Consider the following 66,779-nt stretch of genomic DNA (forward strand, 5'->3'; position numbering starts at 1 on the left):
TGACATGACCTGGAACGTTACAGAATATTCTTTGCCATGAGGTGCTGGCCTTGGTTCCTGATGACCGAGACCAGTGTCTCCGCCCTGAACCAGGTTTTGAGAACTCCCAGGGGAGCGCAGCGTCGCCAGCGGGTCTATTTATACAGCAAACGTTTATTCTGCTCCTCACGTCAACATTAAATAAATCACCAAGCAGCCCGAACCCTTCCTTCTCTCTGTGCCCCTACACATCCTGCAGAAAGACCAGGGCCCCGGATGCCAAGCCCGAACGGCAGGGCAGGCGCCGGCGTCCGCAGGTCGGCTCCCGGGTAAAGGAAGGAAGGAAAGCAAATGGAGACCCGGAGGAAAGGTTTTTATTTCCTTGGCACACAGACCCAGAAGTGGCACCGGCCCGCCAGGCGGGACAGCTGAGACACGGCAGAAATGATGGTGCTGAGTTCAAGGTAACGACAGGGTTCCTATCTCCATTTTTATTACATGGAGACTCTTCTCCAGGGTCCACTCGTCAACGGCGGGCGTGGGTTCACAGGAGACCGGGAGCTACTATGGCCGATCAGCACACTCACACACAGACTAGAAATAGTTGCTCTGTTTTAGAAAATGAATACAGCGTTTCCCCCTTAAAGTTCTCATCAGCAGGCCCACCGCTTTTGCATTTTAAAAATGTAAACCATCTCATCGTCTGAAACTGAAACTGAAGAATTTTGTAAAACTGTTTTTTAGGAAATCCATTCCTAATGCTCTGTGGCTTTTTCCTCTATCCTAAGCATCGTTAGCGTAAGTGATAGGAAATATACTGTTGGTATTAATGATAAAACACATACTAACATATCCGTGGAAAAATAAAAGCACGTATGACCCTCTGTGCCCCATTTCTGAACACATACTATAGGCGGACCTTTCCAGAACTCACCATTCATTGCACAGCTACTGAATGCAGTGGGAAGGTGCTAGAAATACTACGGTCAACGGCAAGACCATCCATCAAACCACAGCCCATCCCGTCGGTGCTGTGACTGAAGAAAACGGGTCCCAGTCTCCCATTTCACTTCACTCACGTCCAAACAGAAGGTTGCATGATTTCTCTTTCCTCAGACTCCAGGCTGCACACTCGTTCTTTGTGAGCATTCGAGGGATTCTTACTGAACTCGAAAGACAGACACTCCCTCGGTAACGATGACTGTCTCTCTGACTCAGATGAAAAGCTACCGATGTACAGTTTAAAGAACAACCACAGCTTTTACAGGCTTGACCTAACCGTGCGCCGAGGTTGTGTGAATGCGACTTCCCACGTGAGCTGAGCCGCTGCGGACGAAGCACTCACACGGCACCCCAGCTCCCACGTCCGAGGGGCTGGCCACGTGCGACCCCCGAGTCCGCTACAAGTCGTAGAGCGTTTCGAGAACAGTGGCCATGGACCAGGCTTGCGTCTCGCAGCTGAAGGGGCAGTGCTGGCCCTGCGCGTTGGTCAGCTCCGGGAGCCCTTTCCAAGGGGACCTCGAAGAGAGAAAAGCCGTTTTACGAGCCGCAATCTGACACGGATCCCGTGGGGTTAACACAACAGGCGCGAGACAGGGGTGCTGTCTTCTCGCATAGAAAACACTCGCGCAGGGTCTTTAGCTCCGAAGCAGGACCCCCTAAAGAGTGTGAATGGCCAAAACCGGTATGGCTCAGTGGATAGAGCGTGGGCCTGCGGACTGAAAGGTCCCGGGTTCGATTCTGGTCAAGGGCACGTAACTTGGTTGCGGGCACATCCCCAGTAGGAGGTGTGCAGGAGGCAGCTGATCGATGTTTCTCTCTCATCGATGTTTCTAACTCTCTCTCCCTCTCCTTTCCTCTCTGTAAAAAATCAATAAAATATATTAAAAAAAAAAGAGTGTGAATGAAGACTCGGGATTGACATTATTCTTTGCTGTTCGATCTTGGGGACTGAAGACTTTCGGATACAAAGGAATCCCATGAGGTACTGAACACACAGGAGAAACGACCATTCCAAGCAACACGGAGGAAGGGGGACCAATATCTCTAGGGCCTAATTTCATTCCTTTCGGGGTAAGTTCATGAGACTCAAGTTAGATGTACTAAGTTTGATCGTGAGGAAACTGTAAAACTAACGTGAAACAGTGAAGAAACATACAATTACGATTAGGGGAAAGGTGGCGATTAAAAACGACGTGAATTTCCATACTAATTCCTCATTCTGCTGAAGAATACAGTGGGCATTTATTGTGTTCTTCTACTGAGTGCTTTATAAACGTGATCTCATTTCAATGCTTCTAGAAGCCCCACGAGGTAGGTGCCGTATAGTGATTCCTATTTATAGAGGTTCATGGAGGCTGCTGACTCGCAGAGCCGGCTATCAGAGTAGAGTTATTAGCATATCGAGTGTATTCTCCATTTCACTGGAAGCTCTCAAACACAGAACATAAATTTAAAAATACGGAATTCTATGACGTTTCATTTCTTCAGTTGGGTTCAGGGAGCCTGTTTGTTTCGTTACTACTCTTTGTAGCACGTGGCTATGCTACAAACACTTTTCCGTGGCTATCCAATGTTTCCCAGTGAGACTAGAAAAGTAACTCCAGTAGGTGGACGTGGAGATACTCTGAGCAATAACTAACATCAGCTGGCGCCATGTTTGGAAAAACCGCCATAGAGAAATGGGACGTGTAGACAAGGTTTGTTTCCAAGTTCAAGCGGCGTCAGAGGGAAGCGCGGAGCAGGGGGGCCCGGGTGTCTGTGAGGGTGGGACGCTGTCCCCCTCCAAAGCCCTGTGCGGAAGGCCTCGCCCAGGACCTCAGAAGCGGACTGCGTGGCATGCAGGGCTGCTGCAGAGGAGATCACTTAAGGTGCAGTCGGGGGGCCCTGGTCCAATCTGACTGGTGTCCTTATAAAACGGGGACATGCGGACACAGGCGGAACAGAGGGAGGACGCCGCGTGGCGCTCTGGGAGCAGGAGAGAGGGCTGGAGGAGACCCTCCCCGGCACCTCTGAGGGGGCACGGCCACCCACGCCGGCATGTCAGGCTCCTGAGCACAGCACCCTAGCAATGACTTCTGCCATTCTGCCAAGAAAACCAAATGGGGTAGACCTAGAGAACGCCCACCCCTGCCCCTGCCGGGAGGCGTTGCAATAGTGCCGTCTTGTGGACACTCTGAGAACAGCACCCTCGTAAGGGACGCGCCCCAGTAAGGGATGCGCCTGAGACGACCTATTTCTGTCCCTGGGACCACTCAGCTGTGGTGCTTGGCTATTGCAGTCCCAGCAAACTGGCGGCTCTGCCGGAGTTTGCCAGCCGGCAGGTAGATCAAGTGGAGGTAACCCTTGGAGCAAGGTCATGGGACAGGTGCGGGGGTGGGACCACAGGTGGAAGGAGAAAAATGACCGGGTGGGGCGATACGCGCTGACTTCCCCTGGGCAGAGGGAAGAGAGCGGAACTCGGTGCAGATCATGAGCAATGCTGAGGGGCTGTGCTGCTGGGATGTGGGGTGCTCCCGTCACACACACTCACACTCCGATGAGAGAGAAGCGTGCAGGGGGCTCCCGTGACTGTACTGAAGCGAATGGAACAAACACACCCCTTCACGGTGACACACGGAGGTCCCTCAGGCTCTCGTGACAGAGGACATGCAATCATGCTGTTTATGCACAATTATTCGGAGCAATAAGCTGTACCTATGTATTCAGGTTTAATCTCGAATTTGGGACAGAAGAGCTTTTGACTGAACTTTCTCGCTGTATCAGGACACATAACTCTGAAAGTAATTTATCTGCTAACAGGACAAAGGATGTGACAAATGGGTTTGAAACAAGAGCCAAAGACCAACACTGATGTTTTGATGACAAGGAGAGCATTTCGGAAAATTATTTATTGATGTACCTTTAAATCTGTTCACCCAAAAGGCCCATGTTTTTGTATTTATCCTGTGCTAACCCTATCCAAAAATTCAGTGGCAGCTGCAGTGTAAAAGGGAAGACTATTTCACGTGCATAAATCGTGCAATAAAGTCTTAGAAGTAAAATAAATAACCAACCCAACTTAATGAAGGCAGGCAGGCCGCCCTCACAGACCTCGTGTGAAGAGTAAAACTCCCCGTTTCATTGGGACGACTCGAGTGAGCAGCGATGGATTCTAAGGAAATGCCGCTTTCTGACCTGACTCAGTACTCGTGATGGACACGGCCCGCCTCTCGCGACTCACCTCTCGAGATGAACATAATGCCGGGAAAGGACATTTTTAACCAGAAGTATCGTCTTGGCGTGGGTCTCTGGCCCCATCAATTTGGAAAAATACAATTTTGCACGGAGAAAATACCCGACGGGCCACAGCCACTCCTGGAAGAGAAGATTCAACGAGTGGAGGCACGACAGAGCCGGGAACGGCTGGCGTTATTGGAGGAAAACCGGAAAACTCGGAAAAGAGAAGTGGAATTCTTACGGGTCCTTGGTGGTAATTGAATCCTTTCGCCAGATTGTAGTTGTCGCTGTCCAAGGCGTTGTCATAAACCCCACAGTACACCATGTCACTGGAACAGGAACGACATTTAGTGAAAAGAGGTCAGACACGATGCAGGAAGCCTCGGAACAAAGGTTCCACAGCAGAGGTAAGACGATCATGTTATTCCGTCTCCCACTCATCGCCCAGGTAACCTTGAATGAGGAAATCCAGAGTTCAGAGCCACTTAGGGGTGCCTCAGGGAATGACTAGCCCAGTGGTCGGCAAACTCATTCGTCAACAGAGCCCAATAGAAACAGGACAACGATGGAAATTTCTTTGGAGAGCCACATTTTTTTAAACTTAAACTTCTTCTAACGCCATTTCTTCCAAATAGACTCGCCCAGGCCGTGGTATTTTGTGGAAGAGCCACACTCAAGGGGCCAAAGAGCCGCATGTGGCTCGCGAGCCGCAGTTTGCCGACCACAGGACTAACCCATACTGGCTGATGCAAAAATCTAGAAATCATTCAGCTAGCTTGCCTTCCAGGAGTTACCCTAACACTAAACTATTGTTCCAGTAAACTATTTCATAGGCCTCTCCTATGCCTATGACAATTGAAATACACCCAGAATAATCTGAATCGGTGGTCACTAAAGATACAGTCTTATTAACGATTACATATTGGAAAGGTTGTGTTTTCAAGTTCTCTGTGAAATTATTTTAAAATTAACTTCAGCCGAAACCGGTTTGGCTCAGTGGATAGAGCGTCGGCCTGCGGACTGAAAGGTCCCAGGTTCGATTCCGGTCAAGGGCATGTACCTTGGTTGCGGGCACATCCCCAGTAGGGGGTGTGCAGGAGGCAGCTGATCGATGTTTCTCTCTCATCGATGTTTCTAACTCTCTATCACTCTCCCTTCCTCTCTGTAAAAAATCAATAAAATATATATTTTTTAAAAAATTAACTTCAATAGGGACATTATCAGATTATAGGTAGCAACTGAATACACAGGGAATTTATACACTTACACACCGAAGTGTGACAGACTGCGACAGATAACACAAGACGGTTCCCTGTGCTCCGTTTAATGAAATTATTCCTTTTTTTCTTGGCGTGAGGGAGGCAGAACTTGCCACGTGAGTTGCATCAACTGTGGGTGTTCGTTTTGGCCCGTGGCTCCTGTCCCCTCGGAAAATGTGGGGGGCGCACCGAATGCAGGGACACACACAGACACAGCACGGCGCTCACGGCCACAGTGAGGGCGCAGTCAGTGGGAACATGGACAAGGAACGGGGCACTGGAGGAGGGGGTGTACTGATGACGGGTATCCAACTCGAAGGGAAAACAGCAGAAAGACAGGGCATTGGAAACTCGAGAAAAGGTAAAAGCTGGGAACGGGAAGAAATACAGAATGGCACAGACTTGTCCTCGGAACATAAAGAGACAAAACGGCGTGCTGGTGTCAATAAAAACAGAGGAGCGCTGGCACAGAGGGAGGGAGGAGCCAGCTGGAGGATGAGGACAGCTCTGAGGAGACGCGGTGTCTGTCCCTCAGCGTCCCCACAGTCACTTCCACATTAGAGTATCCACGGCGTTGGTTTTATGAACGTAACAGCGCCTTTACTGATTACCCAATGCAGGACAAGCCCAAGGCGCTCTGAACAGCGATGCTTTAACGAAGGTACAGCAGTTGTGTTTAAAAGCTGAGTGTGGCCGAAACCGGTGTGGCTCAGTGGATAGAGCGTCGGCCTGCGGACTGAAGGGTCCCGGGTTCGATTCCGGTCAAGGGCATGTACCTTGGTTGCGGGCACATCCCCAGTAGGGGGTGTGCAGGAGGCAGCTGGTCGATGTTTCTCTCTCATCGATGTTTCTAGCTCTCTATCCCTCTCCCTTCCTCTCTGTAAAAAATCAATAAAATATATTTAAAAAAATAAATAAAAAATAAAAGCTGAGTGTGAATGCACTGTCAGATTTCTGCGGACGGAACAGTTACGATGAATGCCAGACGGTAGTGACGGCGTTCTCCATACACGCACGCCACCTGGCTCTGGCTCCGGGTTTTCACGCGAGGTGAACGACAGAGTACCCCCGTTCACGAGCCCCGAGCCCCATTCTTACCGCTCACACTGCGACTTACTCTGGGTCCAAGGTCCTCATGCCCAGCGGCCCGAGCAGCTTCTTCTCGGCCATCGCCAGAGCTTTCCACGCCTTCTCCGCCGTGAACAGCTCGGGGGCCTAAGGGACGTCAGACACAGACACACGCCGTGAGGTCACGAAGGGTGAGTCCCCACTCCCGGGGAACGGGAGCTGGCTGTCCACGTGGAAAAGCCACTTGGGAATCGGCGTGGGCCGGAGGCCGAGGGCCGCCGCCAAACCGGAGCCCACACCCTGGGCTGGCTGGAGGCGCCGGTCTTGCCCTAGAAACCAGGAAGCTGCTGGGGTTCCCTCCCGTCGGTCCCCACAGGGCACCGCCCCGAAGGGAAGCTGCGCGGCTGCCACGGAGCTGCCCACGCGGAGCCGACCCCTCGCCCTCCAGGGGGCTCCCTGCCGCCCTGAAGTACACCTGGTCACACTGCCTGCTGCCGGGGCCAAGAACGCAGAAGGACCTGCCTCCAATAGCACGTGACATGCAGAAGGGGAGAGCACCGGTGACTAAATCTGCATTCATTTTTTTTTTTATTTCAGAGAGGAAGGGAGGGGTAGAGAGAGGTAGAGACATCCATGATGAGAGAGAATCATAGGTCGGCTGCCTCCTGCACGCTTCCTACTCAGGATCGAGCCCCCAACCTGGACATGTGCCCTGACCGGGTGAGGGAGGTGCAGGTGTGGGAGGTGCGGGTGATGTGGGTGAGGGAGATGGGGGTGAGGGAGATGGGGGTGAGGGAGATGGGGGTGAGGGAGGTACAGGTGCGGGAGGTGTGGGTGATGTGGGTGAGGGAGATGGGGGTGAGGGAGATGGGGGTGAGGGAGGTGCAGGTGATGTGGGTGAGGGAGATGTGGGTGAGGGAGATGGGGGTGAGGGAGGTGCAGGTGCGGGAGGTGCAGGTGATATGGGTGAGGGAGGTGCAGGTGCGGGAGGTGTGGGTGATGTGGGTGAGGGACATGGGGGTGAGGGAGATGGGGGTGAGGGAGGTGCAGGTGTGGGAGGTACAGGAAGTGTGGGTGATGTGGGTGAGGGACATGGGGGTGAGGGAGGTGCAGGTGTGGGAGGTACAGGAAGTGTGGGTGATGTGGGTGAGGGAGATGGGGGTGAGGGAGGTGCAGGTGTCCTCAGCTGTCCAGGCGGCTGGGCGGGGCCTGTGGCCAAGCTGGATCCGGCCCCGCTAGCTGAACCAGTTGCCCCCTGTGCCCAATGACTAGCCCCCTTTCTTACGTGCGCTACGATGTGATGACTTTGTTCGTCATCACCCACCGTTTTCTGTTTCCACCCTGAGTGTGACTGGCTAGGGTGGCAGCGTACCGCTTCAGTAACGAGAAAACAGCATTTAAAACCAGCCGGGAAGCAGTGTACTGCCTACCAATTCAGTGAAAACAGCGGGGTAAGGAAGCAGCAAACCCTCGCCCGTGCTTCTGAAACGTGAGGCCGGACACGTCACTCACCACCACCATGGCGATGGCGAAGTTGGGCCTGAGCTGGTAGTCGCACCACGGGCTGGACGCGCCGTAGCTGTCCTTGTAGATGCCCCGCTTGTGGACCAGCTCGGGGTTCTTCTCGTTCGGGTCGGACGGGTCTTCGGACACGTAGAACAGCTTCTCGAAGTGGTCCTGTATTTTCCTGTCCCACTCCTCGTAGGAGACCTTCTGGACCTTTCCTGAAACATGGCACACGGCGCTGCGGTTAGAAGCACTCAGGGAAACCCATGCGTTGAGTGGGCAATTTGGAACCATGCGTGAGGCTCCCGTGGAGTTGCACTGGGCAGAACGGGCCTCGGAGGAGAGGGGCATCGTTTCCCGATGGTCTGGGAAGCAGAAAGGCAGCAGAGGGCGGAGTGACAATGCCCCTCACACCTCACTCAGAGCTGCCGAAGGCACGGGGACAGGCCTGCGAGGACATGAAGGGCTTCCTTCCCTCCTGACCTGAGGGCTGCCCGTGACAAGCTCACTGCGTCAGAGGATGGCCAGGGAGGTTGGGCGTAGACCAGGGGTGGGCAAACTTTTTGACTCGAGGGCCACAGTGGGTTCTTAAACTGGACCGGAGGGCCGGAACAAAAGCATGGATGGAGTGTTTGTGTGAACTAATATAAATTCAAAGTAAAGGAGCGGAGGGGAGAGCAAGAGAACCGGACAGAACAGCCGGATCCGGCCCGCGGGCCTTAGTTTGCCCACGGCTGGCGAAGACCGGGCATCGGAGTTTCTCCCTCGGTACGAGGGGCGGCTCACCGTGTCTGTTCACTGTGACGTCGCGATACGGGAAGATGTTTTTCCGGGACAGGTCCCGCAGCCACCGGACGGCAGACTTGCTCAGGCCCACAATCTCCACGGCGGACCCGTCTCTGTGGGGAAAGACACATTTTGTTCTCTGAGTCGGACCCGTGCAAGCACTGCCTGCAGGCCATGCGACCGGCGACCGTGATGAGCTGTCCAACCGCCGTATCGTGAAAACCACGCTCTACAGACACGCCGGCTCATGGGACTGTGCACGAGGGATCTCGCTCCCGAACTATGTGCCACTGCTTACCTTCGTGTCGTGTTTTTAAAAATGCTTTGGAGCAGAATGGAGATTACAGATGGAAGGAGAGGCGGCTGGCAAGGGGGGGGGAGGGCGTGAGGACTCAGAGGTCACTGAGTCCCAGGGAAGAGACAGCAAACATGGGCACGGGGCTGGAGGCGGAAGCCGGGAGCCGCGCATCATCGTGTGAGAGCTCGCTTTGAAGGAAAAGGAAAGGGACGCCCAAGAGCTCACAACAGACCCAAACAAGAGAATCCGCAGCCCTGGCTGGTGTTGCTCAGTGGGTAGAGCCTTGACCTGCGGACTGAAGGGTCCCAGGTTTGATTCCCATCGGGGCACAGGCCTGGGTTGCTGGCTCGACCCTCAGCTGGGGGCGTGCAGGAGGCAGCTGATCCATGATCCTCATCATTGATGTTTCCCTCTCTCTCTCTCTTTTCCCCTTCCTCTCTGAAAGCAATAAAAATATATTTAAAAAGAAGAGAAAAAGGAAGGGTGTGACTCTAAGCGCCACAGAGAAGCGTGCCTGGGAGTGGCTGGGATGCCTCGGTTCCTCGCTCTGTCGCTCTCCCCCATCTTATCCATCCAGGTGCCGCAGTTAAAGCGATTTCCTCCGTACACAAACCCCGTCTCCTCGTCCACTCCCGCGGTGATAGTGAACCCTGGGAGAGCCAAAGGGAACACGAGGTGAGGGGAATGCAGCGAGCAGGGACGACAGGGCGAGCTGGGAGGACCTTCAGCGTGGAAAAGCGCGCCTCCCTCCACGGTGTGCTCGCTCCGGACACGCTCCCCGGGGACGCCCGCCTGTGTGCGCGTGGGGACAGAGCCCAGGAGGCTGCTGCCGTCCCGCTGGTGAGCAAGACTCCCAATCACCGCCGAGCAGAGGGCGGATCAGCCCGGGGCTCCGCTCCTAACGGAGAGCTAAGCCCTGAAGGTGAACGCCGAGTCCGACGGATCCATCCCCAAAGCAAAAGTTTTGAGTGAACAGGGTGCAAAAGGGTATGTGTCAGCTACCTTTTCTGCAAACGTTTCAATGACGGACAACAGTCATGTCCTCAACCACGTCTGTGTATGTGGCTGAGTCTTCTGTGATCGGAGAAGATAAAACTTAAAAACATACCATTTCTAGTATACGTGTAATGGGTGTACAATTTGTATGTTACCACTACAGACACTAAGTTAACTAAGTAGGGTTCATCACTGTCTGACATGTAATTTATGAGTTAGTGAGTTATCTGAAATACCTGGAGTAGATCGCTTAGAAAGCTTATCATTTCTATGGAAAACAATAGTGTTCTACAAAAGGGTGTCCTGGCCAGTGTGGCTCGGGGGTTGGACATCGTCCGGTGCACCGGAAGGCTGCCAGTTTGAGTCCCGGTCAGGCCACATGCCCCGGCGGTGAGCTCGGTCCCTAGCAGGGGGCATGCAGGAGGCAGCGGATTGATGTTTCGCTCATACGTGGATGTTTCTCTCTCTCTCTCCCTAAAAATCAATAAAACAATCTTTCAAAAAAAGAAAAGAAAGAAGTCCGTAGTCCTATTCGTAACAGGCTATTGCCCTCCAGTCATCTTAGCAATAAAAACGGGAACCACGTAACTCCTCCTAGTGTTCGCGGGAGTGTAAAGCGCGACTAACACTTGCAATGTGGTTCGCATAACGCCCGGCGCCCAGTGAGCGCTCGATTATTAGAGACCGTGATCGTGACCGTGAATGCAACCACCAATCCACCGTCCACGCTGGCGGACAAAGGGGTGCCCGTTTCAGATCTTTCCTCGAGAAGCTAAGCTAAGCCGTGAGGTCAGGCGCCATGTCCACCTATTTCACGGCTGTGTTCTGCGGTGCCCACACCAACAGACCACCTGTGGCATCAGTGGCCGCCGGCAGGATTCGCTCCCCTGGCCGGGACCTACGCCGGGTGGGGCGTACCTTCGTCCTTCATGTTGCGGTCTATCTGGGGCCCGGCGTTCCGCTCCCGGAAATGGATGCCCTGCAGGTGCCTCTGCAGAGCCTCCTGGATCACCTCGAATAGCGGCTGGTCCTGCGGGGACACAGGCGACGCCCGGGTTAGACGTGCTCTTTTCTTATCTCCCCCCAGTCCCGCAACTCCAGGCGTGTGAACACATCTACGTTCCTTTGGGGGGAGAAATGGGATGAGAGGTGGGGCTGCGGAGAGAGGCAGGTCTGGGATGCCAAATAGTACAGTCGACCTTTGGCCTGGTGCACGGATTCGTGCACATTGGAAGGAAATTAACTAGGTGGCCGGTGGGGTGGGACTGGGCCGGACATGCCCTGGAACCAACCTTCCACGGTCCCTCCCCGGCCAGCCGCTCCTGGGGTGGCGCCACGGCTCAAAGGGCGTCTGAGGAGTGACGGTCCCTCCGCCTGGCCTGCAGGGATCGGGCTGAAACCAGCAGTCTGACATCCCCCAAGGGGTGTTTCTTGGGTGACACACCCTGGACTCAAGACTCCCTCCTCTCTGGTTCCGGATGCATCACCCGAGAACCGCTCCTGCATTGAGCGTCTACCCCCTGCTGGTCATTGCATGTCATAGCTACTGGCCAGACGGTTTTATATATATAGATAGTGTCATTCAACTGCTCAAGTCTGGGCCATGAACTCACTGATACTTTGGCTGACACATGGAAAGGAATCCTGGGAGCTTGTACGGTTTCTACTAGAGTGAACTGTTCAGGGAATAAGTGAACTAGCTGACTATACAGAAAGGGAAACTCCACCCGGCCGGCGTGGCTCAGCAGTTGAGTGTCGGCCCCGGAACCAAGAGGTTGCTGGTTCGATTCCCGGTCAGGGCACATGCCCAGGGTTGGGGCTTGATTTCCATTGGGGGGGCGTGCAGGAGGCAGCCAATGGATGATGCTCCTGTCTCGTCGATGTTTCTATCTCTTTGTCTCTCTCCCTTCCCCTCTCTCTAAAAATCATTTAAAAAACATATTAAAAAAGATAAACTCTGAACTCCCAGGACTGGTAGGCAAGGCCCTCCCAGCCTGGCTCACCTGTCCACAGGCCCACAACCCTCAGGGGCCCCCAAAAAACGCCACACAGGGCTGCACAGAACCCTCTGACCTGGCTTCACTCCACGGAGCTCTGTGATCCCATTCTCTTTGAGATCTAACCACCACGTCCTCATCGCTGCTGAAACCCCACCCACCTGGGCAGGTTCAGCCGAGGTGACATGCTAGAGGCCCACCCATTCAGTCATCTCTGACCCTGCACTTCCCAGGATCCTCTTCGGGCAGTGACGGTCATGCACCTCCTCACCTCGCCCAGTCTGCACCCTCCTCGCCTCTCCCACAGTCTGCACCCTCCTCGCCTCTCCCACGGTCTGCACCCTCCTCACCTCTCCCACGGTCTGCACCCTCCTCACCTCTCCACGGTCTGCACCCTCCTCACCTCTCCCACGGTCTGCACCCTCCTCGCCTCTCCCACGGTCTGCACCCTCCTCGCCTCTCCCACAGTCTGCCCCCTCCTCGCCTCTCCCACAGTCTGCACCCTCCTCGCCTCTCCCACAGTCTGCACCCTCCTCGCCTCTCCCAGTCTGCACCCTCCTCGCCTCTCCCAGTCTGCACCCTCCTCACCTCTCCCACAGTCTGCACCCTCCTCGCCTCTCCCACGGTCTGCACCCTCCTCGTCTCTCCCACGGTCTGCACCCTCCTCACCTCTCCCACGGTCTGCACCCTCCTCACCTCTCCCACGGTCTGCACCCTCCTCACCTCTCCCACAGTCTGCACCCTCCTCGTCTCTCCCACGGTCTGCACCCTCCTCACCTCTCCCACAGTCTGCACCCTCCTCACCTCTCCCAGTCTGCACCCTCCTCACCTCTCCCACAGGCTGCACCCTCCTCACCTCTCCCACGGTCTGCACCCTCCTCGCCTCTCCCACGGTCTGCACCCTCCTCGCCTCTCCCACGGTCTGCACCCTCCTCGCCTCTCCCACGGTCTGCACCCTCCTCGCCTCTCCCACGGTCTGCACCCTCCTCGCCTCTCCCACGGTCTGCACCCTCCTCGCCTCCCCCACAGTCTGCACCCTCCTCACCTCTCCCACAGTCTGCACCCTCCTCACCTCCCCCACAGTCTGCACCCTCATCACCTCCCCCACAGTCTGCACCCTCCTCACCTCTCCCACAGTCTGCACCCTCCTCACCTCTCCCACAGTCTGCACCCTCCTCACCTCTCCCACAGTCTGCACCCTCCTCACCTCTCCCACAGTCTGCACCCTCCTCACCTCTCCCACAGTCTGCACCCTCCTCACCTCTCCCACAGTCTGCACCCTCCTCACCTCTCCCAGTCTGCGCCCTCCTCACCTCCCCCACAGTCTGCACCCTCCTCACCTCTCCCACAGTCTGCACCCTCCTCACCTCTCCCACAGTCTGCACCCTCCTCACCTCCCCCACAGTCTGCACCCTCCTCACCTCTCCCACAGTCTGCACCCTCCTCACCTCTCCCACAGTCTGCACCCTCCTCACCTCTCCCACGGTCTGCACCCTCCTCACCTCTCCCACAGTCTGCACCCTCATCGCCTCTCCCACGGTCTGCACCCTCCTCGCCTCTCCCACAGTCTGCCCCCTCCTCACCTCTCCCACAGTCTGCACCCTCATCGCCTCTCCCACAGTCTGCACCCTCCTCACCTCTCCCACGGTCTGCACCCTCCTCACCTCTCCCACAGTCTGCACCCTCCTCACCTCTCCCACAGTCTGCACCCTCATCGCCTCTCCCACAGTCTGCACCCTCCTCACCTCTCCCACGGTCTGCACCCTCCTCACCTCTCCCACAGTCTGCACCCTCCTCACCTCTCCCACGGGCTGCACCCTCCTCACCTCTCCCACGGGCTGCACCCTCCTCGCCTCTCCCACAGTCTGCACCTCATCGCCTCTCCCACAGTCTGCACCCTCCTCGCCTCTCCCACAGTCTGCACCTCATCGCCTCTCCCACAGTCTGCACCTCATCGCCTCTCCCACAGTCTGCACCCTCCTCGCCTCTCCCACAGTCTGCACCTCATCGCCTCTCCCACAGTCTGCACCTCATCGCCTCTCCCATGTCCAAGCTCCGTAGGGAGGAGCAGGCCTCAGCGCTGCCCTCCCTCCGGGCCGGCAGGTGCCAGGGAGCCAGCGCTGTCTGAAGGACCCCTAACTGCGTCTGATTTTGTATGCGAAGCCGAGTCATTTTTTGGGAAAAGAAATGACGGCGGGAGAGGGTCTTTACCGCTGTGCCGGCGGGCAAAGGCGCGGAGTCGTCGGTGGGGTACAGGCGGGCCACGGGGCAGCGGAGGAGGTCCGGGCCGCCGGGCACCAGGCTGCAGTAGTCCTGCACGCACTGCAGCCACCACCACACGGCGTCCCGGCAGTTGTACCTGGCGCACGCGCCTTCGCCCAGCAGGTTGGGGATGAGCCCGTGCCGCAGGGTGCCGGCGAAGGCCAGGATGATGTTCCTGGAACAGCAGAGGCACGTGGCTCACTGGACACGGAAACCAACAACACGGGAAAAACCGAAGACGAGAACGCCCCTCGGGGTGGCTGTCATTTGGGGTGCGCCTTCTCTCCTGCCCTTGTTTCTTGGTATTTTCACGGAGGAAGCGGTCATGGCAGACAGGAGCACTGAGCTGGAAGTCAGGAGCCTCGCTCGCAGCCCTGGCCTTGCCGCTGACCATCTGTGTGGCTGGCCCTCCCTGGCACAGGGTTTCACCGGTAGACTCGGGGATGCGGCTGGGAGGTTTTCGAGCTAGAGTCTCCTTTTGAAACCCCTGGTATTTCAAACATAACATGCACTCTATTATTTAAAACTAGAGGCCCGATGCACGAAATTCGTGCAAGAGTAGGCCTTCCTTCCCCCGGCTTCCAGCACCGGCTTCCCTCTGGCACTTGGGACCCTGGCTTCCCTCGCAGCCCCAGCTTCATCTGGAAGGTCGTCTAGAAGGATATCCGGTCTAATTAGCATATTATGCTTTTATTATTATAGATATATATTTGTATTGATTTCAGAGACGAAGGGAGAGGGAGAAATAGAAACAGTAATGGTGAGAGAGAATCACTGGCCGGCTGCCTCCTGCACGCCCCCTACTGGGGATGGAGCCCATAACCCAGGCATGTGCCCTGACCGGAAATCGAACCCTGACCTCCTGGTTCCTAAGTCGATGCTCACCTCCTGAGCCACGCCGGCCGGGCATGCACTCTATTCTTTTAAAGAGCTGATACAAAGAGCAAAGCAAACATGAAAGAAAATAAATGGGTGAAAGCTGACCTTGAAGAACATGATTAATTTTCAAAAACTGGGACTAGATACTTTATCTTTAAGGTGGCAGCGGGTGGCACGGCATTCTAAAAAGAGCAGGAAACTAAGAAATAAGAAATAATATGCAAATTGTCACAATTCCAGTGCGACCACCGGTAGGCCTTGGAGAGTCATTTACCATGTCTAGGCCTCAGGGCTTGCTGGCTAACTAACTTAGGAATTTAAAATTCTCTCTCAATGTAATGCCCATCTCTTATATAACGGCATAGTAGGAAACTGTATTTTCTTTTCTTTTCTTTTTTTAAATATATTTTATTGATTTTTTACAGAGAGGAAGGGAGAGGGATAGAGAGCTAGAAACATCAATCAGCTGCCTCCTGCACACCTCCCACTGGGGATGTGCACACAACCAAGGTACATGCCCTTGACCGGAATCGAACCTGTGACCTCTCAGTCCGCAGGCCGACGCTCTATCCACTGAACCAAACCAGTCAGGGCGGAAACTGTGTTTTCCACAGTGAAAAGGTGTTAGTGTGGACAGTGACGCTTCCGATGAATAAGAGCTTAGCCCGGCCGGGGCAGCTCAGGGGTTGAGCATTGACCCTTGCACCAGGAGGCCACAGTTCAATCCCAGTCAGGGCACATGTCCGAGTTGTGGGCTTGATACCTAGTAGGGGGCGTGCAGAAGGCAGCTGACGGATGATGGTTCTCTCTCATCATTGATGTTTCTCTCCCTCTCTCCCTCTCCCTTCCTCTCTCTCTCAAAATCAGTAAAAATGTATTTTTAAGTAAGAGCTTAGCATGCTAGCCATCTTCCCCATGCAGAGCAATCCCTACGCCTGAAAGCTGAACACAAAGACCTCTGTCCACGGGCATGTGTCCAGGCGTCCACCCACCTTCACGTCCCCGCCCCCACCTCACAGCCGGCTGTGGCCACGTGACGGCATGCAGAGGTGAGAACATAAACGGACTGAGGTGTGCTGAGTGCGGAACGGAGATGAAGGAGCAGATCTGAAAACGGCCAGGCCTGCGAGGGGCGGGGCTAGAACGGACTAACGTCAGAGACGTGCTCTCCCTGGAAACCCTACTAACGTGTCAACCTGCACATGTGAACAACGGAAACAGAGCACCCGGATGCTGAGAGCAGACGGATGAGAAGGCAAGTCCGAAGAGCAGGAGAGGCGCGTGCAGACAGAGACCTGCGCCTTTTTGGGGCGTGCCTACCTGGCCTCCACGTAGCGCCCCGTGAGCAGCAGGAGGCCTCGCAGCGCGATGAACGTGTCCCGGCCCCAGCAGCGGAAGATTCCGGAAGAAAAGTGAGGCAAGCCTAACCGAAAACACAGCAAAGTCACATGTTAATCCACATCACCTTGTCTGTCTGTCTTCCTGCTTGAAGCCAGAACGTCTCTCCTCAATCTATCAATCCTATATAATAAGAGAGTAATATGCAAATTAACCATCACTCCGCTACACCCACAAGCCATGCCCACCAGCCAATCAGGAGTGAGTATGCAAATAAACCCAACCAAGATGGCTACGGCTACAGAGAGCAGGAGGGAGGCTTGGGTTTCCCCGGCAATGGAGGAAGCCAAGCTTTCCGCCTGCCCTTGCCGGCCTAGGCTTCCGCTCAAGGCTACAAAGTTTCAATGATAGAAGATACATTAACCCAAACAGAAATGGTGGCAGCCATGGAGCAGGAAAGAGCAGGAGGCTAGGGTTGCCCCCGGTGATGGAGGAAGCCAAGCTTTCCGCACACCCTGGCCAGGCCAGGCCTCCGCTTAAGGCTACAAAGTTTCAATTATAGAAGATACATAAATCCCCCCAAAAATGGCTGCTGCCACGGCTTGGCTCCACTCCAGCTACAAAGTTTCAATTGTAGAAGATAAATAAACCCCAGATACCAGGGCCTCCGCTTGGGTCACCAGGGGGCGTGGCCGGCCTGCAAACCACCACAGGCCCCTCTCCCAGGCCACCCCACGCCCCAAGGGAACCCCACCCTGATCCGGGACACCCTTCAGGGCAAACCAGCTGGCCCCCACCCGTGCACCAGGCCTCTATCCTATCTAATAAAAGAGTAATATGCAGATTGACCATCACTCCAACACACAAGATGGCTGCCCCATGTGGTCAAAGATCCTGCCCCCATGTAGACACAAGATGGCCACCACAAGATGGCCAGCAAGGGAGGGCAGTTGGGGGTGATCAAGCCTGCAGGGGAGGGCAGTTGGGGGCGATCAAGCCTGCAGGGGAGGGCAGTTAGGGGTGACCAAGCTGGCAGAGGAGGGAAGTAGGGAGCGACCAGGACTGCAGGGGAGGGCAGTTAGGGGTGACCAGGCCTGCAGGGGAGGGCAGTTGGGGTGACCAAGCTGGCAGAGGAGGGAAGTAGGGAGCGACCAGGCCTGCAGGGAAAGGCAGTTGGGGGGGACCAGGACTGCAGGGGAGGGCAGTTGCGGGGGACCAGGCCTGCAGGGGAGGGCAGTTAGGGGGGACAGTCACAATCACGTGGCAGCACGGTTGTGATGTTCACAGTGGTCCTCGGTGAGGTCTTGCTAAGCAGTCACACAAGATCTTGGATAACGTCATGAATGTGTTTTTTTAAAAAAACGATCATTTCCACTTTCAGCCATAAAGATAAATTTTTAAAAACACAAATGAAATAAACAATCACTTCCATAGCGTTTCCTCTCTGAAGTGTTCTGACGTACACATTCCCACCTTGTACGCACACCTCACCTGCTGCTAGAGACACGCAGCACTGCTCCTGCTCCCGCGTGACCTCGTTCAGCCTGTAGGGCACGTCGGGCAGGGCCGGGGAGAGCCGGGGCAGGCAGGGGAACCTGCCCACCCCGCACATCTGCACCGAGCCCAGAGACAGGTGTTTCACGAAGGTAGAGCCGTTCTGGACGAAGCTGCAAGGAGGTGGCAGGGTTGAAAGTGTTATTCATAGAAACACAAACATTTTATTATTTACTTATTTTTAAAAATATGCATTTTTATTGATTTCAGAGAGGAAGGGAGAGGGTGAGAGAAACTTCAACGATGAGAGAAAAATCCTTGATTGGCTGCCTCCTGCACACCCCCTACACGGGATTGAGCCCACAACCTGGGCACGCGCCCTGACCAGGAATCAAACCAGTGACCTCTTGGTTCCTGGGTTGAGGTTCAACCCCTGAGCCACGCCATCCGGGCAGAACAGATTTTAATATCTGAGCTTCTGTATGCTCCATAGGACAGGAGGCTAATGCTGTCACCACCCACTTAGGAAAGCTCTCAGCTCTCTGCGTCTATGCTCTCTACACGGCCTTCTCAGAGCGCGTGTAAACACGCCGCACACGGCTTCTGCACAAGCATGCCTACTTCCCAGGCCCTGCCGGGTACCTGGACATCTGCTTCCACGCTGTGTCCAGGAGAGTGGTGTAGGCGCCAATCAGCACGGCATCGAAGTAGCACGGGATCAGGTAGCGCGGGATCTGCTTCAGGTAGAAGAACATGGCCTGCAGCCACTTACCCACCTGTGAGGGACACAATGCAAAAAGCGCATGTGGTGTGTTTGCAGGCCGGCTGTAGGCTAAAAGGCAAATCCAGACCAGCAACGCTACTGACTAGTTATCTACCAACCAGGTACCCATTTATTAGAACTGAGAGATGACGGGAAAATGTTTCAGGGTAGCAAACCATGTAAATATTATACATATAACATGGTAACACAGATCTTACTGTGCCCTTGTTCATTATGTAAATATTATACACGCTAGAGGCCCGGTGCACGAAATTCGTGCATGGGAGGGGGGGTGTCCCTCAGCCCGGCCTGCACCCTCTCCAATCTGGGACCCCTAGGGGATGTCCGACTGCGGGTTAGGCCGGATCCCGATATCCCTCTCACAATCCGGGACCGTTGGCTCCTAACTGCTCGCCTGCCTGCCTGATTGCCCCTAACTACCTCTGCCTCGACCCCCGCCACCGTGGCTTTGTCTGGAAGGAAGTCGGACGTCCGGAAGATGTCCGGTCCACCCGGTCTAATTAGCATATTACCCTTTTATTAGTATAGATAACGGGTAATACGGATCTTACTGTGCCTTGTCTATCTGGACTACAACCCGGCTGTGCTTACCTCAGCCACAGCTCCCGATCGGGAAACGAGCCGGCTACTGACGTAGTCAATCATCCAGTCTCCAGCTCTCAAGTTGTCACAGAAGGGGTGCCCCAAGTCGTTCTTTGGTCTGATCTCTGCCAATACGGACATCAGTCCTGCAAGGTCACAGACATGTCAGGCTCTGTCGCTGGCAGAAGCCATGGGCTCCACAGCCTGGACTGCTGCTCGTGGCTAACCGTCTGGGGAGGCGGACGGTGTCCCCGCTGGCATGCTTTCTCTGCCCTGGGGCATCTTGGGAAGGAAACGGATGTCTGTGTGTGTCTGTGTTGACAGGTGGTAGATTCACTCACATTCAGGGAAGACTTAAGGAAATCACAGAACTGGTTTCAGAGGGAGCAAGAGCATCCGTGGTGACCGATCATAAGACTAAAGCCTACTTTGGAAACGATGTCGAAACAGAACAGGGGGGACTTGGAAGTAAACGAAGTGTCCAAGTGAGGTACACAGGCACGTCTCTAAGTAACTCCCAGAGAGCAACGGAAGTCTTACGCATACATAGCACGTTTTTGTCATAGACAGGCGACTTTTCTTTTTGTAAAATATGTTTTCTAATTGATTTTAGAGAGAGAGGAAAAGAGAGAAACATCGATGAGATAAAGAATTAAAACACACACACACACACACACACACACACACACACACACACGAAAGAAACATCGATGAGCGAGGGACATCGATCGGCTGCCTCCTGCAACTCCCACACCAGGAATCGAACCGGTGACCTCTTGGTTCATGGGTTGACACTCAACCACTGCACAACACGGGGTGGGCAGTGTCATTTCGTCTTCAGAAAAAGCCTCGGTGCTGGGCAGTGTCATTAACACTTCCTAGCGGTGGGCGGTGGCGGAGAGCAGCTTTCTGGCAGAGGCGACGGAAGGAGCGGGCAGCAGAGCCACAAGCTGAGCCCAGGCGTCCCGGCTCTGAGCCCACACGCCCAGTTTTACTAAAAGGACACCATCCGGCTCTTGAAAAAACCACCCACAAGCTGACGCCTGCTCACCCTGGCTTACCTTGAAGGCCCGCGTACTTGAGCGGCGCCCAGCGGGGTACGTCGTAGCACCCTCCGCCATCCTCGCGCTCCTCGGCCTCGCAGCGGTAGAGCACCTGATTCAGCTCGGCCAGGGTCAACCTGGAGGCGATGCTGAGCGACACAGAGAGCTGGTGAGACGGACGGATGGACGGACGGACGGCCGGCCCACCTGCCGCCCATCAACGTGCAGGAGGAAACCCTGCGCCATGACCGCAGGGCGTCTCAGCGGTGCGTGCGGGAGGAGCTCACCGTTCCCACAGGAGGCCTCACCAACAACCTACACGCCTGACAGCGACGCCGGGGGAAAGCGTGGCAACACGGCAGGCGGGAGGAACTCGGCTTCCACGCCAGGGAAAGGAGCGCGGGCCACGCCTGTTCGTTAGGAGCACGCTGGGAAAACCTCCGACCGCGACGTTCTTTGGCTCACAAACTTGCTTTAATTTTTTAAAAATATATTTTTAATTGATTTCAGAGAGGGAGAGGGGGAGAGAGATGGAAACATCCATGATGAGAGAGAATCCTGGATCGGCTGCCTCCTGCACGCCCCCTGCTGGGGATTGAGCCCGCAACCCGGGCCTGTGCCCTGGGCCAGAATCGAACCCGGGACTCTTCAGTCCACAGGCCTACGCTGTATCCACTGAGCCACACCGGCCAGGGCACAAATTTGTTTTCTTAATCTTTCTGGTTTGGGCAAAGATTTCCCCCCTCCTTTATATTTTCCTGTGTGGGACACCCAGAGCTTTTTACCCCAATTACCTTAAACTCAAGATACTTATCGAAGGACCAGAAAAGGGATCACCCAAGGTCCCGGCTCTGCCTTTGGAATTCTCCCGTCTCCGTCTCCAAGGTCGCCCTGCCTTTCAGCTCGGTCACTCAGAAACCAGGGCTTTTCTTAGGTTAGAATTCAGGGGTCCTCAAACTTTTTAAACAGGGGGCCAGTTCACTGTCCCTCAGACCGTTGGAGGGCTGGACTATAGTTTAAAAAAAAAACTATGAACAAATTCCTATGCGCACTGCAGGCCCGGGACGAGTCGGCTGCTAAGCAGGACAGGCAGCGGCACCCAGCGGGCCGGATACATGTCCTCGGCGGGCCGCATGTGGCCCGCGGGCCGTAGTTTGAGGACGCCTGGGTAGATGCTTGTTGGTAATGGTCAGAAGGAAGGGCCTATCGCAGCCTGATTTCCCTGGCTCGCTCGCTCGGTCAGCAGTGAGGCCCTATACCTGACCACAGCTCAGTACCCCCGGTCCCCCACTTCTTGCGCTTCTAGTTGCTCAGGTGACTTCCTTGTCCATAACTGAAAGCACATCCTCTTGAATTTTATGGGAACACACGCCCTATTGACTGGACTTCCTTCTTCCTCCTTTAGTCCTGTCTCAGGCAGAACCCCACAGCTGGGACGACTCCCTGTGCAGGCTGCGAGCCAAATCCATCGGCAGTGTCGGCACAACGCCCTTCTAGCCTCTCCCTGCGGGAGAGCTGGCTGCGAGCCCATTCACCGCAGATTCCCGGGGGCGCCCCAGGTGAGCTGAGCAGGGCTGAGGAGGAACACCCGTCTTGCAAGCATTCCATAGGAACACAAAACGGTTGCACCACGTGGGTTTTTTTTAGAGTGCAACCATTTTGCTAAGAAGAGTTTGAATTAAGAGTTAATATTCCTGCCCAGCTGGTGTGGCTCCGTGGTTGAGCATCGACCTATGAACCAGGAGGTCACGGTTGAATCCCGGTCAGGGCACAGGCCCGGGTTGCAGGCTCAATCACCAGTGTGGGGCGTGCAGGAGGCAGCTGATCAATGATTCTCTCTCATCACTGATGTTTCTCTCTCTCTCCCTCTCCCTTCCTCTCTGAGATCAGTAAGAATATATTTAAAAAATACGTATTTTTAAAAAGTTAATATCCCTGCTGATAAAAGTTCTTATAAAACAACAAAGATAGTTGAGCTCTCTAGAGAAAAGGGTGAATGTGTAAAATGACATATCACCGATAAATACAAACGGCCGACGACAAAAAAAACTTAATATTTAAAATAAAATGAGGTGTTGCTTTCTATCTAACAACTTTTATCTACTTTATAAACGACTTTATATTAGCCAGTTCGATTAGGGACGGCGAACACTTAGGGACCACTTACTATGTGTCACACACTGCGCTAAGTGTCTGACACGGGGAGTCCTCAGAGCTCCGGAGGGAGGCCCTGGTCACCGTACTGGACATCTGCCCACGGCCTTACGTCTCACCGCTGATCGGAGTCCGACACTAGAGCCGTCCCCAGGCAGCCTGCTGCTAGCCTCTGTGCTTAACCACCTCACTACGACAGCACACCCTCGGGGTTGGTGAGGAGGGGTCATGGACACTCGTGCACAGAGCGGGAAGGATTACAGAGCATAATCGTTCTGGAGGGAACTCGGGATGTTAAGAGCTTCCAATAGGTGGCTGTATTCCCACCCAGAAACCCCATTTCCGGAAATGCTCCCGATGACTAATGATGGCCAAGGTTAGCACTTTATATGCGTTCTCCTATGTAACCCTCCCGGGTTTTAAGCGGTAGGTACTGTTAGAAGCCCGTGTTCCAGACGGAGGCACGGAGATACACACATCTAACTGTCGTGTCTAACATCAGACCAACAGTGGTGAGGCCGCAGCGGACATTTCAAACCCACCCTCTCCCTGGTGTGGCCCCGCCCAGGCAGGGAGGAGGAGGGGAAGCAGTAAGGGAGTACGCAAAGGTTATCACACACACAGAACTGGGGACAACTGGAGGCAACCTGGATGCCCCCAAATGGAGAAGTCAATGACGGCGTCGCTAGGTAACGGAACACCACGTTGGCAGTTTTTAAAAAATGATGTGGTAAGAAGTATGATGTATGCGTTTCAAGTCGTTCAGAAAAATTGTGTGTGTGTGTGTGTGTGAGAGAGAGTGCAGACAGAATCGTGTGTGTGAGAGAGAGTATAGACAGAATCGTGTGTGTGTGTGTGAGAGTATAGACAGAATCGTGTGTGTGTGTGTGAGAGAGAGAGTATAGACAGAATCGTGTGTGTGTGTGTGAGAGAGAGTGCAGACAGAATCGTGTGTGTGTGTGTGTGTGTGAGAGTGCAGACAGAATCGTGTGTGTGTGTGTGTGAGAGAGAGAGTATAGACAGAATCGTGTGTGTGTGAGAGAGTGTAGACAGAATCGTGTGTGTGTGAGAGTGTAGACAGAATCGTGTGTGTGTGTGTGTGTGAGAGAGAGTGTAGACAGAATCGTGTGTGTGTGAGAGTGTAGACAGAATCGTGTGTGTGTGTGTGTGTGAGAAGTGTAGACAGAATCGTGTGTGTGAGTGTGTGTAGACAGAATCGTGTGTGTGTGTGTGAGAGTGTAGACAGAATCGTGTGTGTGTGTGTGAGAAGTGTAGACAGAATCGTGTGTGTGTGTGTGTGTGAGAAGTGTAGACAGAATCGTGTGTGTGTGTGTGAGAGTGTAGACAGAATCGTGTGTGTGTGTGTGTGTGAGAGAGTGTAGACAGAATCGTGTGTGTGTGTGAGAGAGAGAGTGTAGACAGAATCGTGTGTGTGTGAGAGTGTAGACAGAATCGTGTGTGTGTGTGTGAGAGTGTAGACAGAATCGTGTGTGTGTGTGTGAGAGAGAGAGTGTAGACAGAATCGTGTGTGTGTGTGTGAGAGAGAGAGTGTAGACAGAATCGTGTGTGTGTGTGTGAGAGAGAGAGTGTAGACAGAATCGTGTGTGTGTGTGTGAGAGAGAGAGTGTAGACAGAATCGTGTGTGTGTGTGTGAGAGAGAGAGTGTAGACAGAATCGTGTGTGTGTGTGTGAGAGTGTGTAGACAGAATCGTGTGAGTGTGTGTGTGTGTGTGTGTGTGTGTGTATTTGTGTCTATAGAGAGAGTGTACATGCCGGCACACACCAACGAGCAGGCACTCGGGGTAATGCTAACGGTCGGTGATGCGGGGGCTGCTGGTCCTCGGGCCCCCCTTTGAGGGGCAAGGATGCAGGAACCCTTAAGCCCGCCCACCTCAGGCCGGCGGTGGTCCCCGGGAGTTACAGGAGCAGGTGTCCGTGCAGGGGCGTACTCACGACGCAAAGGGGACCTTCAATATGGGGTCTGAGTTGTCGACCACGAGGCTCCCGGCCTTGAAGTGAGGACTGAACTGCGTCAGATGATTGCGGAGAATCCCAACCGCGACCTGTGCGTGGGGGTCGAGACTCACTCTGAAAGCACGAGAGGGAAGGGCGATCGTCTCTAAGAGTCAGTTACTTAAAATCGACGCAAACTGTGTTACACAGAAGCACGGTCCGCGGTGTGAACGCTGCCATACCGGAATATGATAACGCTTCCTGGAGACAGGTTCTCGAATTCTATCTCCTGAATGTATTCGTTGGGGCCCTTGGTGGTGATTCCGGCTTGTTTGACAACCTTACTCTGGTGAAGCTTGGGACAAAGGGAGAGAGGAGCCGTGAATCATCCCCACGCCCCCAGGACGCTGAGCCCAGGAGCAGGACAAGCGCGCCGCGTACCTGGATGTGTTCTCTGGTTTCCACGGTGACGTTGGGCATCCCGTTGATGCACTTCTCATCCTTCCTATAAGGTTTTGTGTTCCTTTCAACAGTCCTAGCTTCAAGCACGACTTCTTCAATTTTACCTAGGAGCGTGTAAGCATGTTAACAGAATTGCATAAGAAACCATCTGAAGTGAGGAATCGCAAAAGGGGTTTTAAAAACCACTGAATTGAAAGTTAAAGATGAAAACTCAGTTAATTAAAAAAAAAAAAACACACAAAAAACAATGCCCCGGCCGATGTGGCCCAGCTGGTTGGAGTGCCGTCCCGTGCACCAAAGGTCGCAGGTTTGATTCCCGGTCAGAGCACGTGCCTGGGTTGTGGGTTTGATCTCAATCGGGGTGAATGGGAGGCAACCAATCGATGTGTCTCTCTCTCTCTCCCTCTCCTTTCCTCTCTCTCTCTAGAATCAATGAAAAACATATCCTTGCCCTGGCTGGTTTGGCTTGGTGGACAGAGCATCGGCCTGTGGACTGAAGGGTTCCAGGTTCAATTCCGGTCAAGGGCACATGTCCGGGTTGCAGTCTCAGTCCCCGGTGGGGGGCGTGAGGGAGGCAGCCGATCAATGACTCTCTCTCATCACTGATGTTTCTCTCTCTCTCCCTCTCCCTTCTTCTCTGAAATCAATAAAAATACATAAAAAAAAAAAAAAAAAGAAAAACATATCCTTGGGTGCGGATGAAAAAACAAAACAAAATTATTACCAAGATTTCGAATTCTTTTTCTCCGCGACAAGCACGCGTGCCCTGGGTTGTAATGCACGCGACATACAACGGCAATGTAACGTCACGTAGTGTGGTTTAACACAGCAACGTACTACGATCCCAGTAACGTGTTCAGGAGGCATTACCGGGGATACACATCTGGGGCACCTCCTTGCTGTAGAAGGAAGTCTTGGGGTTCCGGAACGCAGTCCTGCACACAGCCACCACGGACTGATGGCTGCTGGGGGAGTGTCTGGTCACCGCCACGATGTCCTCGTCCACCTGGTCCACGTACACCTGCGGCGCAGGAGGGGCGAGAGGTCAGCGCTCCGGATGGGGAGACGCGCGCGGACTTAGGAGAGAAAACGTGGACAAGCCCGCGTCTTGCCTGGACGAAGCCGCCGGCCCCGAGCTCCCGGTGGAGGCTGTTGATGGCGCGCCTGGCCGCGAGGATCCCGCTCTGGAAGTTCACTTCGCCCGTGTTTGATGGCGAGGCCCCGGGGTTCCACTTGGTGTAAAACCGCTCTTCGGTCACCACTGAAATCTGGACAGAGTGAAGGCAGAACGTGTGTACACTTTCCCCACAAGGAGAACTTTGGGGGCAAATGCTCAAAGCTGCTGGCCATGTGGATTTTATTTTATTTATTTTATTTATTTTATTTTAAAATATGTCTTTATTGATGTCAGAGAGAGGAAACGAGAGGGAGAGAAGGATAGCAACATCAACGATGAGAGTCATGGATCGGCTGCCTCCTGCACGCCCCCCACCGCGGATCGAGCCCGCCACCCAGGGCGTGTGCCCTGACCGGGAATCGAACCGTGACCTCCTGGTTCATGGATCCACGCTCAACCCCTGAGCCACACTGGCCGGGCCATGAGGGTTGAAGACAGCACATAAACAAACCTGGTGAGGCACCAATTCGTCATAGCCCCGCGTGCTTCCGCTCGCACAGCACGCCATGGAGACGATGGTGGCGCTCGGGAGGGCGTCGTAGGCGGATCTGTGCTAGAAAACAAACAGACAAAAAACCCTGAAGTTAATGTTCTTCCCAGTGTAAAGAGCCATCGGACAGCATCACGGAGTAAAAGGATCATTGCAGGAATACGTTCTATAAGATGCACCACGCTGATTTAGAACCGATCACAAGGCGTTGCAAGCCCGCCGTCCCGCCGTCACGGATGAAGCTAACGCTTTTCTGGAGCCTGTGGACATCACTGCCACTGAATGTCGGAGGACTCAACATGGGAACGCGTAGCAAGACAAGTCCACACGAGCCTCAGGCTGGGCGCTCACCACGATGGGGCACTCGTTGTCGTGGGTGATGTCCATGAACAGGGCGTGGGCGATGGCCGGCATCAGGGGCCGCAGGCAGGGCTGGACGAAGGAGCCCACGGGCTCGCCACCGTAGCGGTAGACCAGCCTGCCCTCCTCGTGGCTGTTATGCGCACTCATGGCCTCTGCAAAGCGAGACGGGCTGTTTTAATCTTCGTTGTTAATGTCCGAGGCGAGATTTCCCATCATGCCTGACTTTCAAAAGGAGGCCACGTAAATATCACCAAACAGTAAAGCTGCTTTAGCCCTAGCTGGTTTGGCCTGCAGACTGAAGGGTCCCAGGTTCGATTCCTGGTCAGGGCACGTGCCCGGGTTGCGGGCTTGATCCCCAAAACGGGGTGTACAGGGGGCAGCCGATCCATGACTTTCTCTCATCACTGACATTTCTATCTCTCTCTCCCTCTCCCTTCCTCTCTCTGAAATCAACAAAAGTATATATATTTTTAAAAAACTGCTTTAAACATTTAAACAAATGTCCACGAGCTTAAGTGACCAAAAAATGTGTTACTCGATCGTTTAACTGGGAAAAGGGCTCGTGTAGATAAAAGGGAGGATGTGTTGTTATTAGGGTGCTGGTTAGATAAAAATCTCAGGATTCAATCGTGTATCTAGGTAGTGAAGAGGAAAAACAGATTTGTATGTTTTCAACAACAACAAAATGGTTTTGTTCAGGAGTCATCAATGCATCGCCCTGGTCTTTCAATTTAAAATATTTTACTGCCCGGCCAGTGTGGCTCAGTGGTTGACTGTCGACCCATGAACCAGGAGGTCACGGTTCGATTCCCAATCAGGGCATGTGCCAGGGTTGTGGGCTTGATCCCCAGTAGGGGGTGTGCAGAAGGCAGTCGATTGATAAAATCAATAAATACATAGTAAAAAATAAAATGTTTTTTCCCACAGTGGAAATTTTTACTGAAAAAAAAACACACAAAACTAAAGCAGACGGAGTCACACTGGGGATTCTGTGCAGATATTTAAGGAGCACGCGCTGGCTGAAAGTATGAAGCCGTAACGGAGCGCTGGGCAGTGCCTTGTCGCCCACGCCAGCACGCCCACCTCGGATCAGGGAGCTGATGCCCAGCCTGGTGACGAAGATGTTATCCAGCTCCTCGCTGCCGGTGAACAGCTCCGCTACCACGTACAGGTTGGGCTGCAGTCTCCGGGCGGCGTCCAGCATGTACTGCAGAAAGCAGAGTCAGAAATGTCACCAGCAGAGAAAACACGACGGGCGGAGGGCGGAGGGCGGAGGGGCGAGCCTGGGCACGGACTCGATGGGAAAAGACCATGTTGCAAGACAACCCGGGAATCCGGCAGGCATTTCCAACTACAATTAACGTAAATGTAAAGAATAAAATAAAACAGACCGGTGTACCCAACAAGCAGAGAATATGTAAAGACAATGAGCCCTGGCCGGTGTGGCTCAGTGGACAGAGCGTCGGCCTGCGAACTGAAGGGTCCCGGGTTCGATTCCGGTCAAGGGCATGTACCTTGGTTGTGAGCACATCCCCAGTGGTGGGTGTGCAGGAGGCAGCTGATCGATGTTTCTCTCTCATCATGGATGTTTCTAACTCTCTATCCCTCTCCCTTCCTCTCTGTAAAAAAGTCAATAAAATATATTTTTTAAAAAAGCGAATGAAACTGCCCGGCCGGCGGGGCTCAGTGGTTGAGCATCAATCTAGGAACCAGGAGGTCAGGGTTCCATCCCCAGTCGGAGCACAGGCCTGGGTTGTGGGCTCCATCCCCAGTGTGGGGTGTGCAGGAGGCAGCCAATCCATGATCCTCTTTCATCATGGATGTTTCTCTCCCTCTCTGACATCATTAAAAAAATATTTTTTTAAAAAAAGAGAAGGAAACAGTTCAAAGGAAGGTTAGATTTTGTAAAGATCATAGGGACAGGAAAGGGGAAAAGACAAACGTTAGTGTCGTGTTGAAAAGGTAAACCATCGCCCTGCAGTTCTGCTAGGCTTTCCGCGGCGTGTGTGTTTGTGTGTGTGCGTGAGCGTGTGTGTGTGAGCGTGTGTTTGTGTGTCTGTGTGTGTGCACACGTGTGTGTGCATGAGCGTGTGTGTGCGAGCATGTGTTTGTGTGTGTGCACGTGTGCGCGCACGTATGTGTGAGCGTGTTTGTGTCTGTGTGTGTGCACGTGTGTGTGAGTGTGCGTGTGCGTGCGTGTGTGTGAGCGTGTCTGTGTGCACGTGTGTGTGAGCGTGTGTGTGTGTGTGTGTGTGTGTGTGTGTGTGTGCGTGTGCCTCTACTTTCCGGGCGGTGCACTAAGCCGTCACTGACGGAGCCCCTGCTGTGAGTCACGCAGGAGTGGCACCGATTGGATCCACTGACTCACTGCAGACAGCTGTTCCTGCAGGTGTGATGAACTCCTCATCCACAACCAGTTCGGGTCCAAAATTCTTAACACAGCGTTTGCACGAAGGTTAATGAAGGACCTGACATTCTATCAGCTAACAAGTAGGATCCTAGAGACTTTCTATTTCCCTAAATTAGAATAAAAACATTAACTCAAACATTTTATCGCTCCGTATTCTATAATAACCACGTCAAAAGATTCGGTTAGTTTCTAACTCTATCCCTCTCCCTTCCTCTCTGTAAAAGTCAATAAAATATATATTAAAAAAAAAATTTGGTTAGAATTGCGCAAATTGTGCCCTAGCCAGTGTTGCTCAGTGGATAGAGCGTCGGCCTGCCGAGCAAAGGGGCCCAGGTTCGAGGGCACAATTGGATGCAGGCTCCACTCCAGCCCAGGTCCTGGTCAAGGCACGTGGAGGAGGCAACCAACTGATGTGTCTCTCTCACATCGATGTTTCTCTCCGTCTCTCCCTCTCTCCCACTCTCCCTAAAAATCAATGGAAAAATATCCTCGGGTGAGGATTACCAAAAAAAAAAAAGAGAATTATGCAAGTTGTGCGGAGGTTTTAAATACAACCAGCAGATCCAGGCTGTGTCCGGCAGCACCAGGGGTGCACGGGGGTGCACACGCGCTCCATCCAGGGAGCCGGGAGAGGGTGTGGGACCCCTTGCCGATGGAGGCGAGCGGCCTCCGTACCTCGGCCACGTGGAGAGGTGTGGAGTGGCAGTTGTCCAGCCGCACCCCCTGGAAGTGCGTGGCGGTGATCTCCGTGTACTTCTTCATGTGGGCCCAGAGGTACGGGCAGTCCTCCGGCTTCTGCCCGTAGCGCAGCTTCACGCTGTCTCCCCAGCAGATCAGCTCCCTCCGGAGATACACGTTGGACCCTGGAGGGAGAGAGCTTGCCGTCAGTGACCCAGGACGTCAAAAGGGGACGACGACTCCAGGGGGACACTGAGCTTTGACGGACGCCCCGTGGGCTATTTCGACCACAAGCCATGCACGTGCCGGTGAAGGTGGTACCTCACGAGGCTTGGGACAAAGTTTTAAAAAATTAGTACGAATTGACGTCTCATCTACTTTGCAAGAATGCTAGCTCCTCGCCTCTTCTAAAAACGTGGGCTTGGTGACAAAAAGTCAAGCTGCCTCTTCAAGGAAAACAGCAATGGCCATGTCGTTGGCCCTTTAAAGCAGGGGTCCTCAAACTTTTTAAACAGGGGGCCAGTTCACTGTCCCTCAGACCGTTGGAGGGCCGACTATAGTTTAAAAAAAACTATGAACAAATTCCTATGCTCACTGCGGGCCCGGGACGCGTCGGCTGCTAAGCAGGACAGGCAGCGGCACCCGGCGGGCCGGATAAAGGTCCTCGGTGGGCCGCATGTGGCCCGCGGGCCGTAGTTTGAGGACGCCTGCTTTAAAGCTACAGTTCCACCACACACATCGGAAGCTCCATCCCCGCCGTACACCCATGTTAGGCGACGTTCAGTCCATGACACAGAGGATGCTTTGTTCTTCATCTGCAATGGCCAGAAAGGAGCTGGCAGAGACACTTAAGCCCCAAGTTGCATCCTTTTTACTTTTAAGTGCGATCTTTAAATTACTTTGATTGTCATTAAAACAGACTTCTAGTTCTAAAATGCTGAAAAATAAATATACCGATGGGTTCCCTGTCAGTTCCTCCCGGCACGCACCTGGCTCGGCGAAGTTCCGAAGGGGGTCGTCCCCCATGACCCAGCCGTTGTGCGCCATCAGGAAGCAGGCTTTCTGGGGGAGGTGGACCACGGCTTCCTCCGCGGAGAGGCTCGATTCTTCAAAAGGGAACGTGAAGTACCTGGGCGACAGGAAGGACCGTGAAGCCACGCGGAGTAGCTCTCGGGAGAGATGGGCGCTGGCCCTGTGAGCTCTGAAGCTCCTCCCCCGTGGGCAGAACTAGTAAGACCCGGTGGACGCATGCGCAGGAAGTCAGTGTCCGTGCAGGTCAAGCGCCCGCGGCGGAGTCTGGGAGTCAGTCTGGTAGAATGTGAGGAGTGGAGAGGTGGCATTGTAGCGTATCTGGTCAGCACTGCGAATCGTAACTTACAAGGCCTCCTAACCTATAATACTAAAAGCGTAATATGCTAATTAGACCGCACGTCCTTCCGGACACCCTTCTGGGCAAAGCCAGGGCTGCGAGGGAAGCCGGTGCCGGCAGCCGGGGGGAGGAAGGCCTATTCTTGCACGAATTTCCTGCATCGGGCCTCTAGCTGACTAATAAAATCACTGAGGTACCCATGTTACCTTTGCTCCACATCAGCTGCCCAGCTGATGCTTCACATTAGTAAAAGGAGCTGAAGGCTTGCTCCATTTGAGTGACACGGAAATGATCAGTCAGTGCGCAGTCCCCCGGGACATTAATGTAAGTAATCATGCAGTAGCTTCACTGATGATGGTGTCTCTAACTACAGGTCTGCCTAACAGAATGAACTAGCAGCAAGCCTCGCCACCCAATCAGCTCAGCTCTTCTACTGCCATTGAAGAAATGCACTGCAAGTCACACACCAAAGGGAACGCTGAGGCTCACTTGAAAAGCTAAGGACCACTTTTAATTTTTTAAAAATATGTTTTAATTGATTTCAGAGAGGAAGGGAGAGGGGGAGAGAGAGAGAAACCTCTATGATGAGAGAGACTCACTGATTGGCTGCCTCCTGCATGCCCCCCACTGGGAATCGAGCCCACAACCTGGGTACGTGCCCTTGACCGGAATCGAACCTGGGACCCTTCAGTCCGCAGGCCAACTGAGCCGAACTGAACTCTATCCACTGAGCCGAACCGGCCAGGGCCCACTTTTAACTTTTAATGAGAAGAAAACAAAAACAGAATACCTGGTAACTAAAGGATCTTTCCTAGTGATGGGTCCTAGTTTGGGGCCGTGGCCAGCCAGCCGTTCATAAAACACATTTCCCAGAATGCAATTAACTGCCTAGAAAACATGAAATGATGTTAACGTCGTAGCAACAACAACAGCCGATATTACGATTCAGAGACCAACGGCAGTGCAACCACAGGTCCAACCTGCTCCTGATGAGAGTTGACGAGCTGGAGTTTCTCTGCATTTAATTCCTCGATTCTCTTCCGGAACCAGTCACAGCATTCGTCAATCGCGGCCGGCCCGTTGCTGGAGCAGAGAGAGCAACATAAGCCTATTCGTTCACGCTGTCACACGTTCTACGTTTAAAATGTCCCAGGAGGGCCCTGACCAGTTTGGCTCAGTGGATAGAGCGTCGGCCTGTGGACTGAGGGGTCCCAGGTTCGATTCTGGTCAGGGGCATGTACCTTGGTTGCGGGCACATCCCCAGGTGGGGGTGTGCAGGAGGCAGCTGATCGATGTTTCTCTCTCATCGATGTTTCTAACTCTCTATCCCTCTCTCTTTGTCTCTGTAAAAAATCAATAAAATATATTAAAAAAATAATAATAAAAAAAATAAAATAAAATGTCCCAGGAGGTTGGTGACAAAGGTGAGGGGCTGAAGAAGTGAAGCTGGCAGTGACAGCACCGTCACGGGGACGTGGGGACAGCACGGGGAACATCGCCAATAGTACTGCGGGACCATGTGTGGCCCAGGCGGGTGCTAGTTTTCAGGGTGACCACGCAGAGAGCTGTATCGATATCGAATCGCGGGGTGGCACACCTGAAGTTAATGTAAGGTTGTATGTGAATTGCAACTGGAAAATACAGTATTATTTAAAGTAAAAATACCTTTTCAATGAAATGAAAAGGCAATTTCTACCAAGGGTCATAGATTCTTTTTTTTTTTTTTTTAATGTATCTTATTGATTTTTTACAGAGAGGAAGGGAGAGGGATAGAGAGTTAGAAACATCGATCAGCTGCCTCCTGCACATCCCCTACTGGTACCAAGGTACATGCCCTTGACCGGAATCGAACCTGGGACCCTTTACTCCACAGGCTGAGGCTCTATCCACTGAGCCAAACCAGCTAGGGCTGTCATATATTCTTTAAACACATTAATCAGGGTCTTCATTACGGCCGAAGAAGTTTTCCAGTTGTACCAATGTTTACCTTCCCCCACGGGAGCAGGGACCAGCGCGTGGAAAAGGGGGGGTGTCCTGAATTACTTTATTTCATTTTTCTTCAAACGCATAATAAACAGTATGGAAACAATACTATTTGAGGAGTGGAGAGGTGGCATTATAGCATATCTGGTCAGCACTGCGAATCGTAACTTCAAGGTTTGGAAGTGATCGTATTATTATTATTATTATTCTTTAATATTCACCCGAGGATATTTTTCCATTGATTTTTTAGAGAGAACGGAAGAGAAAGGGAAAGACAGAGAGAAACAGTGATGTGAGAGAAACACATCCATTGTTTGCCTCCTTCATGCTCCCTGACCAGGGCCCGGGCCGGGGAGGAGCCTGCAACCGAGGTACATGCCCTTGACCGGCGTTGAACCCGGGACCCTTCGGTCTGCAGGCCGACGCTCTATCCACTGGGCCACGCCGGCCAGGCCTGGGGCTTATTCTCCATTGCCCAGAACACACAACATACTTGTGGGGTACGAAGGTGGCCAGTGCGAGGTTCATGTCCACAGCACAGCCCAGCCGCCGGTACTCGGGGTCCTGGATAATCTCCAGGTGCCGCTGGGCATCCGGTGGGGCTGCTCCTTCCCTATTTCCTGAGAAAGAAAAGGTGACATCATCCCGAATGCAAATACCCACGAGGAGATGAACTCTTACTGACGCCAAATTCTTAGTTCGTGATGCTTTTCATAGATGTTTCCCAAACATCCTTCCTGACCCCCTCCAACCTCCTGCACGCCACCCAACACACATGCACGCACATGCACACGCGGAGGGAAAGAGACACAGAGGGAGACAGAGAGAGATAAAAAGAGAGGTTGGGAGAAAATAACACCATGGAAGAAGAAACACAGGGATTCCTATCAGTCCAACCCCAGGCCCACTTTCCTGCCTCCGTCAGCATTCACTTATTCTGTACATTTTTTTTTTCAGAGCAAACACACCAACCCCAGGAGGTCTCTCCCCCAAAGACTGCTTTCTGTCCTACAGTCCGTCTCACTAACCAGCTGACTTTCTTTGCCCCCAGGTTTGTTTGTATACTTTTTTAAAAAAATATATATTTTATTGATTTTTTACAGAGAGGAAGGGAGAGAGATAGAGGGTTAGAAACATCCATGATGAGAGAGAAACATCCATCAGCTGCCTCCTGCACGCCCCCACCTGGGGATGTGCCCGCAACCAAGGTACATGCCCTTGACCGGAATCGAACCCGGGACCCTTCAGTCCGCAGGCCGACACTCTATCCACTGACCCAAACCGGTCAGGGCTGTTTGTATACTTTTATCTTTTCCCCCAACGAGCACATTCCTTATAGAATGAGAAAAACGTACAAAGTGAACAAGTGTTCTGGGGGTGACTTTTCATTCCTTTTCTGGAACGTGCTCCTGATTCATCGGGTGTTGGCGTGCGATGGCTTTCCCGGGCTCGATTTTACATTAACTAACTACTACCTGGCTTATTCTAAAGAGACATGGAAATGGCTTATAGCCCCGCCGGCGTGGCTCAGTGGCTGTGTCGACCTAGGAACCAGGAGGTCAGGGTTCGATTCCTGGTCAGGGCACACGCCCGGGTTGTGGGCTGGATCCCCAGTGTGAGGCGTGCAGGAGGCAGCCGATCCATGATTCTCTCTCATCATGGATGTTTCTCTCTCTCTCTCCCTCTCCCTTCCTCTCTGAAATCAATAAAAACATTTTTTTAAAAAGAAATGGTTTTGCCCTGGCTGGTTTGGCTCAGTGGATAGAGTGACGGCCTGAAGACTGAAGGTCCTGGGTTCAATTCCGGTCAAGGGCACATGCCTGGGTTGCAAGCTCCATCCCCAGTAGGGGACATGCAGGTGGCAGCCGATCAACAGTTCTCTCTCATCATGGATGTTTCTATCTCTCTCCCCCTCTCCCTTCCTCTCTGAAATCAATAAAAAATATATTTAAAAATAAATAAAAGAAATGGTTTACAAAAGCACAAACAAAATAATATGAAATACAGATTCTCAAAATCTAATTCCTGTGTTCTGAGCATTGCACTAAGGAACCAAGAGACAGACACAGCCCCAAAGGCGGGAATGAGGTTATGTGTGATGCGACCTGCCCTGCGATCGGCTCCGCTGACTCTCAGAGCTTCCAAAAGCAGAGTTTCACAGTTGATGAAAACAACACAAATCCCACATCATCACACATCTAGGAAAGGGTTAACGCGGGGAAAGGAAGAGTATTACATTTCGGAAACACGACCGATCGGCCGGCCGGCCGGCCCTCTGGTGTGTGTCTGTACCTTGTGTCAGGAGTCCTCGGAACTGCTCAACGGCTTTGTCAACGTCCACCTGGAAAAACTCCCAGAGCCGGATCTTTGGGAAAACGTCCTCCCAGGTGACTTTCCGAATGCACTGGAAAAACGGCAGACAGTTAACACACAGCTGCACATTTTTAAAGCTTTTTAACTAAATGTCACAAGGCCGGTTGTAAATAACGTTCAGCCACGCGTGTCACGTGTGGGGATCGTGTGCTGGGCTGCGGAGCCCGCCGTACATACTGACATGCATGTGGTGGTCGTTTTCGATCAGCGCGGGCACCCCTCGGTCTCGGTATCTCCCGGCGGCCACGTCGCAGGAGAGGTGCCACAGGGCTCGGTCTAAGACCCAGGCGGGTTTCAAGTGCGGAGAATTCGCGAGGTTGTATGCGCTTTCTGGGTGCTCCTGGATCCACTTGCTGTTAGCAGCTGCAGGAAGGGGGAAACGCAAGGGAAGAGCTTGTAACGGACTGGACTTAGGAGCCGCGCTAAGTTTAACGGTGAAATACCACGTCACCGTCCACCACTCGCTGTCTGATCTGAGGCATCAGTGCTTTATGCTGACGCTGTGCTGTGAGAACACGTGTGTCTGTGACATATATATCCCCTCACCCCCTTCGCCGTCCATGGTGCTTTTCTGTTGTGGGATTTTTAATGACAGCAGACAGGATGCCATGCTGATCTACTAACACCGCTGTAATAACACGCTTGCTGGCGTGGTGGGAGGCAACAAGGAGCGTGTCTTTGAGGGTCATGACCTCTCTGATGGTCCTTGAGGGGAGCCTAAACTGCTCCTTCGAAGCCCGAAGGACATCTTTCTCCGTCCGGCAGCCGGGGCTCCGGCCCGACATCAAGTCCCCTGGCAAAAGTGAGGGCAGAGTCACCTATGTCTGCAGCTGGGGTCTGGGCTGCTCCGTGTCTGGCTGTGAGGTTCAGGGTGGGAGAACAGCCCCCTTTCCCATGTATCCCCACCCGCCCCGGCTCCTGAGTGACAGGGCCCTTCTCCATCCCATCTAAGCTCCGGGCTCGCTCTCTTACCTTAACTTTAGGAGTCTCCAACAGACTCACTTCTCCCTGGTGTTTTTGGGGGGAATGGGGTTGGGGGAGGTGAGGTTCCTTCCTCTGCATCTTCTAATACGCTCGTATCCCCCCAAAGCTGAGACTACAGACAAGCACACATCCTGTCTAAGAAGCTCTTTCTCTAGCCTCTGCACAGTCTCCTAGTATCGAGAACAAATGTCTTGAAAGTCCATCCCGTATCTGCTGCCTCCACCGTCTGCCCACCCTCTGCAACCCGCTGCATCAGGCCCTCGGCCGGGGTACTCCACCCTCCGAACCACCAAACTTCCCGTTACCCTCTCGTCTTTATCCTTCCAGCCGCCGCGTCTGCCGTTCCTGATCAGTCCCTGCTTGATTTACGAAATACCCTTCCTTGTTTTACACCCAGATACTTAACACACTGATTATATATTCAACCAATCCTTGAGTTTTCTTTTAAAGAAAATGTGGTATTATATAAGGTGGTTTTTAAATTGAAGGATACCTAAGTGTCATTTGTGTTTCCAATGTTATACGAAATGGCCAGGAATGAAATAATTAGAATATATCTTCGTCAAAACGAACGGCAGTTAACGAAGCTCATACCGGTGTGATTGTAGACGACGTCGGTAATACAAAGAATGTCCCACTCCTTTTTCAGTTTTTGCACCAGCTGTCCGACATCATCCCAAGTATACTTTTTATTAGGTCTTGAGAAGTCAGGGTTTAATTCCAGCTGATTAGCAAGGGAGTAGCATGACCGCGACTCTCCGAGGGTCTGCAATGGCGTGAGATGAATCATGTTGTAACCTGCAACGCAACAAAATAAACAAAGATCACCGGAAGGAAAACAACACCTAAATCTGAGCAAAATACAACTTCCTTAAGTAATTCTAAACCGGAAGGCGACCCTGCTACCAGGAAGGAGGCAAAGGCTTGGGTTCAAATCCAAGCTCTATCACAGGTCGCTTCAAGCAAGTCCATTTAAGTCTTCCAGGACATCAGTGTCTTCGCACCCAAGACAGAGATAACGAGATGATGTATGTGAAAAAAAATCACCCATGGTGTCTAGTTACTATTAGGGGCTTGATTTATATTTGTTGAATGGATAGATTTACATGTAGAAAATACATCCTAGGCAAGTTTATCAGCATATCTTTCTCCTACTTTTAATGCTCCACGATACTTGTATTCTGTGTTAGTTATGACAGTGAACTTCTCATTTATTTCTTCACACCATATTCAACTTGAAAGTAGAACATTAATATGACCTCTTATTGAAGAGTCAGACACAACTTAAGTTTCATTTTACTCTTGCATGTATGACAGCCTTCTTTCCATACACGTCTTCCACACAGAAGGCAGTTAATACAGTATCCGTCGAATTAAAGTTTATGTAAGGATAATACATTTTCCAACACATTCTAATAGTGTACCGCTCATCTTTACACGTCCAAGTGAAGTCTTAGAAACAATCATGATCTTACTTCATCACAGACTTCCTCCATTCAAGTTGGACCATATAATTTGTCAGTTTTATGCATTAAAAAATGGTCAGGCATCAACAATCCCATGAGTGCCACCTCTCTGTATTACTAAATATTCTAAGAAACACAATGGAAAGGAGAAGCAGGGCCCGTGAGATCTGTGTCACAGACAACGATTACACGTACTGTTACCCAGCAGGAAAGAAAGCACGCTGACGGTACCTGCTTCTCTCGCAACCCGCAGCCGGCTTTCCCACTCATCAAAGGGCCCCAGACACTTAGCGAGGAAGGTCTGGAGCGTGACACAGTCCAGGGGTAACACGCGGTCATCAGCACCGACGCGTAAAACGGGGTCCACAACGATGTAACCGCCGCCGCTCTTCTCAGTCCTGAGGAAAGGGGACACGTGAGAACGCTCAGCCGGCAGGAGGGGGATCTTCATCTCGTGGGCTGACTCTCCAGTGGGCAGTGCCTTGTCCCAGTTAACAGTACAGCTCTGAGCGCGTAAAACCACTTCAACAGTTGTAATAAACTCAGCGAAAAGCCACGTTTCATCCTTTTCCCATCTTTACATAATGTGATATGTCCAGCCCTAACCGGTGTGGCTCAGTGGATAGAGCGTCAGCCTGCGGACTCAAGGGTCCCAGGTTCGATTCCGGTCAAGGGCATGTACCTTGGTTGCGGGCACATCCCCAGTAGAGGATGTGCAGGAGGCAGCTGATGGATGATTCTCTCTCATCGATGTTTCTAACTCTCTATCCCTCTCCCTTCCTCCCTGTAAAAAATCAATAAAATATTAAAAAATATATATAATATGTCCAATAATGTTGCTTTATGGAAAAAATAAGTGTCCTGAAGCCTGTCCGTAATAACAAGGGCACTCACTCGAGTAAGTAGCATCCTATCATCAGGTTGCACGGAAAGTCTAGAGTATTTAAGCTGTTGTTTTAAAAAATAATAATAATGCATGGCCCGGTGTGGCTCAGTTGGTTGAGCATCACCCCACACACCGACAGGTTTCTGGTTTGATTCCCCGTCAGGGCACATGCCCGGGTTTTGGGCTCGATTCCCAGTAGGGGGCGTGCAGGAGGCAGCCGATCCATGTTTCCCTCTCATTGATGTTTCTCTCTCTCTCTCTCTCCCTCTCCCTTCCTCTCTCTCTCAAATCAGTAAAAAACACAGTTTAAAATAAAATAATAATAATACTTTGGCCCTAACCAGTTTGGCTTGGTGGATAGAGCGTCGGCCTGTGGACTGAAGGGTCCCAGGTTCGATTCCAGTCAAGGGCATGTACCTTGGTTGCGGGCACATCCCCAGTGGGGAGTGTGCAGGAGGCAGCTGATCGATGTTTCTCTCTCATTGATGTTTCTAACTCTCTATCCCTCTCCCTTCCTCTCCGTAAAAAATCAATAAAATATATTTAAAAAAAAATACTTTGAATCTGCAATGAGCCTTCCGATCACTTTCTAGAAGAGCCATTTTCTATTTGCATCTCAAGACATCCCTGTCGAAGCTGCCACGCCATGGTTAGTAAGGCAACGTTTTACACATTTAAAGAGAGAGTACGTGAAGTTCCCTTTCCCCCTGGGAACCCGCTCACCCTTGGAGGAAGTAGTAGTGGAAGGAGCCCGCCTGCTGGAGGTGAAGGGCGCAGTGCTTGTCCGAGTCATCCTCTCTGCCCGACGGATGCTGCCAGTCCAGGGGGCGGAATTTTCCCCGATGAAACGCTTGTCCGGGAAGCGGGTAATTTGTATGCACAGTAACGGCCTTTCCCTGGAGCGTTGGGCCTAATCGAAACTGCAGCTCAAACCCTGAACGAAAAGCACGTTATTGCAGGACCTGAAGGGCCCCGTGGACGCAAGAGAGCTTTTAGTGCAAGCATCACAAAAACCGAGTTTTCTCAGCTCTGTTCCACAGAACCCGCAGGGGGGTGCTGTCCCGGAACGACGCTGCCTCCCGATGCAGCGGGGTTTCACATTTTAGCATCGGCGCCCGTCGTAGAACTGCCCGCTCTGCACTGCCCCTGCCCTCTGCCCTCTGCCCCGGACACGGATCCCGATGCGCACGGCTACATTGGGGTATGCGAGTTCTTAGGTGACCCCATTTCACACCATTCCCCCAACCCCTTCCAACCCCCTGGCCCGCAGCCCTGGAACTGACTGCCCAGCGGGGGGCATGCAACCCGCAACCCGAGACCTCGGCTGGTCTTCTTCACACTGCAAAGGAGAAGTGCGTGTCTGGGGGTGAGAGTGTATGGCATACGTAAAGCGTGGGGGGCCGTCATGGCACAGCTATCTCACCATCCGGAGAAAGCCAGACTTCCCGGAGAGGAGCCCCCTCTGGAGAGGCAGAAGTGGGGCTCACACAGGGGATGGAGAGGCATCTGAGCCCGATACCTGTTGATATCACTTGAATCCAGAGCGGGAAGGGGCATTGGCGGGGGACAGAGGGTTAGGAAGTGAGGAAGTGGCTGGGGTGGGGGCGCGGGGGTGGTAGTGGGGTGACGAGGAGCTCTGGCTTGCAGTGTGTGCTGACCTCCTGGTGTCACCAGTCGAACACGGGCCCTCTCACGCCACCCGCCCGAATTCCCTGACCAGGGACGAGGCCCCATCAGCTCTCTGAGCCACGCGAGCGAGTCCAGCTGATCACTGCCTGCATCCCGCCCCTCCGGGGTGCTGACCTACGCCTTTCTACATGACGCTTATGAGGACGCAGACCGAGAAGTAATTGTCTGAAGAACTGAAATCTGAAGTTTCAATACTCAGTGACGACGGTGCGACTCCTACGTAGCTACGTCTCTGCAGGCATGACCCACCTCCTGCCACGTCTCTGCAGGCATGACCCACCTCCTGCCACGTCTCTGCAGGCATGACCCACCTCCTGCCCGAGGAAACGGCGCCCTTCTGAACGGGCACGGCGCGGACATCGTCTATCTGGGAGGTTTAAACAACCCGTCCCCTCAGCTTGTGCAAACAGTGCTCTGATGATGACACAACGCGGGCACAAAGGTTCAGGCACCGAACACGCTGACGCGGTGTCTGGATCCGTGGTCTGTCTCCAGAAGAGCATTCTCCAAACACGAATATTTATTTTTCTTTTCTTTTTTTTTTTTAAATGTTTTATTGATTTTTTACAGAGAGGAAGGGAGAGGGATAGAGTTAGAAACATCAATGAGAGAGAAACATCGATCAGCTGCCTCCTGCACACCTCCCACTGGGGATGTGCCCGCAACCAAGGTACATGCCCTTGACCGGAATCGAACCTGGGACCTTTCAGTCCACAGGCTGATGATCTATCCACTGAGCCAAACCGGTTTCGGCTCGAATATTTATTTTCCCATGTAACATACATGTCTGATGAGTTCATAGATCATGTAAATGATAAGACAGCAAGATAAGGGTAAGATACACATAAACAATACTTTAAAGAACTAATTTTATTTATGAACGGATGGGAAGATCTGAGCTGTCACTAAAAGTTAATATGGATCCCATCTGTCATTAATTTTAAACTTCTTTTGATAAAGTAATTTAAAGACGCCCAGTTCTGTTCTTTTGGATACGTGGTTGATTGGCCTCAGATTTGGAAAGATGCCCCCCAAAGACACCCACATCCACATGACAGACGCCCTGGCGGCTCTGCGGCCTCTTCCGTGACATCCCCTTTCAGTCCCGTTCACCAACTGCAGTGGTCGGCAAACTCCTTAGTCAACAGAGCCAAATATCAACAGGACAACGATTGAAATTTCTTTGGAGAGCCAAATTTTTTAAACTTAAACTTCTTCTAACGCCACTTCTTCAAAATAGACTCACCCAGGCCATGGTATTTTGTGGAAGAGCCACACTCAAGGGGCCAAAGAGCCGCATGTGGCTCGCGAGCCACCGTTTGCCGACCACTGACCAACTGGGTACAGGTTTTTGTTGAAAGGTGCTAGTAAATCTATATTATTTTCCCTGACACGCAACGATTGTTTCTACCAGCTCATCAGAAGGTGGGCCATAGTTATATCTTCAACAGATGATTTGAAAAGTAACTGGAATTCTTTATTTGGAAGGTTGTAGGCAGAATAGAAAATTTTACCAACTTTTTAAAGTGGAAAGATGCTCATGTATATGGGTCAAACCTTTGGACGGAAGTGTTACTAACCTACACATTCAAAATGCTCTCACCACCTAGCACGGGCCGGCACACGACCGCCCCCCCCACCACCTGTGTCTGTGCAGTGTGACTGGGCCACAGCCACGCCGTTCATCTGTGGACGTGTCTGTGGCTGCTTTCCCAGCCCAATGGAGCTGAGTAGCTGCAACAGAAAGTGTATGGCCTGCGGCCTGGCCGGTGTGGCTCGGCTGTTGGGCACTGTCCCAGGTCCCAGAAGGCTGCTGGTTCGATTCCTGATCAGGGCACAGGCCCGGGTTGCGGGCCCATCCCCATGGGGGGCGTGCAGGAGGCAGCTGGTCAGTGATTCTCTCTCATCATGGATGTTTCTATCTCTCTCTCCCTCTCTTCCTCTCTAAAACCAATAAAAATATATTAAAAAACCACCTAGATAGGTAGGTAAGGAGAGAGAGAGAGAGCGCAAAAAACAAACAACAAAAAAGAAAAATAAAGATGTATCTACGGTTTCTTTCTATTTTCCAATAGACAGATCAGCGCATCCCCACAAGGGTGCACAGTCCGTGGCGCCTGGAACTAACTCCTCACAGGCAGCACATGAAGCGTCAGAGCGCCGAGGGTGCGTCCGATCCATCACCACTCGCTCGCTGGCTAAAATTAGCCGCGGTCACAGCCACACGCGAGGAGGCTATCTTAGTCCGCACACCAGCGGCCCTCCTGCAGGCGATCGGCGAGATGACCGGTGACACTGTTATTGTCCACTACGTTTTCTCTCTTGGTCACACTCGGTTGTTACGGTCGCTGAGCACTGGCTGACCTATGTCAAGGACGGAAGACGTCCAGGCACGGGGAGCACTGGTTTTGTTCATTATTCTGCCGCTAAATGAGATGGGAAAGATGGGGAAGGCCGTGATTTGGCTAGAAAAGGTAATTATCTGGTTTTGTACTTGGAATCCTTTGTGAGGGAAACGTGGGAAGGAAAGAAAAATGAAGAATGGTTTAGGGGCCCATTAAATAGGAAAGAACCAAAAACTGCCAGGTTTACTTTTCCATACCGAATTGGCTGCCAAGTCCTATGCCTTTTAAAACGTCTCCTCCTCTGTCCCTTCTGTTTCCACTCCGATGTAGGGAGGTCCTTCTCTTTCACTGGGCGTGTTTTTAAAACAGCTTCCTTAATGATTTCCTCTGTCCCATGCCCCTTCTCTTCATTTCCCACATCACAGCTATCTTCTAAAATAATATGATCACATGGTTACTGCACAAAAACAGTGGATAGATCCCCACTTAGTTTTACTTATTTATTTATTTTATTTCAGAGAGGAAATGAGAGGGAAAGATAGAGAAACATCAATGATGAGAGATCGGCTGCCTCCTGCACGCCCCCCTACTGGGGACTGAGCCCGAAACCCGGGCACGTGCCCTGACTGGAATCGAACCTGGGATCCTTCACAGTCCACAGGCCGATGCTCTATCCATGGAGCCACCCGGCCAGGGCAGATACATCCCCATTTAGATCATCTGGGTGAATGCACCGGTTTTCACTAGCGTTAGAGTCAACCACATCGCTCTGGCTTCATAAACCCTTCACAGGCCCGTTCAATAGCGTGGCTGGGTTTCCAGCTTTGGCTGCTCGACCTGGGGGGGTGAGCAATCAAGCAGCCGAGACTTACGGACCGCTGTCCACGGGGCCTGTCATCCTGGCCCTAGCCTCAGACCCTTCGCTCCCGTTGGACCCTCTGAGACTAACAAGCTTTCAGACACGGCGACACGGCTCAGCGCGCCATCGCTCCGTGCCCACTGTGTCATCGGAAATCCACGACAGCTGTAACTCCCCGAGGGGGCGGGTTCCAGCTGAACGCTGAGAGGTGGGCACCACGGAGGAGGGTAGGAGAGGGATTTCTTTACTAGACGTGGGGGAACCAAAGGAGGGGACGTGTCAGGACCAGCATGAGGAAAGCCCCCGGGGAGGGAATTCACGGGGAGCAGGACACAGGCTTGGCCAGGGCCGGTGCATTCCCTGACGGACCGCCTCGGAGGCCAGGCGGAGGCGTTTCAATGTGACGTTATAGAGGCCCGTGAATAAAAAGGGAAGAGCTGATTAGAAGAAGACGATTCCAGCACGCATGTTCAGGCGTGTGGGGGAGACACAGACGGGCAAGCGGAGATATAGGGAAGAAACTGGACCGTTTAAAGGGAGATGGCAGTTAAAGAGAAGAAATCGTCCAAGAAGGGTAGCTAGACACTAGGAAAATGGAGCCATCCTAAAAACCAGCCAGGAACGTGGGAAGTAAAGGGTTGAGAACGGGGAGGCGACGGCTGTGGACTGGGATTCCAGCCCATCCGAGAGGCGCTATCCGAAGGCCCTTCTGTCGCCTAACACAGGCCGAAGCCAAGGACCTGGGGCCGGATGACAGGCGTGGTGCTGCCGACGCCTTCTGTCTCCTCGGGACTGAAAGTCATCCGTGGTAGTTGGGAGCCCCACACCCAGCCTGGTGGAAGAGCAGGTCGATCCCTTCACATCACAGACGAAGAGATCGATGATCAGAATGAACGTGACCTCCCCGAGGCCCCACAGGCTGTGAGCGGAAGAACCAGGGACTCAGGCTCCCTCCTCTCGCCCTGAGACTCGCCAAGCAGGCCCCGGGCCTTCTTCCGAAGGGAGCCCCGAGGGTGGAAAGCCCGCTGAGGGCAGGAGAAGGGGAAACTCAAGCGGGATCCCTTGCAGAGGCAGACAGTTAACCGAACTGGGATCGGAAGAGGACACAGCAAGAGGCACCACCCAGTTGACAGAAACACTCAGGAGCAAGCATGTCAAACGCAAAGGCTAACGGGCCAAATCAACAAGGTGTACGTGTATGTGGCCGCAAAAAACAAAAGCTCCCCTTTTCATAGAAGCGTAGGTTTATTGCGATGGAGACGTGCTGAATACAAAGGGCTGAAATAAACGAGTCATCGTTAACATAGACTAACAGAACTTTTTCACAGAAATTAATATCTTTTTCTTGAACATTAACTTACCAGACACTGAGTAACTGCACAAATGAATAAGTGTCACGCAATTAAACCTATTTTTCGTGTTCTCCGAAAGCGAAGTATTTCCTGTTGCGCACACCAAACACGTCAGTCCAAGACCAATGACTGGCCATCGGCTGCTAAAATACTCGCTGCGGGTATTAGTGGAGGGAAATGGTGCGCCTGCACGTAAGGCGCGTAAGGGAAATGAATGCAACACTATTACAGTCATCAGTCACTAGCGAACGTTGCAGCTCGTTATTAATAATTATGTATAACAGGATGTCGTAAATATTAAGTTAGGAAGTTTTTATTAGAACGTTTCTTCTATACCACTATATTGGCCGCAAAAATATTCGTTGTGGGCCGCATGCAGCCCGCGGGCCGTGAGTTTGACATGCTTGCTCAAGAGGGTAGGAAAGGAAAAAAAAATCAAAACCAGAAAAGTGCAGAGTCAGGAAAGCCCAACATGGAGTGAGTGCTTGGTGATGCCAAAGGCGGAAGAAGAGGATTTGGCATGGAGGTAACACATCTGATGGCTGAAATTTTTTCCAACGTTTAACTGGAGATATTGAGGGGGGAAATTCCTTCAACATGTTTACCGGAACAGAGTCCAGTTGGTACCTGAATAAGAGGGGCTGCGTTTTATTTTCCACACGTGAAACTCCTACTTCACAGATTACGTGAACAGAAATGCTTTATTCTCTCAGTCTAAGAGAATAAAGCATCTGCTGAAGTAGTCTTACAGGAATATAATTTGATCTTTTAAAAAGCTCAAATGTATCTCACCATAATCTGATCACCTCTCGGAAGACACTTTTTGTTTGGCAAAGAATTATTTTCAACTTTTACCTTCTCCACGCTTTTTATTTGGCAAAGAATTATTTTCAACATTTACCTTCTCCATAGTTGAGAGGCTTTTGATAAACATAAATAATAGTTCACTTCTTGCTGTGATCTGTTTTGCTAATTCAAAATTCCGGTAAAGGAAAAGAGTAGGACCTATAAGCCTATAAGTGAGCAAAACCACAGCTACAGGTGAAGAAAAAAAAATTACGTAGGAGTTAATTTACCAACGTCTGTGTTAAGGGGAAGTCAGAATGCAAAGAAAAACCGGCTATTTTATCCCGGTTCCGACGCGGCTGATACAACATCTTTTCAACGACAATCGGCTTTCATTACTGACACTTTTAGAACCCAGCACGGTCTCTGCCCACATCAGGTTTCAAAGGAAGTTACATCCACCTTAAAGTTTTAAAAAATGGAATAAGACAACGAACTCAAAGACACACCGCTAATCCGACAACCGGCTACCGACCTTGCTCAACTCTGAAGAGCGTCTTTTCCAGCTTCTCCATTTCGTTCAGAAGTAAAACTCGAATCTGCTTACTGGGTCCCATTTTGGCTGCTGGAGGATTGGAGGTCTTTCTGCAGAATTAGAGGAACTCCGGAATCCAGTGAGCGGCCCCTGAGACAAACACACACACACACACACATCAAGATCAAGAGAATAACCGTGCTCTTAAATTCTCCAAGGCTGTCAGGCACACTTACATGTTCTAAGTATGTTTTAACCCTCGCAGAGCAAAGAGAAAGAGCGCGTCTTAGGAATAAGCCCAGAGAAGGCAAATTGACAGTTACCCAGACACTTGAAACACAATATAACCGAGGCAAAAATATTGTTTCATAGTCTGATAATTAAGAAAAACAACCCCCCCCCCAAAAAAAACAAACAAAAACAAAACAAAAAAACCCCAAAGCAATGCGTTTTGGAATCAGGCCGGTGGGTGGGGTGAAGTCCCAGCCCCAGGCCAAGCGGCGTGGAAGGCTCCAGATGGCACCTCTGCCTGAAGGGTTAGTCCGTCCAAGGGAACAGGTGGGAGCTCGCCCCGTTCCCAAATTGGGGTGGGAAGCCACCAATGGGGAGAGGGGCCGCGGGGCGCAGTTGTCGCCCCTGGCATAGCTGCGGTGGCCATAGGACGCGCGGACGGAGCTATAGATAGAAAGCAGGCACGGCCCCCGGGGGCCCGCGGCATTCCTCGCACTTACACCGAGCAAGTTATACGTGCGGCTCCGGGGACACGCCGGGCCCGCCGCCCTGCAGCGCAGTCGGGAGGGGACGGGAGGCCGGCGCTGGGGAGAGGCAGGCTGCCCGGGCGCAGCGCGAGCCCCACACGCAGGGTCGGGCGCCGTGAAGGGCAAAGGGAGGGGCGGCCGCAGAGGCCGGGGCCCAGCAGCTGTGGGCGTGGCCGGGGCGCCGTGGGCGTGGCCCGGACTCTGTGGGCGTGGCCTCGAGCTGCTCCCGGATGCCGCCTCCCGCTGGTCCCCCGCAGAGACCCTCGTCGTCCCCCGGACCTATAGTGCTGCGGCCCCCGGTGGCGGCGGACAGCTTTCCTCGCCCACTTCCGGGAGCGCCGCGCCGCTAGTCTCGCGAGAGCGTGGGCGCGGCGGGCCGGGAGGTGGCTGCGGTGGAGGCGGGACGCCCCTCTCTTTTCTCCCCGGGGGGCAGGTGCGACGGCCGCCCTGGGCCTCTCTGGTCGCAGCCACGAGCTGTTGAACCCGCAGAGCCCCGGAGAAGGCCACCAGGTCGCTGTGGGGACTGGCGGGATGTTGGGGGCCCAGCCACCTGGCTTCCTGGGCCGGTTCCGCCATGAGTTTTGGGTCTTCGCTGTTTTTTATTTTTATTTATTTCGTGGCCTAAGTGTACTTGGCCCAAGTTGTCTGAGCCTTGATTTCCCCGCGTCTCAAAGGAGGGGCCTGGCAACAGCCCCTGTCACTTGTCCCCCATCTGTGGTTCCAATACAGGGCCATCTCCCCAATGATGCAGCCCCAGGACTAAGTGGGTGCGGGCGGCCAGGTAACCACCCACCCGGCCAGGTAACCAACCACCCGGCCTGGTAACCACATACCCAGTCAGGTAACCACCCACCCGGCCAGGTAACCAACCACACGGCCAGGTAACCACCCACCGGGTCAGGTAACCACCCGGCCTGGTAACCACATACCCAGTCAGGTAACCAACCACCCGGCCAGGTAACCAACAACACAGCCAGGTAACCACCCACCCGGCCAGGTAACCAACCACATGGCCAGGTAACCAACCACACAGCCAGGTAACCAACCACCGGGTCAGGTAACCACCCACCCGGCCAGGTAACCAACCACATGGCCAGGTAACCAACCACACGGCCAGGTAACCACACATGGCCAGGTAACCAACAACCAGTGTGCACACCGCCTGTGCTCACAGTGTCTGCCCTGAAGCCCCAAGATCCTGTGAGATTAAGGATCCCTGTTGCCTGTAGCTGCACATATAGGGTGTCCCCCAAAAATGTATGCACACACTTTGAGTAATTATAAAGGCAGTGTTTATTAAAATACATTTCATTTTCAACATTGAGCCATCAGCTGTTAAAGTGTGTATACATTTGTTGAGGACACCCTGAATTGTAGGCCAGAAGTTCAGGACATGGCCCAGGTGCTCACGGAGATTTTAGGGAACCTAGAGGGGAAAGGAACCCATCTTCCAGAGTCTTTTGAGGGCAACCAAGGCTCGTGAGAAAATGGACAAAAGGTTTGTTGTGTGGAGAAGATTCTTGCTTTGGTCTTTGTGGAATTACTGCAGGCCCAAGGGCAGTAATGGGCTAAAATCGAAGGGTACGGAAATGTTTGTTTCAGTACCAGTGGCTCGATGGTCCAAAACGGAGTTTGGGAACCCACAGCTCATTGATTCATTCCACGACTAATTATCGAGAACCTCGGCTTTGGCAGGCACGGAGAAGCTGGGAACACAGCGGGAAAACAAAGTCATAGCCCTCATGGAACTCCTACATTTTAAGGCAGATACACCCGGCCGGAGGGAAGCCCGGGTCCTGGGTGCCAGAGGGAAGCTGGTGCCGGCAGCTGGGGGAAGGAAGGCCTACTCTTGCACAAATTTTGTGCATCGGGCATCTAGTCTATACTAATAAAAGGGTAATATGCTAATTAGTCCGGGTCAACCTGACATCTTCTGGATGTCCGACTTCCTTATGGACAATTAGGGGGCGACTAGGCTGGCAGGGGGGCAGTTAGGGGACGATCAGGCCGGGAGGGGAAGAGTTAGGGGGTGATAGCAGAGGCAGTTAGGGGCGATCAGGCAGGCAGGCGAGTGGTTAGGAGCCAGCAGTTCTAGACTGTGAGAGGGATGTCTAACTGCTGGTTTAGGCTCGATCCCTGCGGGATGGGTCCTAAACCGGCAGTCGGACATCCCCCGAGGGGTCCTGGATTGAAGAGGGTGCAGGTTGGGCTGAGGAATGCCCTCCCCCATGCACGAATTTCGTGCACTGGGCCTCTAGTAGCTAAATAAACTGTCAGGTATGGTGTGGAAGGAGGCAAGGAGACCAGCTAGAAAGCTATTTTGAATACACATACAAGAGATAGGCGTGCGCGCGCGTGTGTGTGGGGGTGTATGTGTGAAAAGTGGGTAGACTAATGGAGGTGGTCAGAAGTTGAATTATGGACCTATTTTGAAGGCAGAGCCTACACAATTTGCCAACGGAGAGAAAGGAATCAAAGATGGTTGCAGCCCAGCCAACATGGCTCAGTGGTCAAGCATGGACCCATTTATGAACCAGGAGATCACGGTTCCATTACAGGTCAGGGCGTATGTCCAGGTTGCAGGCTCCATCCCTCGTAAGGGGCGTGCAGGAGGCAGCCAATCAATAATTCTCTCATCATTGATGTTTCTATCTCTCCCTCTCCTTTTCTCTCTGAAATCAATAAAAATGTATTTTTTAAAAAACCCCACAAAGATGACCGCCATGTTCTTTAGCCTGAGAGGACATTGCTGTCCAAGAGAAATATACTGTGCCAGTATATCCCAGAGGTAATTGAAAATTTTCAAGTCGCCACGTCAGAGAAAGGAAAAACAAACAGGTGACATTTTAATAATGTATTTTACTTAACTCGGTCTACCGAAAACATGATTTCAGCATGCAATCAGAATCAGTATAAAAAGCTATTAATCAGATATTTCAGATTCTTTTTTTCATGCTACGTCTCAGAAGTGTGATGTCTATTTTCCACTTCCGATTGTCTCAATTCTGGGAGCGACATTTCAGGTGGCTAGTGTCCGCCAGGTGGACAGTGTAGGAGGCGCTGCCAGGGAATCAGAGAAGAAGCAAACCGAGGGGGCGGGCCCGGAGGGGGAGATTCAGGCGTTTGGTTGTGGACTATCAGCCACCTAGTGAAGACGGCTGTCCACTTCCTTGTTGTTAGGATAGATCTTTTTAAAGTTCTTTGGCCCCCAATTCAAAGCTAAATCATTTCCCCCTTGCAAATACATTTCACTTGCTGTTGAAATCTTGGCTCCCCTCCCGCGTTTGATAAGAAGGGGTGCAGATTGGCAGTCTGGCTGGGGAGAAAGCACCAGGGAAGGAGGGCTTGAGGCTGTTTCTATGGGACAGATAACAAACAACAGTGGTTTAAGTCACTGATAAGGTTGTTTCTCTCACGCGGAAGCCTCCAGGGTAGCAGTTCAGAGCTGGTGTGACAGCTCAGTCAGTCACAGGAAGCCAGGCCCTCGCTGGCACACAGCTTCCTCGCTCTAGCTGCCTGGACCTCCTCACAATACGAAGACAGCCACAGCCACAGCCACATCCAAGTTTGGGCAATAGGACGAGGAAGAAGGAAGGCAGGGCGAGCCTCCTCCCTTTGAGAATTCCTGGCAACACCACACAGCATTTCTGCTTGTGGCCAACAGCCAGAACGTGGCCACCAGGTACACACACACACACACACACACACACACACACACACACACACACACACCCTCTCTCGGCAGCAACAAAACGAACCAAAACCCACGTTTTGTTATGAAGGGGAGAGAGAATAGATTTGAGCAGGTCACCGACAGTCCCTGCCACAGGTCGCCTGGTACTTTAGTCTTCATTTGAGTCATGATCAAGGCAGTCAATACCGCTTGGAGCAGGAGGGTGGATGGAAGGCTCTGGAAGAGTGTCTCCCAGGAAGAAGTGGATCTGACGACTTAACATGCGTGACCCCGTGGAGAGAGGTTTCACAAACCCCCCCGTTTCCTGTTGCTCGGCTTGGCAGTGGGTCCAGGATTGGCACACAGAAAACGAAGCCAACCACCTTGCCCCCGCCCCTCGCCCCCGGGAAAGTCTAGGTGGAGAAGCCAGGCTCAGATCTGTCTGTGAGCCGAATGAGCTTCCTCCAAGGAAACCCCAGAACCGGCCGCTCACCCCCAGTCGCAGAAGGACTGGGGAAGTCATGTCCGCTGCTGGTCACTCCCCAAAGGAAGAAGGACAGAGCAGGTTGAGCCCATGGGTTCTTCTTCCCCAAGGTAGCCTCCAGGTAAGTCCCTTTGCCTCCGGGGAAGGGAGGGGCTGCAGGGAGAGGCGCCAGGAGTCTGTGTAGGGAAGAAGCTCTTTTAAGAAAACGAGAAGCGTTTTCCTCCAGGCATCAAGCAAGTCACTGAACCCCCTGTGCCAGGGGTCCTCAAACTTTTTAAACAGGGGGCCAGTTCCCTGTCCCTCAGACCGTTGGAGGGCCGGACTATAGATTAAAAAAAAAAAAACTAGGAACAAATTCCTATGCGCACTGCGGGCCTGGGACGCGTCGGCTGCTAAGCGGGACGGGCAGCGGCACCCGGCGGGCCGGATCCATGTCCTCGGCGGGCCGCATGTGGCCCGCGGGCCGTAGTTTGAGGATGCCTGCCCTGTGCTCTAGTTCCTAAGCTTCTTGGACGTTCTCTTCTAAGGCTATATACAACTAACATGTGTAAAATGCTTTGAAAATTGATATGCCCTACAACTAGTTAGTAACAAATATTCAGTGAACGTGGAGGAGGGGCCAGGCACATGTAAGCCCATCACATGTACTAGCTCAGTTCCCAAAACGGCAGTAGGATGACCCCCGATCTCATGATGAGACTGAGTTCAGCTTTTTAAGATCCCACATATAAGTGAGATCATACTTCATGTGTGTTTGTCTTTGCCTTATTTCACTCAGCATCATGCCCTCGAGGTCCATCCGTGTTGCAAATAGCAGGGCTTCCTCCTACCTCATGGCTGACTATATTGCATTGTAGACGCGGACACGGGTTGCTTCCACGTTTTAGCTGCTGAGGATAATGCTGCTGCGCATGTGTGGGCACAAATGTCTCTTCTAGACCCCGCCCTCGATTCTTCTGGGTAAATGCTAAGAGGCAGAAGTGCTGGATCAGGTGGTGGTAATTCCATTTTTAACTTTGGGGGAGGGGGGACCATCATACTGTTTTCCATAGCAGCTGTACCATTTTACATGCTCATCAGCAGTCTACAAGGGCTCAGATTACTCCACATCCTTGCCAACACTTGCTGTGTTCTGCCTTTTTTTAAAATAGCCTTCCCAGTAGGTGTGAGGTGGTGCCTCGCTGTGTTTTGATCTGCATATCCCGAATGATCAGTGATATGGAATGTCTTTCATATGCTTATTAACGATTCCTATATTTTCGTTGGAGACTTGTCTATTCAAGCCCCTTTCCAATTTTTGAATGGAGTTGTTTGGGTTTTTGTTATTCAGTTCTCTATTTTTCTGGCTATCAACCTCTTGGCATATGTGTGACTATGCAAATACTTCCTCCCATTCTGTGGGTTGCCTTTTCACTCTGCTGGTTGTGTCCTTTGATGCAGGAGCTTTAGGTTTTCATGAAGTCCAGTTTGTCTTGTTTTTTTTTTTTTTATTTTCTGTGGTCTTTGTACCATATCCAAGAAGTCACTGCCAAATTCATTACCGGGACCATGGCAGTAAGCTTTGGAGTTAGGAATCATGAGGTCTCTCCTTTTGTGCTCCTTCTTCAAGATTGTTGAGGCTATTTGGGGGTCCCTTTGTAGGAAATAGGGCGAGCCCCCAAATTCAGGGGTCCTGGTGAACACAAAGCATATTCGGGAGCCAGGCAGCAGGGCAAACATCTTCCCTCCTGCAGAAGGGTGCACGCACATGGGCTGGGCGGCGCACGCGCACACTGAGAGGGCGGGCTGCTCGGCTCTTTAACCTGACACACGTGACCTGTCCCTCACTCTTGATTGGAGCTCAGGCGCACAGTCTTTCCCGATTGGCTAATTCAAAGGGAGGGGTTGGCCTTTGCCATTTCAAGAGGGCGGGCCCCAGGGGAGCTGCAAGTCAGGCGGCGGAAATGGTGGCTGTGTGCACTGCTTTTTGACAGAAAAGATGACTTGTTTCTCCTCACACCTTGATATTCCATATCCGGCTTAGGATAGAGTTTCCTATTTCTGTGAAAATAGTCATTGGGACTATCGATCACTTGGGGCAGTGTTGCCATTTAACAATCTTCTTCCAATCCACGATATAGGATGTCTTTCCATTTATTTAGGTTTTCTTTGTTTTTTTTTAATTTTTTAATATATTTTATTGATTTTTTACCGAGAGGAAGGGAGAGGGATAGAGAGCTAGAAACATCGATGAGAGAGAAACATCAATCAGCTGCCTCCTGCACACCTCCCACTGGGGATGTGCCCGCAACCAAGGTACATGCCCCTGACCGGAATCGAACCCGGGACCCTTCAGTCCGCAGGCCGATGCTCTATCCACTGAGCCAAACCGGTTTCGGCTATTTAGGTTTTCTTTGATTTCTTTTAACAATGTTTTATAGTTTTCATTGTACAGGTCTTTTTTAAAAATATTTTTATTGATTTCAGAGAGGAAGGGAGAGGGAGAGAGAGATAGAAACATCAATGATGAGAGAGAATCATTGATTGGCTGCCTCCTGCCCGTTCCCCACTGGGGACTGAGCCTGCAACCAGGGCATGTGCCCTGACCGGGAATCGAACCGGTGACCTCTTGACTCCTGGGTCGACGCTCAACCGCTGAGCTACACCCGGCTGGGCCATTGTCCAGGTCTCTTATCTCTTTGGTTAAGTTAATTCCTAAGTATTTATTCTTTGTGGTGGATTTGTCAATGGAAATGTTTTGTAATTTCCTTTCAAGATGGTTTATTGTTAGTGTATAGAAACGTAACTTGTTTTTGCGCATTGACGTTGAATCCTGTTGAACTTGTTGGTTTTAACAGTTTTTTTTTTTTTGTGTGTGTGTGTGTGTGGAATTTTTAGGGTTTTCTACTGTAAGATCCTATTGTTTGTGAATAGATCATTTGCTTCTTCTTCTTTAGTGTGGCCTCCTCCTCTCCCTGCCCCCCTCCTTGTCCTTCTCACCCCCTCTCCCTCTTCGTCTCCGATGGCTCTGGCGAGGACTTCACTGAATGAAAGCAGTAAAGCGGGCCCTAACCGGTGTGGCTCAGTGGATAGAGCGTTGGCCTGCAGACTGAAAGGGTCCCGGGTTCGATTCCGGTCAAGGGCATGTACCTTGGTTGCGGGCACATCCCCAGTCAGGGGCGTGCAGGAGGCAGCTGATCGATGTTTCTCTCTCATCGATGTTTCTAACTCTCTATCCCTCTCCCTTCCTCTCTGTAAAAAATCAATAAAAATATATATATTTTTAAAAAGCAGTAAAGCGGCACCTTGCCTTGTTCTTGATGTCAGAGGAGAAGCGTTCAGTCTTTCACCAGGTTTCAGTGGGACCTTTTTTCATGCATGGCTTTTACTTACTGGGGTAGATTCCTTCTGTTCCCAGTTTGCCGAGTGATCGTGTTTTGCATGCATGTTGACTTTGGTCAGATGCTTTTTTTCCTACAGCAGTTGAGCTGATCTTTGTTTCTCTAGTAGAGCATGCATTTCCTCTCCCCTGGGAGATGCCACAGGAAAGCGAGGGCCTGGCAGTGCTGACTTTCACGGCCGGCCAGCGAGGAGCCGGGCGTGGCTGGCGGGTGCCCAGCGCCACGCTCACTGCCTTCCTGGTCACTGCGGTGGCTGGCTGCCTTCTCGGCGTGAAGAGGGGCTGGGGGAGAGCTGACTTTGTGGGCATTTTGCTCAAATGGTGGAAAGCAAGCCAGCTTCTCCAAGCAATGCTTTCCCCGTGGAAGAATGAGCCAGACATGCCGACAGGGACGGTACGGACTGCCTCCCTACCAGCAGGGAGCTCCTGGAGGGAAGGTACCCTCCCCTCATCCCAGGACTTGGAACTGGAGACCTTTTTTTTTTTTAATTGATTTTAGAGAGAAAGGAAGGGAGAGGGAGAGAGAGAGAAACATCAATGAGAGAGAATCATGGATTGGCCGCCTTCTACACACCCCCTCCTGGGAATTGAACTCGAAACCCGGGCATGTGCCTTGACCAGGAATCAAACCCTGACCTCCTGGTTCATGGGTCAACGCTCAACCCCTGAGCACACGGCCGGGCTGGAAGTGGAGATCTTTGCCTGTTGTGTGGCAGGGCCCCCGTGAAACATCCTGGGAGGTAATGAGAGGAAAACGGAATATCCCCTGGCCGTTCTCCCCTCGCCTTTCTTCAAGAGAGAACGCTCTGCCAAAGCCGGTTTGGCTCAGTGGATAGAGCGTCGGCCTGCGGACTGAGGGATCCCGGGTTCGATTCCGGTCAAGGGCATGTACCTTGGTTGCGGGCACATCCCCAGTGGGAGGTGTGCAGGAGGCAGCTGATCGATGTTTCTCTCTCATCGATGTTTCTAGCTCTCTATCCCTCTCCCTTCCTCTCTGTAAAAAATCAATAAAATATATTTAAAAAAAAAAAAAAAGAGAGAACGCACCACACGCAGTAACTTTCCTGTAGTTAATGTACTGTCAAGTGTAAATATGGAGTGTTCTGGAAAGGGTGCAAAAGTGAGCAGCTGTGCCACCTGACTCAGTGTGGTTGAAATGAAATGCCTGAGTTGTTGTTTTTTTAAAGATATTTTATTGATTTTTAAATTTAATTTTATTTTATTGATTTTTTACAGAGAGGAAGGGAGAGGGATAGAGAGTTAGAAACATCGATGAGAGAGAAACATCGATCAGCTGCCTCCTGCACACCCCCTACTGGGGATGTGCCTGCAACCAAGGTACATGCCCCTGACCGGAATCGAACCTGGGACCCTTCAGTCTGCAGGCCGACGCTCTATCCACTGAGCCAAACTGGTTAGGGCTGAAATGCCTGAGTTTGGATGTGAAGCGAGGCTGCAGGCTGACGGCGCCATCAGGGGTTGCTTTCTTGTTTCAAAGCCCCATCGACGCACGTCCTATTCAGTTCTCAGCAGCTATGGTGACAGCCCTTCTGTGACAGCCCTAGGTGGCCACGCAGGGATGCGAAGCCAGACCTGAGCCTCACACAGTGCATTGTGGGAAAATAAGATCAGGTGACCCATCCTCTGTGAGTGGCACCTGCTATGTCGGCTCTCAGCTTGGTGACCCACACAACCCGATTTCCCGGAACACTTGGCTGACGTGTGTCACTGCGGGTCACGTGAACGCGGAGGAAAGGTCAGGGGTGTCACTACAAAGGCCAATCTATTTTAACTGCCTGCGGTTTAAAAAAAGCCCTCTTCTCCATTTACAGCGACCGCGGGAATCTCTTACCCGCTGGCGCAGCGGTCAGGGTTTGCGTGTTATGTGTGCGGGGCAATGAGCACGCAGCAAACTCCCAGGTGGAGTGGATGAATCGGCTCTCTGGAGAGGTTATCCCGGCAGCACAGGCCCATGAGTACTTCTGTGGTTACAGAGAAAAATACCGATAAGCGTTCCTTTCTTTCTTTCTTTCTTTCTTTCTTTTTTCTAAAGGTTTTACCAGAAAGAATTTATGTACAGATTCAAACACTGTAAAGTTACATTTCAAAAAAATGTGAGGCGGCCCTGGCCGGTGTTGCTCAGTGGTTAGGGGATTGCACAGAGACAAAGGGAACAGATGTGGCCAGACAACTAGTTTTTTTGGAGAATAAAACAGCAGCATTTCAGAGATGGCCTGGGGTCTCATCCAGGTGAAGAGTCAATCTGATTGGGCAAAATGTGGTAACAGTAGCCTTAATTACAATGCTTTTATTTATTTTATTAAGTATATATTTTTCATTGATTTCAGAGAGGAAGGAGGAGGGAGAGATAGAAACATCAATGAGGAGAGAGGATCATGGATCAGCTGCCTCCTGCACGCCCCCTACTGGGGATCGAGCACGGAGCCCCGGCCTGTGCCCTAGACTGGAATCCAACTCAGGTCCCTTCAGACCGCAGGCCGATATTCTGTCCACTGAGCCACACCAGCCAGGGCTGATTACAACACTTTTATTTACCTATTTTTTATTTTTTTAAATATATCTTTATTGATGTCAGAGAGGAAGGGAGAGGGAGAGAGAGATAGAAACATCCATGAGGAGAGAGAATCCTGGGTCGGCTGCCTCCTGCACGCCCCCGACTGGGGATCGAGTCTGCAACCCGGGCCTGTGCCCATGACTGGAATCGAACCCGGGACCTTTCCGTCCGCAGGCTGATGCTCTATGCACTGAGCCACGCCGGCCAGGGCTGATTACCACACTTTTAGTCAAATGACAGCACCCTTACTCTTGGGGTTGGAACTGGGCCACAGGTGGTCGGTACAGACAGCCCCCGTTGCTGAAGTCTGCCCGGAAGGTGGTTCAGTTCAGTATCGCACATGTTGAGGTCGCTCTGGAGTACGTTTAAACATAAAGCCCCGCCCCGCCCGTGGCCCAGTTGGTTGAGCATCATCTCATGCGCCCGGAGGTGGCCGGTCACTCGGGTGGCAGGCTCGATCCCCAGTAGGGGGCGTCCAGGAGGCAGCTGATTGATGTTTCTCTCTCGTCGATGTTTCTCTCTCTCCCTCTTCTTTTCTCTCTAAAAATCAATACAAACATCTTTAAAAAAAAAAAAAAAAAAAGCCAAAAGGGCTCTTTCTCTGCCATGTTCAGCTCTTCGTTTGCTTTTGACAACATGTGGGCCTCCGGGCCTCCCCTGTCCAGGCTGTGGCTCTGTGTCTTCCGTGACCTTATTCTAGAAACTCTAAGCCATCACGGGGAAACCTCTCCTGGACGTTTCCTCTTCTCTGTTCTCTTTGCTGTCTCTTTTTCTTCCACCTTAAGGAAAAAACCCTCATGGAACATGTTGCCGTTTTGAAACGTAGGGATTTCTGTCCGTGCTGTGTTCGTTTCTGTGTCAGGAGTCCCTTTTATTTATTTTATTTTTAAATATATTTTTATTGATTCCAGAGAGGAAGGGAGAGAGAGAGAAACATCCATGATGAGAGAGAATCATGGATCGGCTGCCTCCTGCACGCCCCACACTGGGGATGGAGCCTGCAACCCGGGCCTGTGCCCTGACCGGGAATCGAACCCTGACCTCCTGGTTCCTAGGTCAATGCTCAACCACTGAGCCACCCTGGCCGGGCAGGAGTCCCTTTTAGAAACACCCTCTGTGAGGCACGCGGGCACCTTGCTGGTTGATCCGTGCCCACAACGCTATGGTTTGTTTCGTAAGACGCCTCTTCCCTTTGAAACCACATCCTCCGTTTCTTCCTTCTCTCTCGACACCACCCAGGATGATGAAGAAACGCCGCGAGAGGAGTCTGTTGAAACACGCTTCCAGCCAGCTCTTCTCAATGTTATTAACCGGCTTTCACGGCACCAGGAGCCATGAGCCAGCGGGCCACTGGGAGCCAGGAATTACTCCTCTGTCGTGGGAGGAGCCGCATTGAACGCAGCCTCCTATCAGACTGAGGGCGCTACTTGCCCCTCTTGCTGGACCTACGGCTTTCCGGGGTCTCTGCTGTCCTCAGGGGCTTGGCCAGCCAGCGGTCACCGTCACGGCCCCTGAATAGACAGCGTGCCTTCCGACTGCCTACCACTCACGTGCCTGCTCAGCTCTCCTCGAAGGTGCTCTCATGCGCTCCCTCTAAGAAAGGAGAGTAACGTGGGGGCGGGGGGGGGGGGTCCCTGCCCTGGAGTCTTGGACTGAGCATCCATCAGAAGGCCCAGGCTCCCGCATACTCCTTTCGTTAACCCTCACCCGAGGATATTTCCCATTGATTTTAAAAAAATTATATATTTTATTGATTTTTTTACAGAGAGGAAGGGAGAGGGATAGAGAGTTAGAAACATGGATGAGAGAGAAACATCGATCCGCTGCCTCCCGCACACCCCTTCCTGGGGACGTGCCCACAACCAAGGTCCATGCCCTTGACCGGAACGCTCTATCCACTGAGCCACACCGGTCCGGGCCCCATTGATTTGTAGAGAAAGTGGAAGGGAAGGGACGAGAGAGACACATCGATTGGTTGTCTCCCACATGCACCCCGACTGGGGCCAGGGATTGAGCCTGCAACTGAGGTACCTGCCCTTGACCAGAATGGAACCCGGGCCCCTTTAATCTGCAAGGCAGCGCTCTATCCACTGAGCCAAACCGGTTTTGGCCTGTCATGCTTTATTATGGGAACACGAAAGTCAAAGGACCTGTGATTGTTCTTGTTGCTGACCCCTTGAGTTCCCTCAATAAACCCCTTTTTAAAAAATATTTTGTTATTGGTTTCTAGAGGGAGAGGGAGGGAGCGGGAGAGAGAAAAATATCCATGTGAGAGCAAAACACTGAGCTTGATGGGGCCTGAGACGCAGGCATGTGCCCTGACCGGGAACTGACCTAGCAACCATCTGGTGCATGGAATGCTGCTCAACCCACTGAGCCACACCGGCCAAGGCAGTAAAGCCCATGGTTTAACCCTAACAATGCACATTGTAAAATTCCCCCTGAGCCCTGGTGTGCCTCAGGCGGCCTCCGCAGAGGGGCCCACGTTACAGTCACTGACGAGGAGGCTTGGTTCTGCACGCCCTGCTCTGGGACAGTTCGGGCCTTAGCTTGCGCATTCGTCACACGGAGGAAAGTCACTGGCCATGCTCAGATCTTGCCTTGGATCAGGGGTCCTCAAACTTTTTAAACGGGGGGCCAGTTCACTGTCCCTCAGACAATTGGAGGGCCGGACTATAGTTTAAAAAAAAAACTATGAACAAATTCCTATGCGCACTGCGAGCCCGGGACGCGTCGGCTGCTAAGCAGGACAGGCAGCGGCACCCGGCGGGCCGGATACATGTCCTCGGCGGGCCGCATGTGGCCCGCGGGCCATAGTTTGAGGACCCCTGCGATAAACAGTTCTCCTCTGTATGTTTGTCTGCTCAAGCGTTTTCTTCTCATCTCTCGTCTGCCTTATTCATATCCCTCCTTGCCCAGCTAGGATCCCGGGATGTTTTGCTCAATAATACTGTTGCTAGTCCCCACCCCTCCCTTCCCTCCTGTCCCCCTTTGTGGCATGTGGTAAGGACTGCAACCAGCTGTGACACCGACAATGGCTTCAGACATTGCCCAAGGGCCCCTGGAGGGCTAAACTGCTTCCGGCGGAGAACATTGCTCTGCCCCCACGGCCCCGGCTGAGGGTGCCAATGTCGCTCAGGATGCTGTCTCCTTGCTCACCTGGCTTACCCTCTCCACGGCGTCTGACCTCGTTAACCGCTCCCTCCTCGAAGCGTTTTCCTTTTGCTTCCAATGACTTCACATTCCCGCGATTTTCCTTTTCTCTCTCAGGTTGCTCCCCAACTTGGTACATTTTAAGGTGCGCTAATAAAACTTCCATTGTCATCTACTTATGTTTAAGAACAAGGTTTAGCCCCAGCCGGTTTGTCTCAGTGGGTAGAGCGTCGGCCTGCGGACTGAAGGGTCCCGGGTTCGATTTCCATCAAGGGCACATGCCCAGGTTGCGGAGCTCAATCCCTAGTAGGAGGCGTGCAGGAGGCAGCCGATCAATGATTCTCTCTCATCATTGTTGTTTTTCTCTCTCTCCCTCTCCCTTCCTCTCTGAAAACAATAAAAATATATTTTATATATATATATAAAAGAACAAGGCGTTTTAGGGCCATACATATAAATGAAAAACAGGAGTAGCTAAACCCTGACTCGGACTAGCACTACAGTAATATCCACCCATGGATGTAGACACATTAAAAAATATTAGGGCCCTCACCGGTTTGGCTCAGTGGATAGAGCATCGGCCTGCGGACTGAAGGGTCCCGGGTTCGATTCCGGTCAAGGGCATGTACCTTGGTTGCGGGCACATCCCCAGTGGGAGGTGTGCAGGAGGCAGCTGATCGATGTTTCTCTCTCATCGATGTTTCTAACTCTCTATCCCTCTCCCTTCCTCTCTGAAAACAATAAAAATATATTTTATATATATATATAAAAGAACAAGGCGTTTTAGGGCCATACATATAAATGAAAAACAGGAGTAGCTAAACCCTGACTCGGACTAGCACTACAGTAATATCCACCCATGGATAAAGACACTTGTAGACACACTGAAAAATATTAGGGCCCTAACCGGTTTGGCTCAGTGGATAGAGCGTCGGCCTGTGGACTGAAAGGTCCCAGGTTCGATTCCGGTCAAGGGCATGTACCTTAGTTGCGGGCACATCCCCAGTAGGAGGTGTGCAGGAGGCAGCTGATCGATGTTTCTCTCTCATCGATGTTTCTAACTCTCTATCCCTCTCCCTTCCTCTCTGTAAAAATCAATAAAATATATATTTAAAAAAATATATTAGGTTGTCCACTCAGGAACTCGTGAAGGACACTTAGCTTTTCCAATTTCTTTTAAGGTTCACAAGCAAAAACGCTTGGAGACCTCTGACCTGACAGACAAGCACGGCGGCTGTGTACATCATCGGCTCCTTTGGGGTGTCCCGTCTATTTTTAACTGTGCTGTTGGCAGGTTCCAGCAGACAGCTGCGGCCAACGGCCGAGGCCGCGGACGGTGTGGGAGAGCCGTGTGCTGGCCCGCTCACGTCCAGCCCTGAGACCTTTTCAGACCCCAGGGTTTAGAGACCATCCCCGCCCCAGGCTGGCGTTGACAGCCTGGGGCGGGGATGACGCCCCTCGGGGCTGTAGGACAGGGAGATGTGCAGGCCTCTGTTGGGGAGCAGTTCTGCTGCGCCCCCCTCCCTCCCAGTGCCCCCCTTTTATTTGTCCAGCGTCCTGTGTACTCACATCGCTGGTCAGTACAAAGTCTGAGCAGCCCATGTGGCCGGAGCCGAATAGGAGAAAAGGTCAGAGAGGGAAGAGGCCTGATTGTGTAGAGTTTTGTAGACGATTCGAAGGACTTGGCTTTACTCTGGGTGACACGAGGCCCCGCCCGAGGCTTCAGAACAGATTGTGGCTGCGTTAGTGGACAGCAGTCTGCAGGAGGGCAAAGGTGTGGGCAGGGAGGGTAGCCAGGGGCACATCACAAGAATCCAGGTGTTAAGGTAAAAAAGCCATTGAAACCATGTAAAGAATTTTATTTGAGCCAAACTGTCGACATATGCCGGGAAGCAGAACCTCCAGGAATTGAGATAATGCTCCGGAGAATGGCGGGTGACATTTGTGTTTATACGTTGCAGTCAAAGGAGGGACCGAGGTGGGTTACATGAAATTCATTGGTGGTAGATTAAGGAGGTGGGATAAAGCAAAGCAGGGAAGGGGGGCAGGGGGCGGGGGTGTGTAAACCTCTGGGATTGGATAAAAGTAAAATGATGGACACATACTTAGGTGGGTGCAGGAACAATTAACATGATAATGAAGGAATTTGTGGCATCTGTCCTGGCGCCCACCACATTTGGTTGTGCCCCAGGGGCTCCAGAAAAAGGGAAGTTACAAGTTACCCAGACATTCCAAGGGTGTGTTATCATAGATGCAAAAAGACAGATAGGCTCAGTTAAGGTAAAGGTTGACCTTGTCGGTGAAGATACCGGCCTAGGAGGTGAATGCCCACCATCACTGCATTTAGTTCAAGTTTCATTTCAGACCATCCTTTGTGGTGACTTTAGGTCTCTGAGTTTGTAGGACCGCCATGCAGGCCTCCCCTGAGGCTGTCAGGTCAGCATGTGGCCCCTTCGTCCACACAGGTGAGGTGGCCGGCTGGCGTGGCTCAGTGATGGAGCATCAACCTATGGACCAGGAGGTCACAGTTCGATTCCCGGTCAGGGCACTTGCCTGGATTGCAGGCTGGATTCCCAGTGTGGGGCGTGCAGGAGGCAGCTGATCCATGATTCTCTCCATCACTGATGTTTCTCTCTCTCTCTCCCTCTCCCTTCCTCTCTGAATGAATGAATAAAAAAATAAATATATTTAAAAAAATATTTCTGAGTTTATACCTCAGCACAGGTAATAAAGCTTCTCTGGTAATACAACTTTCCCTGGCACATTCTGATCCACAGGGTCTCGTCCTGTTTCATCCATGTCAGATCTGCCTGCTCTGACTGGGTCAGCTAATGTTGAGCTTCTGTGCAGCGTGCATGTGAATATGTGAGTGTGTGTTGCGTGTGTAGGCGTGTACAGGGTACCAAGCCTTCCTCCTTAATATCGCTTGTTTGTAGACAGGGCATCCCCCCTTTTATTTGATACTTTCTCTCCCCGTGGGAGTCCCCCATTCGTGTCAACTCTGAACCACCCGGCTCTACCCCAGAGCAGGTGTAAAGCCTTTGCTTTAACGTCAAGTAGCCCCGGAACCGCATCTGCTAAGGAGGCGTCTCCCCAGTACCTGTTTCAGCGCCCCTGCCCCTCCCTAAGACCTCGCTGCTGTCCTAGGAGCTGTGGGAGGAAGCCAGTGACCTGTGTGGGTCGTGCTGGGGGTGGGTAGGTAGAAAGATACCAGTCACCCGCCTCTCGTTCCCATAATCAGACCGAAAACAGCGTGGGTGGCCAGGTAGGAAGGGAACTGGGCCCTCGGTTGGTCTTCCTCGGTATCCTGGCAGCTGCTGCCCCCACGTGGACGGTCACCGTTACTGACTCCAAACCTGGGCCTCCTGGCCAGGCTGGGCTAGTCCAGGCTGTCCGCGTCCCTCCGGGTCCCTGTGCTTTGCCACTCACCGCGGCTTCGCCGTCCAACCCGCCTCCCTCCTACGCGGCCTCTGTTCGGGCAGCGCGAGGGCCACGGCGGAGCCCCGGGGGCTTGGTGTTCACACGTCCGTCTGAGGCAGAGAGACTCAAAAACGGCCCCGGCGGCCTCTGTCTCCCGGGATCCATGCCTCGCGTGGCCCCTCCACCTGAGCGTGGCTGGGGCCTGGGGCAGCTGTGACCCCGGGAGGTGTGAGCTGACCAGCGGGCGCTGCCTGGGGCGTCTGGGAAGCCCCGAGTGTGTGTGTGGGGGGGTGCGCTCCAGGCCTCTTACCCATCAGGAGGCCCTGACGTGCCCAGGCCAGCCTGGCCTCGCATGAAAAGGCACCCCGGCTCTGGGCTCCATCCAGACTCACCCGGTCAGACTGCTGGCCCCCTGCCCCCCTCCTGCGCCCCGTTTCCCCGGCTCCTGGCTCGTGGCCCAGTGAGTGTCTGAGGCGCAGTCCGGCTTGCTCGCCTGGTTCTGTCCGAGGCCTCAGCAGGAGCTCAGCTCCGCCTTTGCCTGCAGCTCCCCAGCAGCCGAGGCTGGTGGGAAAGGACTCTGACCCGCCTTCACCTCGGGGCGCTGCAGGGCGGCCTCCGCCCCATTCCGGTTCCCTGGACGGGATGAAGGGTGGGACCCGTGTCCCCCCCCCCCCGCCCCCCCCCCCCCCCGGCTCCCTGGGCATCTAGGGTCATGCTTCATCCTGGGAGCCCACGGTGCTGAACCACACATTTGTGAAACAGGCCGTGTTCGTCACCCCTTTTTTCTGTCCACGATGTGCTCTCCTCCCCTCTGCTGGGTAACACCCCTGTTTTCTTCTCCGGAGATTCCTTCCTGCCAGCGGCAAGGTGTCCTCCTGGCTTCCACAACCTCTTCTATTGTTGTCGATGTCAGAGAGGAGGGGAGAGGGAGAGAGGGAGAAACATCCATGATGAGAGAATCACGGATGGGCTGCCTCCTGCATGCCCCCCACTGGGGATCGAGCCCGCAACCCGGGCCTGTGCCCCGGCCCAGAATCCAACCGTGACCTCCTGGTTCCTAGGTCGACGCTCAACCCCTGCGCCACGCCGGCCGGGCCACAGTGATTCTTAAGAGTTGCAGGTGGTCCTGAAACCCCATGTTGAGGACTAATGTGGAGGCCGGATGTGGGATGCAGGCGGCCCACTTCCCAGGGTCCAGGCTTCAGGGGACATCGCAGTCAGTTTGGCTTCCTCTTGCCAGCCGGCCAGTGGCTGGGAGGAAAGAGGGGGGTGGGGTGGGGGGGGCGCTGGGAGGCGGTGATAGGGGACTAGGGCGGGGCCTTGCGGGGTGTGATAAGCTGGGAGACGGGGGGGGGGGGGGGGGGGAGGGGGGGGCAGTTCCTTCCCCCAGTCATGCTGCTTGGGACGAGAGACTGCGATAACCCCGAGTGAGAGCTGTTTGCTTCCCGGCACTTCCTCTCTCCTCCGCTTTCGGCTCACCCAGTGTCCACTCGGGGGCCGCGCCTGCACCGGGTCTGCTCTAGCTGCAGGCGCCGTGGCCTTGAGCGGCAGCGGGGGCTCTGAGGTCAGCTGACCTCTGCTCGCCTCTCCCACCGGGAGCCGCGGAAACCAGCCTCCGCTCACCCTGCAGGGGCCAGGGGGCTCTGGTTCACGGGGCCTGGTTCTCAGGAGAGAGATGGACGTGATGGCGCGCTCCCCTCTCTGAATCGCCCCTTCGATCGCTTTAGTTCGCAGAGCTCACAGGCCCGCGGCCTCGCCCCAGCTGCGTGTGTGTGTGTGTGTGTGTGTGTGTGTGTGTGTGTGTTAGTCACAGTCTGAGGCCGGCGTCTCAGTGTCACATGCATCTTCTGTTCCCAGCCCCATCTTTTCTCTCCAAAGAATCTTGTGAAAAACAAGATTCACCGCTTAAAAAGAAACAAAACTCAGCTTCAGGGTACATCATCCAAAATAAAGTCATTCTCTTGCTCTACGTCGTGCACACGCTCACGTTTCAGGTCTCTGCACTCCGACCCTCTTACTGTTCTTTCCCGGCTAACAGGGCTGCCGGATGGACTACCGGGCACCCAGGGAACATTCGAATTTCAGGAAAACAATGAATCGCTTTTTAAAATATAACCCGCGGCCAATATTGCGTAAGACCACACTGACGCTAAAGAATGATTGGTTACCTGGAATTCGAATTTAATCAGGTGCCTTATATTTGAATTTGCTGAATCTGGTTAACCCTCCCTAATGGCAAGTAGGTTCTTTCCTTTGCCTTCGCATCCTAGAGCCTATTTTCAAATGCTTTTGTAGCTAAAGACAAAAACCTAATTCTTGCAGAAAAACAATGACCAGTTAGCAAAAAAAAAAAAAAAAAAAAAAAAAAAAGAAAGAAAGAAAAGGAAAAAAGAAAAAGTTCCTTGGGCCCTGACCGGTTTGGCTCAGTGGATAGAGCGTCGGCCTGCGGACTCAAGGGTCCCAGGTTCGATTCCAGTCAAGGGCATGTACCTTGGTTGTGGGCACATCCCCAGGTGGGGGCATGCAGGAGGCAG

The 66,779-nt window shown here is 52.6% G+C and overlaps 1 protein-coding gene across 2 annotated transcripts; it reads right to left on the reverse strand.

Annotated features, from left to right (window-relative positions):
* Positions 1 to 337: 337 nt before the first annotated feature.
* On the reverse strand, positions 338 to 47,736 carry AGL (amylo-alpha-1,6-glucosidase and 4-alpha-glucanotransferase). Of its 2 annotated transcripts, none has more exons than XM_080648025.1 (34): positions 47,535 to 47,736; positions 46,804 to 46,953; positions 39,961 to 40,171; positions 38,583 to 38,749; positions 37,480 to 37,683; positions 36,083 to 36,264; positions 35,821 to 35,932; positions 34,022 to 34,148; positions 32,526 to 32,628; positions 32,336 to 32,433; positions 31,166 to 31,305; positions 30,174 to 30,361; positions 28,172 to 28,295; positions 27,077 to 27,240; positions 26,687 to 26,788; positions 26,171 to 26,326; positions 25,929 to 26,079; positions 25,038 to 25,162; positions 24,839 to 24,951; positions 24,597 to 24,731; positions 20,508 to 20,638; positions 19,456 to 19,592; positions 18,723 to 18,856; positions 18,078 to 18,253; positions 16,569 to 16,671; positions 14,319 to 14,544; positions 11,029 to 11,140; positions 9,629 to 9,764; positions 8,817 to 8,929; positions 8,037 to 8,248; positions 6,574 to 6,671; positions 4,439 to 4,526; positions 4,202 to 4,335; positions 338 to 1,497 (listed from the first exon to the last, which is right to left on the reverse strand). In XM_080648025.1, the coding sequence occupies exons 2-34, from the start codon at positions 46,883 to 46,885 to the stop codon at positions 1,380 to 1,382; spliced, it is 4,602 nt and encodes a 1,533-aa protein (XP_080504151.1). In that variant the 5' UTR covers positions 46,886 to 46,953; positions 47,535 to 47,736; the 3' UTR covers positions 338 to 1,379. The 2 variants fall into 2 exon arrangements, with proteins under 2 accessions (XP_080504151.1, XP_080504152.1); XM_080648026.1 differs by lacking the exon at positions 47,535 to 47,736 and adding an exon at positions 47,040 to 47,169.
* Positions 47,737 to 66,779: the final 19,043 nt, after the last annotated feature.

Source organism: Plecotus auritus, assembly GCF_963455305.1.
Source record: "Plecotus auritus genome assembly, chromosome: 12".
Classification (NCBI taxonomy): domain Eukaryota; kingdom Metazoa; phylum Chordata; class Mammalia; order Chiroptera; family Vespertilionidae; genus Plecotus; species Plecotus auritus.

Bases quoted from the DNA above. Each gene is read 5' to 3' on its own strand.
- AGL (XM_080648025.1), bottom strand. From the start codon at position 46,885: ATGGGACCCAGTAAGCAGATTCGAGTTTTACTTCTGAACGAAATGGAG. The intron at 25,163-25,928 runs GTAATGCCTCCT...ACACGCTCCTAG, and splicing joins GCCCCAGATGTGTATCCCCG to GTAAAATTGAAGAAGTCGTG. The intron at 1,498-4,201 runs GTGAGTCGCGAG...TCTCTCTTCGAG, and splicing joins CATTATGTTCATCTCGAGAG to GTCCCCTTGGAAAGGGCTCC.